Below are 60,948 nucleotides of genomic sequence, written 5' to 3' on the forward strand. Positions count from 1 at the left end.
GAGTCAATCCAATATTGAAGAGTGTCCCATTTTTCCTGCTTCTGCCAGCACCAGAAACTTGATTATATGTGAGTTATTAATTCTGTGTTTCATCCTTTTTATTTTTATAAGAAACAATTGCATTATATTTGTATGCCTTTTATTAACTGTTTTATCTTAAGCATTGTGGATATATTGTCCATACACTTAATAAGTTCCAGTCTCTGTGTCCTTACGAATTCACGCTACAGTTTGGTCAAGATGCTACATAATTGAAACAAGGAGAACATTTGTGGTTTATGTTAACTCTGATTAAAGTAAATTGTGCTAGATTAATTCTAGGGAGAACTGAAGACTTCCTAAATAAGAGTGTCAGCTCTTCATAGAAACAACCTTGGTGGTGGCATACTTGGTATGGCAAAGCTAGTGTGTGGCATAGATAGGGAAGGATTTAATCATTTTATACAGACTAGGTGGTTGTTTTTTGGTTAATCCTGTGTCACACACGCGTCATGCAGGCTCAGATGAGTGCTGTTCGTGACAAATAATGACAAGAGGGAAAATATTTTATGTTAGGACTCTGATCCTAATTTGTATCTGGCCTGCAGTACTTCTATGCTACCAGAGGTGCTGCTGTTTTGTCATTCGACATTCCCACCTCACCTGCAGGAGTTAACCCATACTTGCCAACTTTGTGCATAGGCCTTCGGGAAATCCTGAGAGGAGGTGGGCGTGTTGGGGCAAGACCCGGCGCATTGCGTCCTTTAGGCCCTGCCCCCTAAACGGACACAATCATTTTAGCCAATTACAACAGAGGTCGGGGCCACGATGACGTGTGAATCGCATCACTAAGCCTTGCACCCACCCACTTCAATAACGAAGTGGGCAGGATCTGGGAGGTTGCCCTGCTCTCCCAGGAGGACATCTCCCAGAAACATGGGAGTCTCCCGGACATTCCGGGAGAGTAGGCAACTATGAGTTAACATCCTTCCCTGATCATCACCTTATAGGCAGTGGAACAGGTGCAGGTGATGATCAGGTAGTAAGGTACTTTTGTTGATTGTAGGGACATGTATTGTTCATGGGACACAGAACAAGCACAAGACAAAAGTTGAGGACAAAACAAAAGTAATTCAGACATGCCAACATGACCTATTTCACTATGGAGACAACTTATGTACAAGACTCTTATACATTCATAAACTAACTGAGGTATGGACAATTCAATGATAAAGCAGAAAAGAACAGATGAATGTGCCCCTGATGAAATGGGACATATTGGGTCATGTAAGGTGTACTGAAGTCAGCCAAAATACCTGTGCAAGTCATATATGAATTTATCAAAACAATGTGTTAATAAATGTATCCAGCAGCCCTATAATTAAAATGTTGGTGTTTTTTATTTTTCATTTCTTTTTAAAGAACTGTGTCCTATACTTTTTTCCCAAAATATTTGGCAACCATACGTAGCAATCCCAAAAAATGTAATGTCAAATTAAATGATGGAATGATGCTACAATCATCATGGCAAATAGTATATTAAATAATCCATATGCATAATCAGCTGCATATATATGCTATATGACATGTCATAATGTGTTTACTACACTATGCAATTCACAATACTGTAACCATGCAACAGACCAGCCCAGTGTGACTGACCTCTGAAGGTTTTGGAGACTCTGCAGTCTAGCTGTCATTGGTTGGTTTACGTGTCTCCTTAGTTACAGCTTTGTTCAAACACTGTTCCTTGCAATTCAATGCAAACTGTGAAATGAAATGACCAGAGCACACAATTCACAGCCAGCTAGCTGAAAAAGCTGGTAGGTATTTATCTATTTTATTACATGTTCATCTGCATAAATCTGTTGCTTTGAAAATATTAGGTCAATTATATGAATAGATATACTAAAACAATGAATCCTTGATATACTGGAAACAAACATGTTGACAAATCTGCCTAGCCTTGTTTACTTATACAATTGTTAAATATTATTGTGTTGTATGATGTTTAATTTATTTTAATAAAACATTTACATTTGATGAATAATGTAAACATGATCATATACATTTGTTGATTATGGGGCATATTTATCAAATATCTGGTTTAAACATAATCATTTTCATTCCTTATCGAAATGATAAGGAATAAAAGATTATTCCTGCAAACTGATAACTTTACCTTTTTTAATCATATGATCCCTCTGCAATGTGCTGTGATACAGAGCTGAAAACTACCATAAACAGGAAACGCCGCCAACCGGAGCTGGCATACCTTAAGGAGAACAAGTTTGTGTTCAATTGCGCAAAATAGCAGTCCCCATAGGAACCTGCTTTTGCGTTGGAAGAGACAGGGACCAGATCATTAAATATGCGTCCGTTTTTTGGTGGATTTTAATGAAAAATCAGATTGGTAAATAGGCCCTTTGATGGCTAATTATCACCATCATCACCATTTATTTATATAGCTCCACTCATTCTGCAGTCCCTGCCCCATTACAGTCTAAATTCTCTAACATACGCACAGACAGACAGATACAGACTAGGGTCAATTTTGATAGCAGCCAATTAACCTACTAGTATGTTTTTTGGAGTGTGGGAGGAAACCAGAGCACCTGGAGGAAACTAGAGATGAGCGGGCTCGGATATCTGAAATCCGAGCCCACCCGAACATTGCCGATTCGAGTCGGATCCGAGACAGATCCGGGTATTGGCGCCAAATTCAAATATGAAACTGAGGCTCTGACTCATAATCCCGTTGTCGGATCTCGCGATACTCGGATCCTATAAATTCCCCGCTAGTCGCCGCCATCTTCACTCGGGCATTGATCAGGGTAGAGGGAGGGTGTGTTAGGTGGTCCTCTGTCCTGGTAGATCTCGTGCTGTGCTGTTTAGTTCTGTGCTGTGCTGTGCTGTGCTGTGCTGTGCTGTGCTGTGCTGTGCTGTGTTCTGCAGTATCAGTCCAGTGGTGCTGTGTGCTGTGCTCTGTCCTTCTGAGGTCAGTGGTGCTGCTGGGTCCAGTGCTGTGTCCTGTTCAGTCCAGTGGTGCTGTGTCCTGTGCTCTGTGCTTCTAAGGGCATAGTTATTTCCCCAATATTCCCCTGTGTTTAAAAAAATAAAAAAAAGTTATTTAAAAAAATACCAAAAACTAATTTAATTTTTTTTAATTACCACAAAATTTGCACAACCAATCCTGCAGTATAAGCCCATTGGTACTGCAATATTACCAAGTTCACACATTCAGCAGTAAAAGTCCAGTGGTACTGCAATATTACAAAGTTTACACATTCTGCAGTATCAGTCCAGTGGTGCTGTGTCCTGTGCTCTGTCCTGCTGAGTTCCGTAGTGCTGCTGGGTCCTGTGCCGTGTCCTGTTCAGTCCAGTGGTGCTGTGTCCTGTGCTCTGTGCTTCTAAGGGCATAGTTATTTCCCCATTATTCCCAAGTTTTTAAAAAATAAAAAAAAAGTAAAAAAAAAATTACAATTAAAAATTAAAAAAAATATATATATAATTATAACCAAATTTGCAAAACCAATCCAGCAGTATAAGTCCATTGGTACTGCAATATTACAAAGTTCACACATTCTGCAGTATCAGTCCAGTGGTGCTGTGTCCTGTGCTCTGTCCTGCTGAGTTCCGTAGTGCTGCTGGGTCCTGTGCCGTGTCCTGTTCAGTCCAGTGGTGCTGTGTCCTGTGCTCTGTGCTTCTAAGGGCATAGTTATTTCCCCATTATTCCCAAGTTTTTAAAAAATAAAAAAAAAGTAAAAAAAAATAAAAAATTTAAAAAAAAAAAAATATATAATAATTATTATAACCAAATTTGCAAAACCAATACAGCAGTATAAGTCCATTGGTACTGCAATATTACCAAGTTCACACATTCTGCAGTATCTTGTGCTACATATAATGGAGACCAAAAATTTGGAGGATAAAGTAGGGAAAGATCAAGACCCACTTCCTCCTAATGCTGAAGCTGCTGCCACTAGTCATGACATAGACGATGAAATGCCATCAACGTCGTCTTCCAAGCCCGATGCCCAATCTCGTAGTACCGGGCATGTAAAATCCAAAAAGCCCAAGTTAAGAAAAAGTAGCAAAAAGAGAAACTTAAAATCATCTGAGGAGAAACGTAAAGTTGCCAATATGCCATTTACGACACGGAGTGGCAAGGAACGGCTTAGGCCCTGGCCCGTGTTCATGACTAGTGGTTCAGCTTCACCCACGGATCTTAGCCCTCCTCCTCCTCCCCCCCCCTACAAAAAATTGAAGAGAGTTATGCTGTCAGCAACAAAACAGCAAACAACTCTGCCTTCTAAAGAGAAATTATCACAAATCCACAAGGCGAGTCCAAGGGTGTTGGTGGTTGTCAAGCCTGACCTTCCCATCACTGTACGGGAAGAGGTGGCTCGGGAGGAGGCTATTGATGATGTAGCTGGCGCTGTGGAGGAACTTGATGATGATGATGCTGATGTGGTTATTGTAAATGAGGCACCAGGGGGGGAAACAGCTGATGTCCATGGGATGAAAAAGCCCATCGTCATGCCTGGTCAGAAGACCAAAAAATGCACCTCTTCGGTCTGGAGTTATTTTTATCCAAATCCAGACAACCAATGTATGGCCATATGTAGCTTATGTAAAGCTCAAATAAGCAGGGGTAAGGATCTTGCCCACCTAGGAACATCCTCCCTTATACGTCACCTGAATAACCTTCATAGTTCAGTGGTTAGTTCAGGAACTGGGGCTAGGACCCTCATCGGTACAGGGACACCTAAATCCCGTGGTCCAGTTGGATACACACCAGCAACACCCTCCTCGTCAACTTCCTCCACAATCTCCATCAGATTCAGTCCTGCAGCCCAAGTCAGCAGCCAGACTGAGTCCTCCTCAATACGGGATTCATCCGAGGAATCCTGCAGCGGTACGCCTACTACTGCCACTGCTGCTGTTGCTGCTGTTAGTCGGTCATCTTCCCAGAGGGGAAGTCGTAAGACCGCTAAGTCTTTCACAAAACAATTGACCGTCCAACAGTCGTTTGCCATGACCACAAAATACGATAGTAGTCACCCTATTGCAAAGCGTATAACTGCGGCTGTAACTGCAATGTTGGTGTTAGACGTGCGCCCGGTGTCCGCCATCAGTGGAGTGGGATTTAGAGGGTTGATGGAGGTATTGTGTCCCCGGTCCCAAATCCCGTCGAGATTCCACTTCACTAGGCAGGCGATACCAAAAATGTACAGAGAAGTACGATCAAGTGTCCTCAGTGCTCTAAAAAATGCGGTTGTACCCACTGTCCACTTAACCACGGACATGTGGACAAGTGGTTCTGGGCAAACGAAGGACTATATGACTGTGACAGCCCACTGGGTAGATGCATCCCCTTCCGCAGCAACAGCAACAGCTGCATCAGTAGCAGCAACTACAAAATGGCGGCTCGTGCAAAGGCAGGCAACATTGTGCATTACAGGCTTTAATAAGAGGCACAATGCTGACAACATATTAGAGAAAATTAGGGAAATTATCTCCCAGTGGCTTACCCCACTTAGACTCTCATGGGGATTTGTGGTGTCAGACAATGCCAGTAACATTGTGCGGGCATTAAATATGGGCAATTTCCAGCACGTCCCATGTTTTGCCCACACCATTAATTTGGTGGTGCAGCATTACCTGAAGAGTGACAGGGGTGTGCAGGAGATGCTTGCGGTGGCGCGCAAAATTGCTGGACACTTTCGGCATTCAGCCAGTGCCTACCGCAGACTAGAGGCACATCAAAAAAGCATGAACCTGCCCTGCCATCACCTCAAACAAGAGGTTGTGACGCGCTGGAACTCCACCCTCTATATGCTGCAGAGGATGGAGGAGCAGCAAAAGGCCATTCAGGCCTACACAGCCACCTACGACATAGGCAAAGGAGTGGGGATGCGCCTGAGTCAAGCGCAGTGGAGACTGATTTCCGTGTTGTGCAAGGTTCTGCAGCCATTTGAACTTGCCACACGAGAAGTCAGTTCCGACACTGCCAGCTTGAGTCAGGTCATTCCCCTGATCAGGCTGTTGCAGAAGCAGCTGGAGAAAGTGAGGGAGGAGCTGGTAAGCCATTGCGATTACACCAAGCATGTAGCTCTTGTGGATGTAGCCCTTCGTACGCTTTGCCAGGATCCGAGGGTGGTCACTCTTTTAAAGTCAGAGGAATACATTCTGGCCACCGTGCTCGATCCTCGGTTTAAAGCGTATGTTGTGTCTCTGTTTCCGGCGGACACAAGTCTACAGCGGTGCAAAGACCTGCTGGTCAGGAGATTGTCCTCTGAAGAGGACCGTGACATGCCAACAGCTCCACCCTCATTTTCTTCCACATCTATGGCTGCGAGGAAAAAGCTCAGTTTTCCCAAAAGAGGCGCTGGCGGGGATGCTGATAACATCTGGTCCGGACTGAAGGACCTGCCAACCATTGCAGACATGTCTACTGTCGCTGCATTGGATGCTGTCACAATAGAAAAAATTGTGGATGATTACTTTGCTGACACCATCCAAGTAGACATGTCAGACAGTCCATATTGTTACTGGCAGGAAAAAAAGGCAGTTTGGAAGCCCCTGTACAAACTGGCTCTATTTTACCTGAGTTGTCCCCCCTCCAGTGTGTACTCGGAAAGAGTTTTTAGTGCAGCGGGGAACCTGGTCAGTGAGCGGCGAAGGAGGTTGCTTCCTCAGAACGTTGAAAAAATGATGTTTATAAAAATGAATAATCAATTCCTCAATGAAGTACAGCACTGCCCTCCAGACAGTACAGAGGGACCTGTGGTTGTGGAGTCCAGCGGGGACGAATTGATAATGTGTGATGAGGAGGAAGTACACACTGTAGGGGGAGAGGAATCAGAGGTTGAGGATGAGGACGACATCTTGCCTCAGTAGAGCCTGTTTAGTCTGTACAGGGAGAGATGAATAGCTTTTTTTGGTGTGGGGGCCCAAACAAACCAATCATTTCAACCAAAGTTGTTTGGTAGGCCCTGTCGCTGAAATGATTGGTTTGTTAAAGTGTGCATGTCCTATTTCAACAACATAAGGGTGGGTGTGATGGCCCAAGGACAATTCCATCTTGGACCTTTTTTTTTTGCATTATATGACCAATCAACAGTCGTTTGCCATGTTCAAAAAGTAAAACCAAATTTAAAAAAATACAAGAAATTAAACCAAAAGTAAAATGCCGTGTCATAATTTAAAACAAGAGGTATTGACGTGCTCTAAAACTACTGTATTGTTGTTTATATTTTATAAACACTACACTTGAAAGCTTGAGTCTTTCAATAAAAAAGTAACTGTCCATTGCACGACTATGTGCAACAGGGACAGTTTTTTGGGTTTACAAAGTCAAACAATAACACTTCGACCCTGTCTGTCTGGGATCTCAATGACGAATTGTCTGTACCATGTTTGGAGGAGGTATTGTGGCCCCGGTATCAAATTGGGTACCGGGGCCACCCCACTATGCAGTCCAGATACTTGTTTGGTGGAATTCTGACACGTGGAGGGTTTTTTAATTATATTGTGGCCTCGGTACCAAATTGTGTACCGGGGCCACCACACTACGCAGTCCAGATACTTGTTTGGTGGAATTCAGACCAGTTGAGGGTTTTATTATTATTATATTGTGTGGACCACTCTATCTATAGTATACCACACTACAACTCTATATACCACTCTATTTCATACTTTAATTCTATTTCATACTTTAATTCTATTTCATACTTTAATTCTATTACTAATTACCATAAAGAGGAACAAAATAAACCAATTTTACCAAAAGTATAATATGACTTAGACTTACAAACACTACACTTGAAAGATCGTGCCTTTAAATGAAAAAGTCAGTCTTCATTGCACGACTATGTGCAACAGGGACAGTTTTTTGGGTTTACAAAGTCAAACAATAACACTTCGACCCTGTCTGTCTGGGATCTCAATGACGAATTGTCTGTACCATGTTTGGAGGAGGTATTGTGGCCCCGGTACCAAATTGTGTACCGGGGCCACCACACTACGCAGTCCAGATACTTGTTTGGTGGAATTCAGACCAGTTGAGGGTTTTATTATTATTATATTGTGTGGACCACTCTATTTATAGTATACCACACTACAACTCTATATACCACTCTATTTCATACTTTAATTCTATTTCATACTTTAATTCTATTCATACTTTAATTCTATTTCATACTTTAATTCTATTTCATACTTTAATTCTATTACTAATTACCATAAAGAGGAACAAAATAAACCAATTTTACCAAAAGTATAATATGACTTAGACTTACAAACACTACACTTGAAAGATCGTGCCTTTAAATGAAAAAGTCAGTCTTCATTGCACGACTATGTGCAACAGGGACAGTTTTTTGGGTTTACAAAGTCAAACAATAACACTTCGACCCTGTCTGTCTGGGATCTCAATGACGAATTGTCTGTACCATGTTTGGAGGAGGTATTGTGGCCCCGGTATCAAATTGGGTACCGGGGCCACCCCACTACGCAGTCTAGATAGATAGATGCGTATCATAGATAAAGTACATTCAGTGGTGTGGGGCAAATTGAAAAATATTCAAAATGCACTGACATTATCAAAAACAAGAGGTTGTCACACGCTAAAACTCCAACATGTATATGATGGAGAGGATGGAGGAGCAGCCGTATGTGTAGTGTAATGCAGACCTGTTGAAGGTTTTTTATATATTTTATTGTGGTGCCCAGTGCCCACTCCTCTACGCAGTCCAGGTACATTTATTGGTGCGATTCATAAAAGTTCAGGGTTTTTAATATATTGTGGTGACCCACTCCTCTACGCAGTCCAGGTACATTTATTGGTGCGATTCATAAAAGTTCAGGGTTTTTAATATATTGTGGTGACCCACTCCTCTACGCAGTCCAGGTACATTTATTGGTGCGATTCATAAAAGTTCAGGGTTTTTAAGATATTGTGGTGACCCACTCCTCTACGCAGTCCAGGTACATTTATTGGTGCGAATCATAAAAGTTCAGGGTTTTTAATATATATTGTGGTGACCCACTCCTCTACGCAGTCCAGGTACATTTATTGGTGCGATTCATAAAAGTTCAGGGTTTTTAAGATATTGTGGTGACCCACTCCTCTACGCAGTCCAGGTACATTTATTGGTGCGATTCATAAAAGTTCAGGGTTTTTAATATATTGTGGTGACCCACTCCTCTACGCAGTCCAGGTACATTTATTGGTGCGAATCATAAAAGTTCAGGGTTTTTAATATATATTGTGGTGACCCACTCCTCTACGCAGTCCAGGTACATTTATTGGTGCGATTCATAAAAGTTCAGGGTTTTTAAGATATTGTGGTGACCCACTCCTCTACGCAGTCCAGGTACATTTATTGGTGCGATTCATAAAAGTTCAGGGTTTTTAATATATTGTGGTGACCCACTCCTCTACGCAGTCCAGGTACATTTATTGGTGCGAATCATAAAAGTTCAGGGTTTTTAATATATATTGTGGTGACCCACTCCTCTACGCAGTCCAGGTACATTTATTGGTGCGATTCATAAAAGTTCAGGGTTTTTAAGATATTGTGGTGACCCACTCCTCTACGCAGTCCAGGTACATTTATTGGTGCGATTCATAAAAGTTCAGGGTTTTTAATATATTGTGGTGACCCACTCCTCTACGCAGTCCAGGTACATTTATTGGTGCGAATCATAAAAGTTCAGGGTTTTTAATATATATTGTGGTGACCCACTCCTCTACGCAGTCCAGGTACATTTATTGGTGCGATTCATAAAAGTTCAGGGTTTTTAAGATATTGTGGTGACCCACTCCTCTACGCAGTCCAGGTACATTTATTGGTGCGATTCATAAAAGTTCAGGGTTTTTAATATATTGTGGTGACCCACTCCTCTACGCAGTCCAGGTACATTTATTGGTGCGAATCATAAAAGTTCAGGGTTTTTAATATATATTGTGGTGACCCACTCCTCTACGCAGTCCAGGTACATTTATTGGTGCGATTCATAAAAGTTCAGGGTTTTTAAGATATTGTGGTGACCCACTCCTCTACGCAGTCCAGGTACATTTATTGGTGCGATTCATAAAAGTTCAGGGTTTTTAATATATTGTGGTGACCCACTCCTCTACGCAGTCCAGGTACATTTATTGGTGCGATTCATAAAAGTTCAGGGTTTTTAATATATTGTGGTGACCCACTCCTCTACGCAGTCCAGGTACATTTATTGGTGCGATTCATAAAAGTTCAGGGTTTTTAATATATATTGTGGTGACCCACTCCTCTACGCAGTCCAGGTACATTTATTGGTGCGATTCATAAAAGTTCAGGGTTTTTAATATATATTGTGGTGACCCACTCCTCTACGCAGTCCAGGTACATTTATTGGTGCGATTCATAAAAGTTCAGGGTTTTTAATATATTGTGGTGACCCACTCCTCTACGCAGTCCAGGTACATTTATTGGTGCGATTCATAAAAGTTCAGGGTTTTTAATATATATTGTGGTGACCCACTCCTCTACGCAGTCCAGGTACATTTATTGGTGCGATTCATAAAAGTTCAGGGTTTTTAATATATATTGTGGTGACCCACTCCTCTAGGCAGTCCAGGTACATTTATTGGTGCGAATCATAAAAGTTCAGGGTTTTTAATATATATTGTGGTGACCCACTCCTCTAGGCAGTCCAGGTACATTTATTGGTGCGATTCATAAAAGTTCTGGGTTTTTAAGATATTGTGGTGACCCACTCCTCTACGCAGTCCAGGTACATTTATTGGTGCGATTCATAAAAGTTCAGGGTTTTTAATATATATTGTGGTGACCCACTCCTCTACGCAGTCCAGGTACATTTATTGGTGCGATTCATAAAAGTTCAGCATTTTTAATATATATTGTGGTGACCCACTCCTCTACGCAGTCCAGAAAGATACCTTGTTGCAACGTTTTGGACTAATAACTATATTGTGAGGTGTTCAGAATACACTGTAAATTAGTGGAAATGCTTGTTATTGAATGTTATTGAGGTTAATAATAGCCTAGGAGTGAAAATAAGCCCAAAAACTTGATTTTTAAACTTTTTATGTTTTTTTGCAAAAAAATCCGAATCCAAAACCTTAAATCCGAACCGAGACCTTTCGTCAAGTGTTTTGCGAGACAAATCCGAACCTCAAAAATAACGAAAATCCGGATCCAAAACACAAAACACGAGACCTCAAAAGTCGCCGGTGCACATCCCTAGAGGAAACCCACGCAAACACGGGGAAGAACATACAAACTCCCCACAGATAGGGCCATGGTCGGGAATTGAACTCATGACCTCAGCACTGTGAGGCAGAAGTGCTAACCACTTAGCCACCGTTCAAATTAGGCTGTTTAAACTTAATTGTTTGCAAATCATAGCATGTATGGGCCAAAAAGACCAATGATTCTAATCAATAACTGATCGTGATCTATCAGATGTTGGTTGGGGCAGATGATACAGTACTGCGTCTTTGGTGGCGCTATATAAATAAATGATGAGGAGGAAAAATGGGGTCAGATGATGAACACATATCACAGTGTTTGCTGTCATCCTCTGACAGTGCCATCAAATCCGCCCATTCTCCTAGAGAAGCTGACAACAGTATCTTTCAGAAGTGGCGACAGATGTGTATATAGGTATAGGTATAGGGGTATATAGGTATACGTAACAAAGATCGAGCTTTTCATGTCTGGCTGACTAACGGGACTGAGCCTCTTTAATGAAACGTGCTTGTTACAGCATATTTCAAGGATTTGCAATAATAAACTCCAATTCCCCAAAAAATAAAACACTGAATATCTGAAACCCTTGCAATAATAGCTGTTTGCTGCTCAGTACAGAGTGACAAATTAATGAGACAGTCAGGAGAGCAACAATAATGCAGGCTACCCTGGCAGCTTATAGCTTATTTGTTTTGTTTTCTATGAGTATTATATCTACTACACAATGTTAGCAGAATCCCAAGTGTGATGCTACTGAATACTATCCAGATCACGCACATCCAGAACTACTCTCAATATATTTAGCTATACACAAATGTAGAAAGTAGTATCTTACAATTGAACAATGAAATCAATTAAACATTTTACAACCATGTTCAATCCTTCTATTAAAAGCTGGTGAACGGCAATGTGAGTCAGAGGACCAATACGAAGTTGTAGTGCGTATGATCGTGGATTCTTATTGGTCCTCCCGCTCACAAGTCGTCACAGAAATCAGGTTTCCAGTTGGGACTGTAAAACTAGTCTTGGAATCCAGGGAAAAAACGGGGTCTGCACAGAGCAGACGCCCAAACTTCAGGGTGGGGGCAAAGTTCTAATGCCCCACTCACTCTCTAGATGGTAGTGCAGCTTTAAATAAGCTGTATCACCTATTCCATCAGTACATATATGTAGTAGTAAAGAGGATATTATAACTGAAGTTTCAGTAGTGCTGGAGATAAAATAAGATTTGAACTTACACATATCTTTATGAAGTCTGATGAGAGCAGGTGCCAACCTGAGGCAGCTGCCTCAGGCAGCAGGATTGGGGGGCAGAAAAATGTAGGGAATTAATGTACAAAATACCATATTTTCTTGCTGCAGACATCTAACTTAGTGTCTTCTATTTCATGGTAGCTTTAATAATTATTAAAGTAATAATATTCGTCTTGTTTTTACTATTTGTACACAACACAATATTTATAGCTCTTTGTGTAAGGGATAAGTGAGACGCCATTTCAGTTGCTGCCACAGGCAGTGAGTGGAATGACTAGAAGCACCGCAGGATAGGGTGATTTTGAACAGATTTTAACACAAGTAAATGAATGTAACCCAACTCCAGACATTTGCCTAATGTCTGGAGTTGGGTTACATTCATTTACTTGTGTTAAATATACAAAAATATGTTTGTTTGTTTTTTGGGTGTAAGCTAAAGCTGCGCAAGAATGGAGTAGGTTGATGGTAGCTATCAGCGAAGAAAATAAACATCCAAGGACACATAGACATATATATATATATATATATATATATATATATATATATATATGAGTACAGAGGATCCACGTGTAGAGCGAAGCAGTGAATAAGCGTTCTGGAAGATAGCAAGCCACGTAAGATATTTTTGTGGTTTGCTACAGAAAGTAGTAGCATAAGTAGAAAAAGAGTCTGGGACCCAGCACCCTGCTGGGCCCCTGTACCCACTATTGACAAAGTTAACTTGCAAGTGTTTCCCAAACTTAGCAAGTTTTATGAAGAGAGCAGTTCAAATATTTATATAATTAAACTTTCTACTCACTGAAATGTTCGTTTCCTTAATTCTGAAGGCAGCACATAATAATTGGTTAAATCCTGGCTGTTATCTGGTAGGACAACAGAAAACCCCTCCATTATCCCACCCCTTGTGTTTATTACATAGCCAACAAACCTCATACCTGCAATATTTTATTACTGTGGAAATATTGTGCTACCTTTGGACCTTAGTAAACAAAAATTTGGGTAATTAACAGCCTTCTCTCAACTAAATCTAAGTAACCCTTTTGCCTTCACATCATTCTTGACCACTCTGCTGCCTTTAATACCGCCTCCTTGCTATCACACTGATTACCTCTCCTGCTTCCAGGACTTCATCCGGACAGCTAATTATCTGTGGATTGATCTCCCATGCCCTATTAGATTAGTCTCCGCCTTACAAGGCTTCAACTCATTTTTTTATTCACGCCTATCAGGCCTCCTCATAACTCCTTTACCTCTGCTATAACCTCCACTTCCGAACTCTGTGCCACTTTATTTGTGCCTTCCCTTTCCCTTTAGGATGTAAGCTCTCATGACGATGTAAGCTCTCATGACCCCTGTGTTCTGGTTTTGGTTTTGGATCCGGATTAACTTCATGTTTTGGTTTTGGCAAAACTGCCCTTGTGTGTTTTGGTCTTGGTCTTGCTTTTGGATCTGTATATTTTAGAAAAATAGCTAAAATATGCTAAAATCACATCATTTTGCTCGTTTTTTGTTCCTACATTATTATTAACCTCAATAACACTAATTTCAAGTCATTTGCAGTCAATTTTTGACCACCTCACATGTCACAATATTACATACTTGCCAACTTATAGCAAGTATGATCCGGGAGCCCGCCGGGGAATGTGGGCGTGCAGGGGGCGGGGCTCTGAAAATCGTGTCATTTGGCCCCGCCCCGTAATGACGCAAAACACATCATTTTACAGTAGGGGCGCAGCCAAACATTTTGGACCTAATTCTGCCCACTTCACTAGGAAATGGGCAAATCCGGGAGATTGACGCACTCTCCCCGGAGTCCGTGAGACTCGTGCGAAATTCGGGAGTCTCCCGGACATTCCGGGAGAGTTGGCAAGTATGCAATATTATTTTCATACACTTTCAAAGACTGCAGCAATTCTTGACAGTGATAAGAAGGCCATTGTCATGCCTGGGCATAGGACCAAAAAATCCACTTCTTATGTGTGGAATTAGTTTTACCCAAATTCTGACAGTCGTCTAGCCATTTGTAGCATTGTAAAGCCACACTCAGTAGAGCTAAGGACCTTAACCATCTATGATACTCATCCATGTTACGCCTTTTGAAGCAAGTTCATGGAAAGCTCTTGGGAAAATAAGAAACTTATGCTAAAAAAATAACAACAAGCAGTCCAGCATCAGCTATCTCCCTTCTCTCATCTAGATCCCAGCACCTGCAATCTACATCCCAAATACCTTCATCATCAATATCCTCACAAGTGATCGGAGTTAGTCCTGCATCCAAGTTGCTAATGCAAGATGACTCCTCCCCTATCCACGACTCCTCAGAAAAATCCTTGAGCGTTAGGCCCACTGCTGCTGCTCCTGCTGCTGGGGGTGGATCTTCAACCCAGAAGCAGCCCAAGAAGAAGACCACTAGTAGATTACAACAATTGACTGTTAAAACAATCCTAAGCAAGTATGAAAGCTGTCACCCAGTCGCAAAGCGGATCACAGACGCCATGGTGACTATGCTAGTATTAGATCTCCGTCCAATATCCACTATTAATGCAGCTGGTTTTAGACAATTACTTGAGGTCTTGTGTCCCCATTACCAAATTCCATCACGACACCATTTTAATAGAAAAGCAATTCCTCACCTCTACCAGAAGGTTGGTAAAAATGTAATTATTGGGCTACAAAATGCCATTCTACCCACTGTACACTTAACCACAGATATGTGGACAAGCGGAACTGGGCAAACTAAAGACTATATGACTGTGACAGCCCACTGGGTTGGTGTTTAGCCTTCACCAGCATGAACAGCAGCAGCATGTACCCAAGAACGTCACATTTTTCAAAGGCAGGGTAGTCTATGTATCATCTGCTTCACTAAGAGGCATATTATAATTATTATTATTATTGTAGATTTGTAAGGCACCACAGTGCTCCACAGCGCCGTACAGTAGGGAAGACAAGGACATATATAAAACAAGACATGCGTAAAACAAGAACAGACAAGGCAGAGAAAATGAATGGAGACATGAAAACAAAGGGTATGGAGGACCCTGCTCATAAGAGATTTTACATTCTAAAGGGAAGAGGGCACAGCTGAAAAAAGAGGAGTGTGGCTCAGAGTTGAGATTGGGATAGTTGTGAGGGTGTATTAGTGTGAATAGTGTTATCGAGGATAAGGTCACCTCTAAAAAAGAGATGGGTTTTCAAAGAACATCTAAAGATTTGAAGGCTGTGGGAAAGTCTGATTGAGCAAGGTAGAGAATTCCATAAGTGGGGAGCAGCACAGGAGAAGTCTTGAAGGCGGGAGTGAGAGGTGGTTATCAGAGATGAGACAAGACGCAGGTCAGAGGTAATACCTCTGACAACCTTTTTGAAAAACTAAGGGATGTCATTGCAACATAGCGTATCCTGCTTGGACATTCCTGAGGATATGTGATTTCTGATAACGCCACCAATATTGTTAGAGTATTACAGCAGGGGGAATTCCATCACATTCCCTGTTTTGCTCACACAATCAACTTGGTGGTACAGAACTTTTTAAAAAATGACAATGACATGCAGGCGATGCTGTCTGTGTCCCAAATATTTAGAATCATTGTTGGGATTCTGCAACAGCATGTAGGAGAATGCAGCAGCTGCAAGAAGAATAGAATTTAGGGGAATGTACTTTAGTCCAGCGCAGTGGAGAATTCTTTCCATGTTGTGCAAGGTATTGAAACAACTCGAAGTAGTCACCTGTGAAGAGAGTGCATACACTGTTAGCTTGAGTCAAGTGATTTCCCTAATTAGACTTTTTGAAACGCAGCAAGAGAAATTGAAGGAGGAAATTAAACAAAGCAATTCCGCTGATTATGTTGGACTTGTAGATATTAAGTATTTTTTTCGCTTCACCAGGACCCAAGAGTTATCAACATCTTGAAATCGGATCATTACATTTTGGTAACTGTGCTTGATGCTAGGTTTAAGAGCTATGTCTTTTCTTTCTTTCCAACTGACCCAGATCTCAAGAGATGCAATGAGCTCCTAGTCAGCAAGCTGACAGCTCAAGTGGTACCTGACACAATGACGTCTCCTCCTTCAGTTTCTCTGGAAATTGCTGCTAGGAAAAAACTTAGCTTTCCCAAGACACCCAGTGGCGATGCAGATGAGTCTGCACAACATTTTGACATTTGGTCTGGTCTAAAAGAATTGCCCAAAAATCGTGACAGCTCTTCTGTAAAATGAACTACAAATTCCATGAGGAAGGCCATTTCCTGCAATTACATCAAAGTACACAGACTTCTGTGAAGGTGGATTCCAGTGGGGATGAATTAGTATTGTTTGAGGATGATGTACACACTGATGAGGGTGAATATGATGACAGAGTAGATAGCAGGTGCTGAGATCTAGCTGAGAGAAGGGAGCTAGCTGATGCTGGTATGCTTAGTAATATTTTGGGTAGAATGGCATGTTGGCAATTTTATGTTTTTGTACAGTAAACTTTTACCTTTATTAGAGAGGTGTTTTTTTTGTTTCCCTGACTTAAAACCACTATGCACTTGAACATAGACTTTAGCACATGAGGTAGAGGGATTAGTATAATCATGACTGAGACTGGAGAGTGACAAGAACAATGCTACCCCTCCTGTTTCTGTATGAGTTATGGCACAGTAGAATGTCACTGGAGATTTTTAAGAACACTGACAGCCCTATTATTACAATTTATGTTTCAGCACTGAACCCTGCCATCTCTCCTGTTTCTGAGTGAGCTATGATACAGTAAAATGTACCTGCAGATTTAGACCAAGCCTGCTAGCCCTAGTATTTGTATTTCAGCAATGACAATTAGCAATGGAGCAAAGTAGCTGTCCTGAATGTTACTGGAGACTTTGAAGAACACTGCTACTCCTCCTCTTTCTTTTCTACCTATGACGCTGCCCAACTGCTCTACAGACTGCCAAGAATTGTGCTACCTCTTCTGTGTCCCTCTGTGAAATGGCGCTGGATCGCCGTTGAGGGCGGTACTTATAGGATCCAAAACTCGCGAGATCCGATGACATAACAATGACATTTTGCCTCATTTTTAATTCTGAGGGCGCACGAAAGTACCGAGCCGGCTCAGCTCGGTACTCGGATCTGCTAAGTTCGGGTGTGTTTGGTTCTTGGGGAACCGAGCCTGAGCATCTCTAGTTCTTCTTTTACTATTGCATCACCCTCTGTACCTCTAGGCCTGCTTCCCTAGCTCTGTTCTCTCAGGTCTGCTTCAAGTTGTACATCAACTTTACTGTTACTCTGCCTATATAACTTGATCTGCATTATCATGGGTTTAATTCAGTTGTGATCCATCCTGGCTAAAGGTATTAAGAAAAAGTTGTTTTTAGAAGGTGTGTGTCAAGCCCAAGGATTAATCCTTAGTGCCTTTCTTCAAGCTGTGGTAGGGCCGCTTTTTTCCAGTGGCAGTCATTAAAACGACAAGCTAAACGTTGACACTACATACCCCGACATGATGACACTGAAGCTCTCATTGGCGACAGAGTGGTAATACCGTCTGCTTGAAATGGAGACTTCAAACAAATCCAACCGATGAAGATCTCGGAACACTACAATGATGCCACTTTCAAGAGCCACGCTATCATTCGTGCTGTTAAGGTAGTAATTTAAGGAGGCGTCGGCTGTACAATGTCCTTTAGAAGGCCTTGTACATTGTACAGTCGGCTCCTCCTTAAATTAGGTTAAGCGGCTCTTTAATGAACATGTAATCTTTGTTTTAGATGAAATCTAACAACCTTAGCTACGGATGTTATTTATACTTTAAAAAGAAAAGGATAGATGTTTACATTAATAGCACAACATATCTGAAAAATTATTATTTTAACAGGATAAAATGGAATCTGAGGAAAGCTACATTGCAGCACTAAGAGAAAGAGCCTGCGCTCTAGTAGAAACTGCCATAAGAGATGCCCAGGAATCACTGAGAACCCTACATACAGTCCCAGTGGAGGAAACCAGGACAGGTAAGCGAAACCATTGCTTCATCTTATTAAAATGTCTGTTGTTCAGCATAGTAATATTCTTTATCGCTATTTTTGTTTTAGAGCAGGAATATGACACGAAGAGCCTTAAATGGCTCCCCTGTCGGGATTTCACTGAGGAGCTGGGGATAAAGCAAATTGAAGAATATGTCTCTGTAAGATAAGACAATACAAGATTTTCACACTTAGGACTTACTATGTTAATATTGTAAATCAAAAGATCTCTGTACTGTGTTTGTTGTAAAATCATCACATATATACTGCATCCATTATTTTCCAAAGTAGTAGTTGTGTCCAGGATATTGAATAGCACTGAACAAAGAGTGTACTTACCAGGGTAGCAGGAGTACCAGCTGCTACGGGCCTGACAATTTCATGGCCCCCTCGGATCCAGGGCCATGTAGTTGCCAAACGTGCTGCTTTGGGCCCTGTGGTCAACAGGATGCCTAATGAGCCCACTTCCTGGGCATCAGGGAGAACATTTAAATCCTCCAATCCTACGTTGGGGTCAGTACTCAAAACTATGGGGCACAATCCACTAATCAGTACTCAGTCAAAGTGGCATTACACACTTCCCCCAATTATCTCAAGGATATAATGTCACACTCTAGTGGTCTATTACTGTAATACAATCCCGCCAAGGCAAAACTCATTAATTAATACTCATCTTTACAATACAAAATGTACTGAAGCAGCAATATAAGGGTGCAATTTATACCCTGTCTCCCCCCAATAAGTTACCCACTATGCAGAAATAGTCGGTATGCACACAGAGTCTTTCTTCTTATTGTGACTGTAGCCCAGATTATGAAACACACTGGTATACGTATGTATGAATGGACCCCTCTTACACCGTAACAGCTCTTACCCACTAATAAAGGGCTGAGTACGTTAAGATGGTCCAGACATTGTAGTGACCACAGTGACATTCCGACTTGATGACATCTGGTCCTGGATAATACTTAAAGTACCCTGTTTCTCTGACATGACTGAGGACAAAGAGGACTTCATGTTTTAAGTTACTCTGGCCCATGAACCACTTCCTCAGGAGTGTCCACCTCATCGAAAACCCAAACTCTCTCCAGGTGCGAACCACATCCTAAACCACTAGCTTGGCTTTGCTAACATTATCACCCAGAATTGGCATACTGTTCTGGATCCAAAACACCTGCTTGTACTTTTCCATTGGATTGTGGGCAGGATAGTTGCATGCATTATAAATTTTACCTGTTTTGCCATGATAAATCCGTCCCTCAGTGTACTCTGGGTCCATTGTTGCTGGAAGGGTGCCAATGACTGTGTAAACAATCTACCTCTCAAAGCTCCCCTCCCCCCGCTGTCTTCTATGGGAGTTACTTTAAGTTCAATTACAGCTACAGTATCTCTCTCTGTGTCTATTCCCCTGAGAGTGGCTTAACCACTAACTCCTCACTGAGCTGTTACTTACTTCACTGCCTTCAAATCCATTAGGGTTGAATCTGCATCTTTCCCACACACTCACTGCTACTTGTCATTAACATGGACCTTAGCAATGTTTGTCAAGGCTCAACCTGGCACACATGGTAATCAATGCCAGTAACTTAGTTGTTGGATGGTTGGTGAATCATCACCCTGTAGGTAACCTTTGTTGGGATTGCAGTACTCAGGGCTGGTCAGACCGAGTACCCTCAAAGGTGTTGCTGTGGTTACATTAAATGCATTTAAATCTCTGTGCATTGAGCCACCGGCACCGCTTTGTGTGCTTGTACCTCCACAAAGTGGGGGTGCCCATGTTGGGTGTCATTTTCTAGACCCATTTAAACTGGTGGACAGTGTGGTCTCCACACATGCTCCTACCTATTACTCAGATTTCTTCAGGCCATCTGTGTCTCTTATGTATCCCCAGGCTCAGTGGGTTAATGCATAGAAAAGGCCCTTGCACATACAAGTTTAAAAATCAGTTCAACTGTTAGATGTGCAGTAAACATCACAGATGTTAGTAACAAGGGATACCAGACCATCTCTTGATAATCTCACTCCATTAAACTTAATGAGCATACACTTAATTCTTGCAATAAATATTTAACAGTGATTCCCAGGTTCTGCACAAGAGCTGACACTTATTTGTCTTGAGGATTTCCATTCTGCCTGGAGACCTCTACGCCATCCTACACCAGAAGCTCATTTGATCATTCAATATCCGTTGAAACACAGCTTGCAAGTACTCATTTGGCTCAGGTGTACTGTCCTAGCCATCTGTACTCTGTAAGCAGGTTAGATTGGCAGCATTAGACTCTGCACTATTGCTTCCAAAATGCCAGTAAATGCACCTGATGTCTCTGATGCTTGTCACAGCTCTCATTCTCCAACTCCGATGTCTCATCAGTGTAACGCTCTACCTCAACTCTTTCACTATCTTTACCATCAATGCTTGGTTCAGCATAATTCATAGCCATGACCTTGCCTAGGAGCCAACTCATTGAAGAGCTTGAACTCTGACTCGACTCATCATACCTGAACTGACTCCCTACAACAGTGTTGGCTAACCTGTGACACTCCAGGTGTTGTGAAACTACAAGTCCCAGCATGCTTTGCCAATATATAGCAGCTTATTGCTGGAACGGTATGCTGGGACTTGTTGTTTCACAACACCTGGAGTGTCACAGGTTAGCCAACACTGCCCTAGAACTAAGGCTGCATCCTGGGCATTGGAGAGAGCATTTAAAACCTCTGATCCTACCATCATGTGTCACATAACTAATATGCCTCCTATAGCCTGACATACTACAAAATAGTCAATATGATCTGTATGGCCTTATATGCCAGTATGTAGCCAATATGCTCGATGTAATCTCACATACCACTGGGTAGCCAATATGCCCCCAACAGTCAATATGAAGGTATATGTGACTAAATTATATACCCTAATATTCCTTCACTCTTTCCCCATGACACAGAGTACGCACCCCTAATGGGGCCCTCAGTAGCAGCATTGACAACCTCATTGCTCCTTTTATCTTCCACATCTGAGGAGAGTTGGCTGATTCAACTTAAAATTTAAAACAAAACTGTGACAAGTGATTACAATGGGCTGAACTCTGGGGGTTCCCAAGGGCAGTAGAGCCACATGAAGCTCTGTCAGATATATAAGCCAAATCATAATATGGTATTAAATACAGGTATTTAACGTACATTTGCTGACAACACTTAATATGCCTAAAACAAGCAATCAACATGTTTGACATTGGATGCATCTCTGTATTTGTTGAAAGCAGACATGGGAATTACATGAGAGCTGGTTGTACTGTACAGATTTTCTGAAGGAAGAAGAGATGGAGTTCAGTAAACTCTTCCATTATAGAATGAGATGGAGCATCCCAACCTGCAGGAAACCAATTCCTAGGGCAACTGCCTGTGTCTACTTTACAATAAAGGTCTCAAAAATTAAACCTCCTGTAAGTATTAATCAATTCTTGCCCTACTTGTGGTTTAAAAAGTTATAACATGGGTTTTTCATGCAAAACTATGCTATGAAAAACTTATATAGGAAAGGAAAATTATTACCGGGGGCAAGTGCAAGATTTATAAAAGGAGTGGTGGTGGATTTCAAGAGTAAATCTTACATTAGAATACATGCATTCAGAGGAGTTGTCCATTTTTTGTTAAAATACAGATTTAAAACTCCCCTCTACCAAATGTTGAGGGCTATGTCACCCCTCCCCAGGGGAAGACCCTGTTACTTGTAGCCAAGAGCTGGTTCTCAGCGCTAGTGGACTAATTCCATCCACAGCTCACTATAGAGCTCTATGGAAGTGCTCTGTTAGAGTTCTAATGTAGGGTTACAGATGGTCTGCAATGCACTAGTTTTCGCTGCAGTAGTGATATATAGTGCTTTATAGCTCTCTGCTTTACCAGTATAACAGCCCCATTAGCACCCTATGCAATGACAAAGTGTCATCCTAAAAATAATTCCCACTGTTCACAAACACAAAACCTGCAGTCATTAGATTGTAAACCTTTAGGCCCATTTACAAGATGTCCAGTTTCTTTGCACCATATTTGGATTCTTCTTTCTTTGACTGTCTCGATTATTTGTTCTCTTTTTCAGGCTTTACCAGTGGAAGTATTTTTTATCTTTGAATCAAACAGACTTGTGCACAGGTATGATTAGTGAGTGTGATCTGTGCATGTATAGCTTTTACAGTAGCAGAGTTCCGATTGAAAAGTAATAGTTTATAAAGAGTAATAAAAAAGGATAAAAGGGCAGCACTAAGGCTTAAGGATAGGATAGGATTCCTGTGTAGGCGGCATTTGCAATAGAGGTAACTGCCTGTCGTGTGAAGACACCGCACAGCAGGATATGCAGTTAAGTCCTGGGAGTATATTTACTAAACTGGGTTTGAAAAAGTGGAGATGTTGCCTATAGCAACCAATCAGATTCTAGTTATCATTTATTTAGTTCATTCTGCAAAATGACAACCAAGATCTGAATGGTTGCTATGGGCAACATCTCCACTTTTTCAAACCTGCAGTTTAGTACATATACCCCCTAGTATAGTCATTTTTAATAACCCATTAACCCATCCCAATCTCCCCTTTTCTTCAAGTTTCCATGTTCTGGCTGAAAAAGCACAACGTTCTGTTATTTTCTTATTGGAGTTAGGTTACACAGAGAGGGGGCATGTGTACCGATTGCAGTCTCTGATCTGTGTTTTATTTTCTCTTTTAGACCTGACCAGACAAGATTCAGAGAAAAATGGCTGAAGGATATAATTGAAAGCAAGATTATAATGATGAACAGTGTGACATTTTAATTACCTTTGGACCACTCTCAGTAAAGAGGAAATTTAAAATGCCAAAGTATAATTTGTCTTTTTTTTTTAAAGAAAGAACATTTTAAAATCCTAAAGCAAAGAATGTGATACACTGTGAAACTATGAATAGCCAATATATGATAAATCGATCATTTATTCTTAGGTATATAGGAGATAATTAGATACATCATCATCTTTTATCATATTGCAATATTAAATACAGAAGGATACGCCAGTACTTCCACAACAGATGAGCACCAGAGAGTGCCCACACCTCGTGTATTTTCTTAGTTTTGTATTTATGTGAGCACCCCAATATATAAGCATTTTCCCAAAATTGTAGACAGCTTATACAATATAAATACTAGCAACTACATCAGTGTCATTAGAATAAATATGGACAGTGTTAATAATTAAAACACGAAATGCTCCTCCCCTCCAATAATTACAATCTTCTATGCCTCACTTTCCGAAAATATATAAATATATAAAACAATCTCACAAAAATTATTTGAAAAATAGTTCAAAACTTATATGCTACTCTTGCTCACATTAATTACACAAGCAAGAAAAGTTTTTGCTAGAAAATATGACAGCCTCCATGGTGATTTCAAGATACATCAAACTATCTTATTTTATAAAATGTTAATTGTTTGAAGATTTAGAGTATTTCCCAGATTGACATTTTAACATAAAACACATTAAATACAATAGTTATCTTTTCCTTACAAATTACATTTATGCATTGCAAATTAGAGGGCAAGCTTGCCAAAAGAAGAGGAAAGGATTGCTCTAGGTTATGATTTTTAATTTTCATCAGAAACAACGTATTAGAGGTATGTTAGTGGCATAAGTGCTGCACAATGCTGAAGCTTCCCCACTTGTGATAAGATAGTGTTTACTTTTGAAAGACAAGGTGACATCTGTGCTGAGAATTTATTTAACAATGAGAGATACAACATTCTATTTAGATTATCTGATAGGGGGGGAACACAAGTGGGCACATTTGGAGGTAATCCATTATGTGCATTAGGGCAGAGCTTTTCAACAATGCAAATAGATTGTTATGTCCAGTCTGATGTGGTGTTATCCGATTTCCAATGGGTAGCCAAGTACACTCATAGATGCAGAAATTGAAAAGCAATTTATTAAGAAGGTTTAAGACTGAGAAACATGACATTTATGAGATATTGTTTCTCAAACACGAGTACTTTGGGAAAGTTGCTGGGGAACGGTGGTGGGGCATACAATAGGCAAGCAGTGCTCAGGCCAAAGCTGGACAGATCATGGCTAACTACAAAAACGTAGCCTGAGTAGACCCACTTTGCTCCCTGCACCTACACAGTAATATAAAATATAGCGGTCAGAGCCAAGTGACTGGGGTTTCATTATAGGAGTGAGTGGCTCCGACTGCTGTAATAACACAGCATGCTGTATAGGTCCCATGGCCAGCACTAGTCACTGGGAAAACTATTAGAATTGCTTCTCAGCTAGTAAAGACAATGAGGGAGCACAGGAGGCTGCTAGGGTATAATGAGGAAATAGGCTGGTTATTTTAGATCTGGCACTTTCTTCAAACATTTAGATTGATTTGTCCAAATCCGGCTTAGGCATGACATTGAATTTAGAATGAAATAGTAACCATTCCATCTGGGATAGCAGAAAATTACAATGTATATTCTATACAATTGTGCACATATGAATGTGAAATACTGCAAAAGAAGACCCATATGTTCTCTTTGCTCCCACAAGCTATAGATGGCTCCCAAGGTTTTTATTGAACATTAAGTAACAGGTTCATTGCCATAGATACAGGTAAGCCAACAATTCTGACAATAGGGAAGATGGCAGAACCTGAGGTTTTGGGAGCTTAGGGCATAAGACGTTTTCATATTTAACAGCATTGCCCTGTCAAATTACATAAAGGGGAGAGTCCACTATTTCACCATTCTTTGGTGGGATCCTCAGAAAGTGGCAAAAGAAGGCCAATGGTGGAATGTGCAGCCTAGAAATAGCATGAGTAGAAAAACGGATTACATTATTTGTCCTGACTCATCAGCTCTCTGTTTGTGGCGTAAGAAAGGAGAGCACCCTCTCTACATACTCCAGTAGAGTCCACAAATATCCCCGTTATGGAAGGCAGTACACCAAGGTGTGGATGCCCCGGTCACTTATATTCTTTCCTCCCGCACTCAGCGACTGATATGGCACGTTCTCAACACTGTAAGGTGCTAAATCACTGCATACTGGAAAATCCAAATCCTCCTACTCTAGCTGCCATCATAGAGAATTTGGGTTGTTTATAAAATGGAACATATATCCTACATTATCTCCAACACATCCGTCAAATTCTCCTGTCTGGTCCCCATGGCTTGAACACCATGCCCTGTCCTATGGTCTGTAACCTTCACGTGCGTCAGTGCCCGGGGTATAATTTTCGTATACTCTGCATATCTTGATATGTACCCATGTAAAATATGGTTAACGCTTTGTAACCAATTTGTGTATTATTGGTTGCACTGCTTTCCTCCTCTTCTCTATTTTTCAATAAACAGACAAAAAACAAACGGAAAAAAATGAAATATAACGTGGTGTATAAATAATAGTATTTTATTCATAAAAGAAATCACCTGATTAACTAAAAAAAGTCATCTTTTTAAAGTCATCATTTTTTCTTGAATAATTACAGATGATGCATTTAAAGTGCGAACACCTCTCCAAATGTATAGCTTGAACACCTCCAGTTCAGTATCTTTAATAAGCTAGAATATATACTGTTTGTGTATATACTCTCTGGTCTCTGAAAACCTCTATTCTGCATTATGTGGTCATAAAAGAAGCAGTCCCTGGATTTGAAAATATTTCCTCACTTTAATTCAGACCAATTTGTTATACTCAAGAAGCATTGCGAAGAATATTCAATTGAGATTTGGTAAATAAGTTATTTAAAAACAAAACAGATTTTAAAACAAAAATAAAAAGTGGAAAGATAGAAAACTAGAATGAAAGTCTGAGTATATAATAAAACAGGTGGCTAACGAAGATCCCAATGGAAGAGAAGATATACGTCTACACGGATGATAACATGGACACGAAGATAATGGATACCAGACAGCGATGTTAGTTGTGCAGTCCGAGAGTCTTTATTTGTCCTCCTTTCCCTTGGTTTTCCTGTAAACCATCTCTCTGAAGCTGGACAGGATCTTGTTCTCTCTCTTGTGTCTTTCTTCCTGGTTGAAGGAAGCCAGCGCTCTCTTCTCATCTGCACTATAAATCTGGTTCTCCTTACGTAGACGTACAGCCTCCATACGACGATGTCTGAGCAGAAAATAACAATTTCATTTAAGCTTTTACAGAGTGTTAGAAGGAAAAAATATTACAAATAAATGTGTGTTACGCTTCGATTACGTATAATCTTGCAGGAGCCTTCACACCAACTCCTCTGTGTGGTCAGTGCGATTTGTAGAGGTTTCATGTTAGAAATGGTTAATAAATAACATTTTTGTAGAATATACATATAGTAACAATAAAATGTTGGTGAAAGACAATAGTTTATTCTATTTATAAACATCTTGTGCAGGCCGTGGAACTGGCTCTAACTAATCATAAAACTATTAAATGGCTGTGACACATCATGAGCCGAGTTGTACTAAAAGATGCAATGGGTGTGAACATAAGGTTATCAATCTTATGTTGTAAAAAGACATTTATTTGTAATATATTATGCTTGGATGAAACCATATGTGGCTTTCCGCATTATGTGTAGCGCCATTCTCAGGGATTGTATACTTTTCAATACCAAAAAAACCAAGATGTGGATATTCCCTCAAGAAGTAAAACATTATGTCAAATAAAAAGATAACATAGCTTAAAACAAAGGTTTCCTTTTCTATGGGATAAGGTAACACTTAATGTAAATTATCTGAATATTAAAAGTCACTGACTAGTTTAGTGATAATTTTTATATATAAGTCTTAGAAATACAAGGTGACTTGTTATATCGGTAATACTTTGCAGTAGGGGTATATTACAAGGAATAATGTACAAGTTTTGCTAATAAACACTGAATTGACGAAAGCAATGACATCAAAACACACGGTTTATAAATTATATCTTTTATATATGCATAAATTGGAACAATGGTGGGCAATATATTTGTCAGGTATCACACACACACACACACACACACACACACACACACACACACACACACACACACACACCTTTGTGGAGAAGATCACATTAAGGGGCATATTCAAAGATCGCGGATACGCTCCCGCTGACAACACGTTACCGCAATATTGTGGATTTCTGTGCGCTCTCCATAGGGTTGCGAAGGGAAATCCACAATGTTGCAGTACTGCATTGTCATTTTACTAGCGCAGCTGCGCGTAATCGCCGGACCTAAGTTAATCTGTCCTAAGAGTTTAAAGTGTTCATGCCACCCACAGTATTAGTACAGTTATTCAATAGTCACTATGACCTCACCATTCAGGAACAGACTGTGAATGCACAGAGCGCATTCTGTGACAACAGAATCATTAGTTAGAGGACCAGGAGGAGAAAAAATACTGTGGACAGGAATACTACGTTACCCCTTTAAGAGCCAACCAGTTGCCCACTACTGCAATGTATAGACTATTGTCACTCTTGGGTCATTTATGCTTTGGTAACTCTTGTAGAAATGTGCTACTATTGGTACATGTGTTTTAGGATTATGGACAGTAAATCTGTGCAAATTCAAGCCCTCCTCCACAGTTGTCACGTTTCTCCACATAAAGACCTCCATTTAAATTACATTGGTTAAAGTCTCCACTGTAGATTTACAACTAACACAAATGCCCCTATGACAGCACATGTATCCTGCAATTAGCACAATATAAAAGACCTAAAAGAGTAATTGTGTTAATGGGAAATGTAAAAAATAAAAACAAAAAAAACCCCCAACAACCAATAATAGAATAAATACGTATGCATGTAAATGTAATACATGCATCGTGGCCTGAATAGCGAGTTTCATGTACAATTATGAATTGAATTTGGTGTAGTATTCTTCTTATGGAGATCTGGTCCAAGCCAATCATCAGATACTTAATTCAAAGAGACTTCTACCACCAAATGGTGAAGATCTTACACCTATATACTACATCAACGGCTAATTTGCATCTTCCATTCCGGTAAATAGTCTGATGAATCCAATTATCGATATTTGCCCCTCCAGATCTATATAATAGGTTACAAATAGTTTACCTTTCACATATGTGTGTCAGGATGTTAGCCATTTGATCTGCACTGTATTGGAGTGCATTAAACAGGTTTCAATTCTATACTATGCCAGGAGTTAAAAGATGTCAGAATACACTATAATATGTTGCCTGTCTGTTACAGCTTCAATGGCACATTTTAAAGTATTTTTAATATTGTATTTTTTTAAATTCAAACAGAGAGCATTACTGTGTTCAAGTTTGAAGCTTGCATGGAAAACCATTAAAAATACAATTGTCATGTAAGCTCAAACAGATTCCACATTCATTTCAGTCCTGCAGTATATAGCAGCAACATAAAGTACAAACCTGCTTCCACTCATTACATAGCCAGACTTCTCAAAAGAGGCTATTTCATCACTTGTCAGGCCGATTTCACCTCTCCTTGGGATACGCTTGCCCGCCTTCACATACTCTGCCATAGCTGCACCCTCACCGGGTAGGAGGGCATGCCCATAGCTGTTGAAATAAAAGTGTATTTAAGCAAATCAAGTTTAATGAAGCCAGCGAACAGATCACTTTAATAAATGAAATACACAATATACATGCCAAGGTATAGTCCTCAGTTAGACAGGGAGTATATTACCAATAAACATAGAAATCTTTAAAAGTACTGTGGGCTTGTGCACATGGGCGTAAAAAACACCTATTAAATGCTTTAAAAAAAGTCAAATAAAATAAGCATTTATCCGGATTAGCTCCTCTTGGGTTTTTCTTTTAAAAGAGCACGCTTAATCGCAGATATTGCAAATTATAAATCACTAGGCTAAATTCTCTACTCAAATCTCCCATTACCTAGATGGTAAAAGAATTTATTCACTGGACTCAGTTGGCAGCGGGAGATTTAAATACAGTTATCATTTCTGCTTAGCAAGTCTTGTGATGTAATACTTTACATGGTCTGCCCTACATATGCTGACCATGACGTGGGGATGTGATCTATGACAGCAGGATATTGTAATCCATTTTGCAGCCTCTTCAGCGACAGCTGGAATCGGGTTTTGTGGGACTGAGCTTGGTAGTAGGAGATATGAAGTCAGCTATAATCTTATAGAATGTTTGGGCAGTGCTGACCGAACGGCCCATATAAAGTACCATCTTTTGTTTAGTGCAGACTATTCAAAGCCCTTACCTGAAAAACTAACAAACCAACCCTAGGGAAAAACATTTACAGATACTAATAGCATAGAGAACAGGTCTCTGTCACTCCCGTACTCCACACCAGGCAATTAATTGTAGGAGCCTCTTTAATAGGCAGCGTTAACTGCAAACTTTAACAGAACAAGCTACCAATATACAGAAACTGAACAAAATAATGTAAAATATGACATACCGCCAAGATAAAAGAAAAAGGATATTTTGATATTTCTCCTTAGACTCTAAACATGAGCTAATATTGACTAACATGTGGATAGCAGGAACAATATTTTACTTATGTTACCAAGTAATGACGTTTCCAAGGCTGAGAAATTAGACTTACTTCAATGGTTTGTCATCTTGGGATAAATGTGTTATTGGTGCTTCGGGTCCCACAAAATCCACATCATCAATGTTAGCTTCTGTGGGGGAATAAAACAAAAACATGTGATATAATTTCTTTTGTAATCTGAGTATGGGACATAAACAAAAAAGAAAAAAACAACTTGTAACAAAAAAATTATAGCCATAAAACATAAAAATTCCATTTCTCCAACACAGGGATAGACATAAAGGGGGGGTTAATCAACTGTCTGAAAGATGCCACAGTAGTATCACGCTTATGTTTAGCTACTAATCTTTGCTCATTTTTATGAGGTGTGAGCAAAAATGAGCAATGTTTTATATTCCTTTTTTTTGTACCCAAAACACCCTGGGAACCCAAATGAAAGCCCAACAAAGAGAAATAAACATAAATAATAACAACAATACATATAAAAGATTTTCTTCCCTAGTAGCTGGTAGGTCAAACAATAGGAGCCTTTTTTGGTGCGCCCTTGGTGGGTAGTAACGAGAAGTGACCTTGAATTAATTGCGCCATTAGCGACTTGTGCTGGGACTGCAAGGTGCACTTTGCACAAACATCGATTAGGTTTTAAAGACACTTATGTTGTTCTTCAACAACTGTGTAAAAATATACAGATTGGTTTTGTTTCTTCCCATTGCCTAAATGGTATGACAGTAGAATGCAATATATTGAATAAAATACAAAAAATGCATACTTGTTCTTTCTACCCAGTTATCATCATCCTTCATGTCTTCATCATCTGAATCTTCACTGCTTGAGTCGCTGGATTCCTTCCTGATTTTCTTGCCCTTCTTTTTCTTTGACTTCTTCCTGTAAAAAAATTGTCATCTGTTAAGTCACCATAATTGTGGGGTCCTTCCCTCTGAGATGAATAAGGCTCTACATTTCATATTTACTAGCGACCTTAAGCAATGTGCGTGTCAACTGCTTCTAGGAGACAATATCATACATTTCTCAATACTTCATCAAATTTTGAAACCAAGTATTGGCACATTAGCTCAGTCCCATCCTATATTTATTTCCAGAGTGGTGAGGAAAAAGAAAAAAAAAATAATCAGAAAACAAATATTAAAACCTATATAGCAACACATGACAAACCCTGCGAGTGCTGTAGGAAAGGTGGCTATGCTGGATTTACCTGGTTATGTTATGACCGCCTGTATTCCAAGTTACATGCATGCGTTCAAGTTAATGTTTTTAGTGACTACATGTGAACAACATGAGAAAACAAGTTTAAAATGCATTCAAAAAAAAATACATGCGTGACTGAAATAATATATTTTCCATCATCATACATCAACCAGAACATGAAATTACCATAACTTACTTCTTTCTATGTTTTCTCTTTTTTTTCTTTGATTTCTTTTTTGAATCTTTGTCTACAACAAAAAAAATAGGAAGGCTATCTTCAGAGAAAGCTAAAGACAAACCACAAACGAGATCAATAGATATATCATTAAAAACTATGTTTAGTCTAAACTCTGAAGAACTCCTAAATGTAATGATTCCCAGCAACATCACGTAGGTTTTCTGGCATGTCATTATGTGACCAAACGTCAAAAACCCAGGAGGAAAGTTATTAAGTTATTTCAGCGGCTTGTTTCATAACATTGTAATAAAATAAACGTGTTTGCACAAGCAAAAATAAAAATAATTCAGCGTGATGCATAATCCTACACTGCTGCCTGGAGGCAGCCGTATTTTGGGCTGAACCACTGTACACGAGTAAGACTCACTATGAACCAGTGACATCACTGAGACAGAGGGCACTTGATGAAAAGTAACATTTACCACTGCTTTCAGACTCGGAGCTGCTCTCACTGTCTGTAGAGTGTTTTTTATGCTTTTTTTTCGATGACTTTTTCTTTTTCTTCTTCTTTCTCTTTTCTTCTGCAAAATCATACACAAAGAAAAAAATACTCCAAAATATATAAAGAAATCTAAATGAATCCAGAATAATATGGTGTGTAAAGGAATAGATGAGGTTTACATGAACCTACCTTCAGAAGAAGAGTCAGAGCCGCTGGATTTTTTACATTTCTCCTCCTCTTCTACAGGCGTGTGCTCATCTGAGCTGTAGAAACACATAAGGATGAGTATAAAACAGAAGGAGTTTCTAACAATGACTTACAACAAACAAAATGGTGTAAAAGGACTTACTCAGGTTCAGGAACTTTTGGTGAAAGACCCCAAACTTCTGGGGCTCCCAACTCCCCTATCCGCTCCCTTTCATTTAGACGTCTGGAAAATAAACAAACATAAAAACACCAATGACATACAACATGGACGATAGTAAAATACAGAATTACTTGCGTATATGGGAGTTGTGTGCTCTATTCTGGCAGTTATAGGACACTTTGCTTTATGTATTTTTTTAAAGGTACATCTGCTCTGATGGATTTGTTTTATTTATGGTTGATGGCATATGAAGACGGGATGTGTGGGGAGGGAGGTTGTATCTGCGTATGTGGGGTGGGGTTAAAGCTGGATGCAAGATTCCATAAAATGATCAACTGGTGATGCTGCAAATATTTTATTTCATTAAAAAAAAGAAAATAGGAAATTACAGACGCTATGAAACTTGTACTTAATTGTCCTAATGATTCTCTTCATCCTATTTCACTGTATTATGTGATTTCCCCTGGTTTGTTTAACTAGAGAATGTCTCGCCTATCACCTGCTCGTTCTCCCCTCCTTTCCCGTTCCTCTACTACAAAACCAATTTTATTACATTATAAAAGGAAGTATAACCTACCAATACCCAAATAAAAATGGAAATAAGAGAGAGCATAGCGGTGTGTATAAAATGTACTCTATCATTTACAATTAACAGTGTTGTTTTTGCTTACTACATTGAGGTCATATTTTGTTTCTCACGAGTGACTGTAGTTAGCATATAGTATAGAAAATGGAAAAACAGTTTATGATTAGGCAACCTCTGCCTCTAAAACTGTTTTGGAACTACAAGTCTCAGCATGCCTTCATGTCAGGATGAAGAAATTTGAGAAATATCCTTTAAACCAGTCAATGTCCCTGGAAAATAGTTAGCAACTATGATTATATTTAAGAAAGGTATGATTCTTACTTGTGACCAAAGCCTTTAATTTGGGTACAGTGGAAATGTTTTGTACATAAAACCCCTGGTACTTTTCTATATTAGGGACATACACAGCATAGCAATAGTGTACACATATTACATACAAACCTGTGGCTGCAGTTGTTCCAAGACGAAGAAAAGGGGGTTTTAAATGAATTAAAGGGCCAGGTATGTTGTCCTAAGGGGAGGTTTATAATCAGTATAGTATACTGCCTTCTGCCTCAAGCTTCATAATGAATCAATGTGATATTACTAATGTAGATTAGTGTGCATTTATCATAACATATGTTTAGCAGGCTAGTTATTTTGACTACTACAGTGTGACTGCATTGGCTGGTGGCCTCTGCACAGGATTACACACACTGCCTACCTGACTGGTGGCCTCTGCACAGGATTACACACACACTGCCTACCTGACTGGTGGCCTCTGCACAGGATTACACACACACTGCCTACCTGACTGGTGGCCTCTGCACAGGATTACACACACACTGCCTACCTGACTGGTGGCCTCTGCACAGGATTACACACACACACTGCCTACCTGACTGGTGGCCTCTGCACAGGATTACACACACACTGCCTACCTGACTGGTGGCCTCTGCACAGGATTACACACACACACACACACACTGCCTACCTGACTGGTGGCCTCTGCACAGGATTACACACTGCCTACCTGACTGGTGGCCTCTGCACAGGATTACACACACTGCCTACCTGACTGGTGGCCTCTGCACAGGATTACACACACTGCCTACCTGACTGGTGGCCTCTGCACAGGATTACACACACTGCCTACCTGACTGGTGGTCTGCACAGGATTACACACACTGCCTACCTGGCTGGTGGCCTCTGCACAGGATTACACACACTGCCTACCTGACTGGTGGCCTCTGCACAGGATTACACACACTGCCTACCTGACTGGTGGCCTCTGCACAGGATTACACACACACTGCCTACCTGACTGGTGGCCTCTGCACAGGATTACACACTGCCTACCTGACTGGTGGCCTCTGCACAGGATTACACACACTGCCTACCTGACTGGTGGCCTCTGCACAGGATTACACACACTGCCTACCTGACTGGTGGCCTCTGCACAGGATTACACACACTGCCTACCTGACTGGTGGCCTCTGCACAGGATTACACACACACTGCCTACCTGACTGGTGGCCTCTGCACAGGATTACACACACACTGCCTACCTGACTGCTGGGCTCTGCACAGGATTACACACACTGCCTACCTGACTGGTGGCCTCTGCACAGGATTACACACACACAGCCTACCTGACTGGTGGCCTCTGCACAGGATTACACACACCTACACACACCGCCTACCTGGCTATAAACGCTTCTTGTCTCTGTCTCAGCATCTCCTCCTTCCCCTTCTCGTAGTAGCTGCCCCACTGCTTGCTGTGATGGGGCCTGCTGGAGGGGGTTCGGTCTCTGGAGTGACTGCGGCCATTGCTGACGGTCCGTTCTCGGGATCGGGACCGGGACCTGGACCTCTTCGGTTTCCTATCCGGGGACCTATCGCTGCTGTCATGGCGCCTCTGGCGAACAGAGCCGGGGCTGTGGCTGCGGTGCACCGGCGCCATGACACCCACCACCACCGCCGTGCGAGCTGTTTACACGGATCCGGAAAGTGTCTCCACGGAAGCTGGCACAGGGAGAACGTCACGTGATAAACACGTCACTGCTGGGGGAACATTGTAAGCACTGGTGGTGCTGTGCAAATCTGTGTACAGTCACATCACCATGCTGGTATACGTCTGTACACACTGCCACATACACAGGTAGACCGTGTTCACACGGGTCTGCCCGGACCCCCATGGCAACATCACTAAAGGAGCTCTGATTGGCTACTTTTCTGATGTATATCCTGGCTTACTGTTTTTTGGTGATAAGGTTTTCCTTTGGATATATATTTTATTTGGATTATAAAGCTATTTTTTTTTTTTAATACAAGCTAAGAGTGACAGATGGAACATACAATTTATAACAAGGCAGAAACACAATGGAATAGGTGAGAGCCCTATGACCCATTATTATTAATGCATCAACCTATAGGTTATTCAGGCACTTCTTTATACATCAGATATTTAGCTTTTTTTGAACTGTAGGAACTAGTAGACAAGCTACAATTTTTCAAAATTATTTTATATTCTTACAGTGAAACTAAAATAGTTTTCAGTTTGGTCTATTAAAGTGGTACTCACTAGTAAACTTTCAAGAGCACCAATAGGTACTAAGAAGTACAAGTGAGGCGCTATCCAATTGAATTATAAATACATGAATTAACTGTGACCAAGGCTTATAAAAAATATGTATATATTATTATTATTTTGGTGGTAGTACTTTTTAACAAAACCTGAGTTTTTTTAGTTGAGCATGCTATATATTACACTTAATATTTACTCCAAACTATTACCACTTGTAAAGTCCAAATTCCTCAGGGCAAATAAAATGATTGCTTTGCAAAACGTTTTATATATCGTTTTTGCATGATAATACCAAAAAGATATGGAAACAATGCTGAGTAACGGTACTTACAATACTGTAGTTTTATTAATGAAGTAAAAATTTAACTGTAATCTGAATTTAAATCCCACAGCAGATATTTTACCACAAATATTAGTGAACTTGAAAAAATGTTAAGCAAATCTACACACAGGGTAATGGTCTGGTAAACATTTTTTTTTAACAGTTACTGCTTTGAAGTTGATTGTCAGAAACAGTTGATATTTCCATAATCTTCTTGATTGGCACTGGCTTCGGTGAAACTAAAATCTAAAGACGACCCTCCAAGTTAGTATTTGTGAGCCGGGACCTATATTTGGTTTTTTTAGAAGTCTCAAGTTTGCTGAAAGTTACTTCACAAATATATGTGGATCCAAAAAAGCACTGAATTTTTTGTGTACAAGAAGACTTTTTGACGCTAACTTCACAAACTCTGAAGCTTTCTTTTTTTCAGATATACTTTGAAGTTTTGTGTCTTGCTGTAAATCGATCAGTGCATCTTTCAGATATCTTGCTTCACTACGAAGAATGGATTATTCAGATGCTTCTTTGGTTGTTATAATCTAAGGATTTTTCTACAGGGCGGAATGTATTACAATATTACCAAAAGTCTTGAAATCTGGAACTCATCTCTTTTTTCCTTATGGGGCCTGCTCTGTATTTCGAAACAAAATGCAAAGCACCAGATATCTATGATATCTGCTGCGATGCACTGTTCATAAATTTGAACTATACTTAGATTTGCGCCAGATTGTTTAAGGGGAATTTAGATAAAAATAATTATTAATAGGCCCCCAAAACTTTACAGAATGGCTTTCGTGATGAATACTACAATGAAAAGTTAGCATATTTTCCTTATTCAGGCCCCTGTTTACTAATGTCCGCATTGTATGAAAGATTTCAATCCTCATTGCATAGATAAGGATTGAACTATCTTTCATATTTAATAAAAAACCTCCACAGGAACAGTAACACTCACTTTACACTGCCTCTTCTCCAATTGCGATCCTGAATGCGATCTTGTTTCCTGATTTCAATCCCTGGGTGCATGCACCAACCGAAAACCTCGGGCTTGCGCATTGATTATCCTTGAGCTGCATTGTTACTGTGAGCTCTGACATGAGTCATGTGACAGGGATGGATCATATGATCCATTCACACATGCGCTGTAAAGCTCTGCTCTTCGGAGCAGAACTTGACACAGCTGAGAACTATCACATATGGTATGTGTAAAAGTATTTTCACATACTTGTTAAATTGCGGTACATAGCAGTCCCCATAGACATTTATGGGGACTGCTGTGTATTTTGAAAAACAAAAATGCAAAGCAGCAGATATCATAGATATCTGCTGCTATGCACTGATGATAGATTTAGAACATATTTCAATTTTCTGGGAATTGACATGATAATTAGCTATAATAAATAGGCCCCTTAAACATTTATTCAGAAAAGAGATAAATCCTGAATTGACACCAACCATAGACGGGCATCCATCGGTGCACACTGATAGCAGTTTTGTTAAGTCGACATGGTTACTAACAAAAAACTGTAAAAACTGCTTCAAAGTAATTAGTGCTGTGAGTTTGTCCAGCCATTGATGTAATTGCTTAGAATTTTTCCTGCACTGTTAAAATTCACTTGGATTCATCTGGAGCTGTCTCTACATTTGAGATTGGAGGAAGAGCATAGTAAAGCTTTTAAATTAGGTCTTTGGAGGAATGACTATAGAGACAAAGATTTTCTATTGTGGAGAGCGGTCTACTAGAGGTTTTGGATTGATTTATTAAAATGTCTGATGGAACTGCCCATTTGAAAATCCAAGATGTTTAGATTGTAAAACTGGGGAAAAAAGTCATGCAAAGGGCTGCCATTTCTATGTCAACCTAGACTCTAAAACTCAGAGGGGGAAGTGCCATTGTACACACTGTGCCAGGGAAAAAGTAAAGTAGTATTTATTTCCTGAGATCTGAAATTAATATTAAGGCGTTCTATAGTTAGGGTGAAGATATTGGGCGAAATAGAGCACTTCTGCCTGGTGCTGTTGGTAATAGGGAAGGGAGAGGAGACATACCTGTTCACCTGGAACAAGGCTGAAGGATTGAGGTGCAAAGAGAGAGAGGTCTTGAGGATTGAGGTCCCAGTGAGAAACCAGTTTAGGGAGCCATAGGTAACAAGGGCTGTCATCTTGAAGAGCCACCCAATGCGGTTGTAGGCCTTTTCGGCATCAAGCGATAGAGGCCTGGCTTTCTGAGTTCACCAACGTGATCGATCAGGTCTATGCCTGATATTGATCACAACTTGGCGGCCAGGGAGAAAACCTGATCTGTATGGATCAAAGACACTAAAACAGTTTTAAGATTGTTATCTAAGATCTTACTGAATATTTACAAGTCAACTTTAAGCAAAGCACTGGACAGAATAGGGCTGGATCTTTACCGTATTTGGGTATGGCTTTGGTAGTGGCACGGTCAAAGGACCCACTGTCTAAGATAGAGTTGAATAATATTAATTTGGGTCGACGATACTGGTAAACTTTTTATATTACAGGGCTGGGTAAACTGTCTCGGCCAGGAGTGGAAGTGGTTTTTATGGAGCGGAGAGTGTTAACTGTTTCTTGCTCAGAGATTTTTGAGGTGAGCACGGTGGTGACCTCAGGGGGAATATAGCGAAGTTACACGAGTGCAGAATTCATCGATCACTGCTTCCAGGTCGAGACCTGCTGGATGGTAGGTATTTAAGTTATAAAATTAGAGTAAAAGGTTTGCAACTCCTTTGCTATTAAATCTGGGTTATGAATGGAACATCTGCATCTTTATAGGTGACAGAGTGGAGGTTTCTTAAAGCTTGTATAATCTTCTTGTCACGGGCACTAGGAGTTTTACCCAGAATTCACCAGGTGGAATTTCACTTTACCAAAGGCGCGGAGTCTAACACAGTGGCTGGTCTTCTCCAGGAACTCCCGCAAGGGAGTATGGTTTTAGCGGCTGCCACTGTGCAGGTCGCGGCCCTCTGGGAAGTGTGGAGAATATACGGAACTGTACAACTGAATAGGAAAGAGAATGTCAATGATATAAATGCAGAGTCTCTGAACAATAGAAACAATGGTAACACTGTAGACTGATGAGCAGTAATAAAAGGAGGAGAAAGTTCCAAAGTGCATTAGCACACAGGTAACATACAGCAGACCAACATATGACAACTGGATAAAGTCTATGGAAGGACCAATCAATAATGCAGCAGGAGAGTCAGCGACTCGCAGCTATACTTCAGAGGCACTATAGGCTTTAGTCCTAATAACAGGTACCATGCAACATAGTAGGGTAAGCTGCTCCTGACATATGTTCCCGCTGGTAGATGTAAAGACTTGTGCAGATGCTGGTATAATACTAGGTAGCGTAGAGTGGTCTGCGAGTAGCAAGTTGTACCACCAATATGGAGAGAAGGCATGTCCAGGTGCAGGTATGTAACAAGGTAGCGTGGAGTGGTCTGCGGCTGGCAAGTTATACCACGATATGGAGAGAAGGCTTGTCCAGGTGCAGGTATGTAACAAGGTAGCGTGGAGTGGCCTGCGGCTGGCAAGTTATACCACGATATGGAGAGAAGGCTTGTCCAGGTGCAGGTATGTAACAAGGTAGCGTGGAGTGGCCTGCGGCTGGCAAGTTGTACCACGATATGGAGAGAAGGCTTGTCCAGGTGCAGGTATGTTCCACCGCAAACAGAGAGCACGAGTAGAAACTGGAAAAACACCTCGGAGTCACAAGGGAATGAGAACCAAAGAACAGGCAACGGTAATAGAGTAACAGGTGCCTTAAGTAGTGAGAGGTGATTGATTGACCAATGAGACTATGAGCAAGGTTTTAACAGTTCGTGGTTTCTGCACATGCGCAATCCTTGGTCAAGATGGCGGACGGCCGCAGCACCAAACAGGCACCGGCAAGAGAGAGAGAGACCCATGTCCCAAACCAGAGGCACTAACCATCCGGCGAGTGACACTTCTCTTTGATGTGCTAAAAGTGTATATGTAAAAGATAATGTGGTTGCCCAGAAGGGGGTTCTGGGCTCTGTCAATTAGTTTGGCAGGATGGACTTGGAAGAAGTCGATGAGAATAAATTCAGGCATGTTCTTAAGACACATGTTATTGCTTCTGGCCCTATTTTCTATATCTTCACACCTCTCAGAGATAGAGGCCACTTCTTAATGCAGATATTGGCTTCCGCAAGGGTTCAATATTTTGAAATTGTGTAATGCTTGTAGCAGCTCACTCTGGAATGTTGTTTTGATGTATTAGAACAACAAATTGATGAAGCGCTGCATGCTTGGTGAAACCTCTTAGTCGATTTGGGGTTCTGGAGTGGGATAGTGACTCGATGCCTGCTTGGAAGCAAAGGAGGACTTTGATAATTTTCTTGCCTTCCTAAGAAGTCAGGTGGGTCTGTCGCTGAAGACCGTTTCCCCTTGAGACATTATGTGAGGGTTTTGGGTGAGTTTATTTTCCTACGTATCTTATCCCTTTCTTGTAGTAAAAGGTTGATAGTTAATCATTACTCCATAGGGTAGAGCTAAAGAGTATGTTAAAGAAAGACTATGTATGTTTATAAGATGTGGATAAATGAGACAAGTGGGTAAACAGAAAATGCAAGGCCCCATAGCTATTCAGTAGGCCTTAGTGCAGGACTTCAATGGTTGCCAGAGGTCAAGGTACGATGAGTCTGGAGTGGTGATGTCAATGTGGAGTCTCTGCTCCCACTGTTAGCAGAGCTGCAAAAGAGACCATAGGTTGCCTTGGGTTGACTGCAGGTGAGTCCCAGGCGGTCCCTGAGTCGGCCAATGATCAGAGCTGTGGGTCTCGTAAGTGGTGGTTGTGGTCAAAGAGCGACCAATTCATCCAGCCACTTGGGGGAAGCCCATGCGATGTAGAGAGTTTGGAGGGGCATTTCTTGGTTGATTCAGTGGTGGGACCTGGCAATATCTGGAGCGATGTTATCGGGGGATGCACCCCTTCTTAGTTCAGCCTCAGCATGATGCCTCAATAAAAAGTTTAAACCAAGCGGGAGCCTCCTTATTTCACTGTTATAATAGCAGCATAAATCACAAGGTCCAAATTTAAACTTAATTCCACTTTAGGATACCACATGAATATGTCCCCACTTGCAAGATTTTATATGACGGACATACAGGTATAAGGGGCAGTGACCCGGGTTTTTCAACCCGAGTCTCACCGACTAGTATAAAAAAGTCTAAAAACAAAAAATGTATTAAAAAAAGTTGAATTTAAAAAAAAAAAGAATAAAAAGTCCTCATAATACCTTAGTATTTCCTCCACACTGACTGTCCGACAGGTTACATGAAGAAATTACGTCACTCCTATTGGCCAGGGAGAAAATTATGCATTTAAAGCGGCAATAGCGAACCCTATGCCTGTATAATGTAATCCAGGCGTAGGGTCCACTTTAAATGCATAATTTTCTCCCTGGCCAATAGGAATGACGTAATTTCTTCATGTAACCTGCCAGACAGTCTGCGTGGAGGAAATACTAACGTATTAAGAGGACTTTTTTTCTTTGTCAGACCCGGGTCTGACCAGGTTCAGTCAGGGCCCTCTTAAGACCATCTTGGGCCCCCGGGCACAGCAGTGCACCGGGGCCCCTATATATACAAAAAAAAGAAAAATGATTATATATATGGGCCCGTCGGAGGAAGCCAAAAAAAAAAAAAACTGGAAAAAGAAAAGAAAATACTTACCGTGCTGTCAGCTGGCGATCCGGCTCCCTCCATGGTCTACTCCTCCGTCACGCTCCGCAATGGATGTTGGGCGGGCGTGATGACATCACGGCCGACATGCACTGCGAGCGCGACGGAGGAGGAGACCATGGAGGGAGCCGGATCGCCAGCTGACAGCACGGTAAGTATTTTCTTCTTTTCTTTTTCCAGGTTTTTGTTTTTTTGGCTTCCTCCGACGGGCCCCCCTGGGCTGCAGGGCCCCCGGGCACCTGCCCATTGTGCCTTATGGGAAAGACGGCCCTGGGTTCAGTGTGAACCCGGTCGACCTGGGAATTTGCCTGTTTGGGAGCCTTGTCCACCGGCAATATCCCGGGTTCATATAGAATGAAAGCGGTATCACTGTATATGGCCTACCATTCCCTACCTCGTTCTGCCACTCAAACTTTAGGCTGTCCAATCAAGCTTTAGGCTGTCTAGTCATTTGCGTGCGGACATGAATTGCATGCAATTGTGTTAATTGGCAATAGGCCCATTTCTGAGCATGCAGTTATTTCACTAACATACGCTACGTAAATGGACGTATGTCCGAACATTAATCATGCACAGTGTGACCTCCTCCCCAGTGCAATCTAGCTACATTTTTCATAAAGTCATTTCTAAATTTCCACTCCACTTACTGGCTTTACACCAATACCTTCTTATTCATAAATCTCTCTTCCTTTTGATTAACTAATGGAGTCTCTAGATCTTGAAATGATTATTTCTTCACACACTTGCAACATATTAAACACTGAATATTTTATTTCTGTTACTTCTGAGCATGGTCTGCACAGTTATTACACAGACGTGACAGACGTGACCAGCCCTCCACGCTGCATTGACTCATCACCCTGTCTGTTTCCTTAGATCCCGCCCATCTCACAGATCTCCGTGGGGCGTGTCCCCTGTCACAGCTGACAGCCGGATTAGCAAATGTTGGTTCACTATGTTTCTCCGCCCCCCGCAGCTCAGACCAATCGGAGGTGTTCTTATGACGGAGCCCCCGCAGTGTTAAGGTGACCTGCGCCGAGGTTGCTGTTGCCATTTGCGAGCCGAGCGGATCTGCAGCCAACATGTCTCTGTCTAACAAGCTGACCCTGGATAAGGTGGATGTGAAGGGGAAGAGGGTGGTGATGAGGTGAGATGTGCACCTGTGTTATAGCTTGTTCTACTGCTCATGTGCCAGTCTCTGCTTGCAGGCTGTGATGGAGACGCAGCTAGAAGAGTAAATGAGCAGTCTACCTGCTGGGCTCAATTGCATGAAAATGAAGTCCCTCGTGTAATGCCTTTACATGCCATGTATGTAACTGGGGGCTGTGATCTGCTATACATGATCTCCTGTCCTGTGTGTGGGTGTGACTGCAGCATCCCTAGCAAGTGATTATCTGTAGTGCTCTCACAGAAGGCCATCACTGTATCACTTATTTATTGTTCTCTAGCCACTCATGGAAAATACATCTCTATCCAGGGCAGGGATGGCAAAACTTGACTTTTCAGCCTATTTTAAAGGATGAAAAATGCAGGTGACCCAGCCCAAGGTAGCCCACTATCTGAGTGGTGGCTTGGGGGGCAGATGCCCCCTAGCCCAGCCTGCCCCTGTCTATCTATCTAGCCATCCATCCCATTTTTTCTTCTTAGATAAGTGAAAGTGTTAAGTTAAATGCTTAGTGGATATGTCTAGGGGCAGAATGACTCATTGAAGGTTACTGGCAGCACATTTCACAATTACCCCTCATGTTTGTTAAACTTGCACCACACAAAGATCCTCATCACACATAACAGTATTTCAACCAGATTACAAAAGTTATCATTGAAAAATATTTTCAATGGATGTAATAAATTGGTATTTTTGTTGTTAATAATTTTATAAATCCCTTTGGTATTCATTATTAATTGATAAAAAAATGCTACTGCTGGACAGATTATTTATTAATCCTAGAGACGGAAAATGACAGTTCTAGTAATGAGCATATCTATCAGCCCAACTCCCTTTTCAGTGTGATTGTACTTCTTTAAAATTAAATCAACCTGAGCTGAATTGGTTAAAAAATTAAAAAAATACATTTTATCTTCATTGCATACATTTAGTTCATGGGTTTTGTTTTGTTTGTTTTGGGTTTTTTTTCAATTTGCGAATTGCTGAAAAGTCAAATTTGCAGGAATTATATTCGCAATAAATCAGCATTGCAAGGAATTGTCATATGCCCAAGCAGCACATTTGTATACTATTTCTGATGATTGCACTGGGGATCATTTTGTTTCACCTGACAGCTTGAAGATTTTTACAGAATGTGGTTGCACAGGTACTGTCATCTACACATGGGTGAAATTGTGTCATTGGATGTGATATATCTTCTTCTGCGGAGGGCACACCAAGGGCACACGTGCTGGGAAAATGGATATGAAAACTATTGTGTACTTTAGATTCATCTAAGTGATTCTTTTACCGTTATATTGTACTAGCAGCATAGGCAAACAGATAAGACTGTGTGGCATTATCATTTTAAAATGCAATAGTAGGGTAAATTACAAGGCCAATTATCCCATTCCTCTTTTTAAGACACTTTTCATGCATTTAGTAATGTGTGAACCCTTTGGAACACTAAAGAATACATTGGCTTTCATGTTTGTTTGGTTTTTTTTTTTGGTTTTTTTATGGTTTGTATTGATGAACTGGTGTCTGTGACCCCTACATTTGGGCCTGTCAAGAATGCCAAGATTCTGTCTGGCATCTTTCTGAAGACTAAAATAGTACACAGGGAATGATGGGAGGAGCTGCTAATGTGTGGCCTAATTTAACATGTCTAGTGCCATATTTGTTTAGCATAGTGACATGTGGCAGTAGTTTTTACTTGTTCTGTTGCACTTTTCAGATGAAAATTAAGATTTACAGTAAGTAAGCACTTGTACACGTATAAATTAAGCATCATAGATAGACTGTTCATTCAAATGGGAAGTGTGCTTATTTTATGCTGAGGTTAATGCATGCTAGCCCGTGTCAAAAGGCCAATTTAACTTACAGGACCTCTGATCCTTGGCCAGTCATGCTGGAGGATGAAGGTATGTAGGATTTACTGGTAGCATAGCATACTATTCTGCATGCGGATTGTCATGTAAGCAAAGGAGGGCACAATACAATATTTATGCAGATAAGCCAATGTGAAATTGTAAGCCTGTGTATGCCTCTTCCTGTGCTTGCTGTATTTCTGCCAAAAAGACCTAACTTCCGTTATAAGATGAGTCACAGTGCTGCATGCTTAAGTAATGGTCCATGTTCCTCTATTAAACTGTCACAAGCACCTACATATGCCACAGGCTTGGGCATTTTTAATTGTTACAAAGCAAGTTTTAAAGAAACGGACCAGTTTTGTAAACAGAAGCTTTACCTTATACGAGGGATGTGACCTCACTGCCCTATGGCATTAGGCTTACCTGATGATCTGCAAATGGGACTAGCAACCTGCAGCCTGATCTTGGATGAGTGCCAGCCAGTAACAGAGGTTTTAACTGCTAAACTTGTGATTAATTATGGCTATAATGGCTTGGTACTCTGCAATCCTGGCTCACATAGTTTGCAGCCAATATATCTTAACATTTTCTGTAACGGAGGAGATGGCCACACTAGAGTGTGTTTGTACAGCAGTGTTTAGTAGCGGTAGGGATTAAATGTATATTTAGTAGTTCAAAATTGGGTGCGCATCCGGGCTGGATAGGAGCACTGCATAATGTTACAGCAACATGGTTAGGAAAGGCCTCCTTTGATTCCTGTTTACCACTGTAGCATGAAGACTGTCTTTCTTAAACAACCTCTGTGTAATTTAAACAAATAACCCAAACAAGATAATGTCTGATCACTGTTATACATAACTGCATTAGACCTTGTTAGAAGATGCAATATTTGCACAATAAAATCACAGCTCACTAACCAGCAGTTTTAGAAGCCTCCTGTTACTCACTGTTTTAAGTCAGTGAGTCATCCCTGTGATCAGTGCTGAATGCAGACAGAACCATTAATATACTGGTTTGTGACTGGTCACTCGGATTCATTGACAAATGGCCTCCATTATTTGGATAGGTCATTCTAAAATGTTTTGTCTTCAATTTTATGATGTCACTTAGTAATCAAAATTATGTATTGATATAGTAGCTGCTTTGCTATTGAAATACAGCATTTGTAACCAGTTTACTTTTTGACATATTAAATGGGTTGTTTGCTCACGATGTGTGTAGTGAATGTGGCTCATGTATAAACTGGCTAATTCATTCAACGAGTGCTTCCACTGTACAGTGCAATCCTAGCTGCTTGAACATCCAAGATGGTCTGAATGTGCCAGTGCTGCCATCTTTTCCTGCAGTCAGCTTTCTAGGACACAGGAATTGTGCGAGGCCAGTCAAAACCCCTTTATGGGGTAACAGTGTTCCTATAGCTCTGGATTATATGGACTGGCTGCTGCAAGGTCTGAACTAGCAGTAAAGCATTTAATTCAAATCAGTCTATCATTTTATGCGTACATGTTGTGCCGTTTTTGTCATCGTTGGCTCACCTTACAGCTTTGTTAATTTTGTGCCAGCTCATTCACCAGAACCTAATGTATATTGTGTCCATGGCTGCAGTTATACAACAGATTAAACTAATCCGACTGGTTATTGAATGGAGATATTGTCTTACATTTGCTTTTCACCCAACTGCAGAGCCATTTCTACAAGGTCTACGGATGCAGTTTAGTTCTATGTTGCATTTGGTTAAACAAGCAGTAAGAAAAATCATAGCTGCAAATATATAGTAGAATAAGGTTGTTTGTGTAACGCAACATATACATACGTTTAAAAATGTGACTTTAAAAGGGCACATCTCTCTGTTTATTAGACCACATCAGGACACATGAATGTAAATCTTTCTCTCGTTTTTCCTTAGAGTTGACTTCAATGTTCCAATGAAAAATAATCAGATAACAAACAACCAAAGGTAAGTTGATACGCTCATGACATCTTCCATCTGGTCCACCACTGTCCTAGTAGAATAGATTTGGCTCATAAAATTTACAGTATATGGAAATGGTTCTATTTTTATAGATCACTCTAACTACATGCATGTCACTTGGTTTACTTACATTTGATATCTGTTTAAAAAGGTCTAATAAAACAATGCAACATCTAATGTCCTAGTTACTTAGTGTACAGATCCTTGGGAACCTCAGGCTTAAACATATTTGGAGAATTTCTTTGAAATGTTGTGCCCAAAAACGTGAAGCAAGTTTTCCCTCCAGAGATTGGCATCTTGATGCAGTGTTGCAGAATTTCAGCTGGTCTTTCCTCCTAGAAGCGTTCCTGTCCTGCACTAATGATGTCTATAGATCAACATTGCATGTTGATACAAAAGGAGCCTGTGCCTTTCTAAAGTTCTGCTGTTTCAAACAAGTGTTGTCTGACACCCCTCACCATTTAGGTAATCTGCAGTGTCCTAGTACCTGTGGCTGTGTTAATCTGTGTCTTTAAATGAGAGCTGCTGTCGTTTCATGCTGGGGAGCTCCCAACACTCTCTGGCATACAGACAGCCATGATCGAACAGAAAATTTGCACACTGCTGAATAGTAGAGATGACCCCACTCAGAGCCGTAACTTAGAATTCTAGCGCCTGGGGCGAGAAAGACAAATGCCGCCCCCCCCTAGCCCTCATTTTTAACCAAATGAACCTAAAATATTCCTAAATTGCGCCCCCCCTTCAGCGTTGCTCCCTGGTCGGTCGCCCCTGTCGCACAGCCCTAGTTACGACCCTGCCCCCACTCGGCGTACTAGTATTGGTCAGAGCTTTATAAAGAAAATAAAAATAATCCTAAAAGGATTTTGCATATTTTCTTTTATTGAAGGTGTGCAGTGAAAATGAAATGCTTGTGAAGCAAATGACATTGGCACAACTTCAATTTAAGTATTTTTAAACCTATATTGCTTGTAACTTGATGCAGCCAGCAGGTCATGTTAGTACGTCTTATTCATTCCACATAGCGGTGAATTCAATAGTGTTTCTTGAATGTAATTTGCTTTTTGTTTTGAGTACGGCTATCTCTTGCTTTCTAACGCTGATCTGTGTCCTCTCTCCAGGATTAAGGCTGCTGTCCCCAGCATTCAGCACTGCTTAGACCATGGAGCCAAATCTGTTGTTTTAATGAGCCACTTGGGGAGGCCGGATGGTGTTCCCATGCCTGATAAGTACTCCCTGGCACCAGTAGCTCAGGAACTTAAAACTCTTATGAAAAGGTAACAAAATGGTTTTATTCTTTTTTTATATTTATTTCTAGCAAAAAATATGATTGGACTCTGTTAATACCAAAGTGTATCTTTGTTCTAATCAACTTTGTAGTGGTCATCATTTATTTATATAGCACCACTTATTTCGCAGCGCTGTACAGAGAACTCGCATCTGTCCCTGCCCCAATGGAGCTTTCGGTCTAAATTCCCTAACACACAGAGACTAGGGTCAATTTGATAGCAGACATTTAACCTACTAGGAAAAAAAGGCACAAGTTGTGGCACTAGTAAATCTTCAAACATATTTTTTTTATGGAGAGTATTTTATGTACAATAAATAAGTCCAGCAATAATGAACTGTGATCAGGGAGCCCAAGCACACTTGGTATGGAAAATTTCTCCTCTTCAGTAAATCAGCTGGTGTACCTTACAGGGATTGATGATAATTCCTGGTATCCTCCATCATCATCACCATTTATTTATATAGCGCCACTAATTCTGTAGCGCTGTACAGAGAACTCGCTCACATCAGTCCCTGCCCCATTGTCCTTAGAATTCATATAAGAGTCTTTAGATTTGAATCCCGCTGTCAATCTGCAGTGCAGAAAAGATGTATTGTTCCAATCGATTGGAGTGTCACAAAAAAACGTGTATACACGGAACAGGGAAAAACATAGGGTGCTTCCGAACTTGCTATTTAGTACATGGCGCTAGCTCCGGTCATATTACCATATGTGTTATCAAAGGCCAGCCACTCGATCATAATAATAAACAATTTCAAATACAGCAAGTGGCGTCTTTCTGTCAATATAAGCAGCAGTGTTTGTTTTTATGGCAGACTTCATTGTCGAACGTAATTTATTTAGATCGGAGCAGCTCTTATTTACACCACTGATCCTGATCATGTGACCACTTCTTTTTAATTGGCTTGTTGATCGATGTTAATAATGAGCAATTTTGTATATAGCATTTCTTTTAGTTGTTACTGAGACAGATATCGTTGGCCCAAACAACTCAAATTATGCATCAAGACTGGCAAAAAAGAAACGAAAATACACATATTCACATTGCAGATTCCGATCATGTGACCATATATCTTATTAGCCGGTCACTCAATACTGGTATTTAACAATTCTACAAAACGGCACCTTCAATGCTATACATATAAACATCTATAATAAAAAATAAACCAAATTTAACTACGATGATGACAAGGCGTACCTATAAATAAACAAACTGTATATATGATACACTGTCTATATAATAAAATATAGATTAAGCCCTCTCACTTTCATCTCTGTAAATAAACGACATTTTGAGGGCAAATACTAGGCTGCCTTTACGTTGTAAAATCATCCATAATACAAAATAAAAATACAAGAACCACATGGGGTACAAATAAAAGAAGCATGTATTGCATATAGAAACCTATTAATGAATAATTTAACTAATAAACATTTGTAATTAAACATTATTAAATGGGAAATATATATAAAATACTTGTATTACTTTGGAAATAAAGAATATATTCGACCTATACATGATCACCATACACCACGTAGAAACTTGATGTATTAGAAACTAATTATCACTCAATTATAAATTCCAATATTAAAACTAGTAAAGTGTGTGTGGCAGAAACGTAAACTAAATGTAAAACTAATACTCCATTACATTATGAATACAGAAATCATAACATAACCTACTAGTATGTTTTTGGAGTGTGGGAGGAAACCCACACAAACATGGGGAGAACATACAAACTCCACACAGATAAGGCCATGGTCAGGAACCAAACTCGTGACCCCAGTGCTGTGAGGCAGAAGTGCTAACCACTAAGCATCCATGCTGCCCATGCCTAGTATAACATAAGCCCTTTAGCAATTGTTACATTAATAGTTCTTCTGCTCTGACAAAAAAAACGCAATTTAGTCTCTCTAGAACATTGGTAAGACAAAAAGATGAAATGTAAAGAATACTGTTCATTACCAGTGATTTTCTCTGCCTTTATTAAAGCTCTGTGCGTAATAAAGTATAACCCTTAAAGACCATGAGGATTTATCAAACCTTTTAAAAAAGAAAAGTGGAGGTGGTAACCATAGCAACCAATCAGACTCTATCATTTTTTTTTACTACATTCTAGTAAATGGTTGCTATAGGAAACTCCGCCTTTCCTTTTTTAGATAGATTTACCACACTATCTCCATGTTTCCTGTGCAGTAGGTTGTGCTTGCTAGGACCATAAGATCCATCCATTATAGGATGGCCAAGCGGCACCTGTCTGGCTCTTCAGTGCACAGGGCCTGTTAATGTGGATATCTGCCTACTAGATTTATGGATATGCATGACAATTATTTGAACAGTTTTTCTAAAATGTTTGTTTTTGGGGTTCTTTATTTAGTCACTCAGTGCTATCATGCCTGTTTGCAAATATTGCTGAGTATATGACTAGCATCCCTTGTATGTTACTATCGAAGTGGGGCTGAGTATTTAGTAATTGGTTATATCATAAAGTGACCGCTATGTAAATGTATAGTATAATTATACCAGATTTGTCTGTCTCTGCGGAACTAATCCATAGTAACAATATGAATAGTATTGTCAAACCTGTCAGTGTGAAAACAATATAATTGAATTTGCAGCATATAAAAGGTGTTATGATATTTTATGCTGAATGTGTCTCCAGACTAACATGTCTGAAGCATGTTTATTAAGAAGGTCCTCATTCATACTTTATGTGCAGGGAGGTCGTGTTCCTGAAGGACTGTGTGGGAGCAGAAGTAGAAGCTGCATGTGCTGATCCCGCCCCAGGGAGTGTTCTGCTTCTAGAGAACCTGAGGTTTCATGTGGAGGAAGAGGGAAAGGGCAAAGATGCAGCTGGGAACAAGGTTAGAAACTGCAATAAAACCATGTAGGGGTTTATAATCTATATACACTACCTGCCCCTCCAAACAGATGTGACCTACACCCATCACTGACTGTCCACACTATTTGGCTTAACCGTTTTTCCCACATGCTGTTTCATAGAACAGCCAGAGGCAATCTGTCAGTTTGTCCTTTCTAAATCTGGGATAAAGGCAAGTGCATAGATTATGAAAACCTGACTCTAGCTGGAGGGTTTATGACCTCTGACATTTTACTGAAGGTCAGGGAGAGAGCCCTTTGGCTGCTGGGTTCTATTTTAAGCATGACTGGCTTGGTTTAGCACTGTCCTTGAGTATTCCCTTTACTGTACAGCTCGATAAACGCTGACCTATACTTAGGTGACCTTTACTGGCTGAAATGGGAGAGCCAGTGTGTGAACTGAGGTTTTACTGGTGCTTATCGGACAGTTCTACAAATTTAAGGTGGAGAATCTATAAAAATAGTATATTTCAATCTTAAACCAATATTCAAAATGTTCTTTCAACCAGGCAATTAAGATAAATTAAATAAAATGTTTGCCTCTGTTTAGATTGCCATAGTTTTTGTTTTAATTACAAATTGTATTTGTAAAAGTACAGTAAGAAATGGATAACACTAAGTGTTAAATGAATGTTGACTGTTTGTCGATATTGAGTGAAACTGTTAATGAATTGGGTCTGTATCAACATAACTGTAGTATTTATGGTCTCCACCACATGCATGTATTACAAAATGCTTTTTACAGCTATATATCTTCTGCGCTGGAATTCCTGAATATATATTGATATTATCCATTTCCAAATTAGATAGAGATATTGGTCGGGTGTAGTTGATGATGAGGTATCTGTGTGACATGTTGTCTGTTAACAAATAAAGAGAGCGTTCTAAAGATATTATGGACAAGGTGCAGTAATCCAATGCAGCCAATCAAAAATGGTCATCAGTTGATTGCAACTTGAAATTAATTAAAGCAAATGTGTATCATCTGCTACAGCCAGCTATTGGTCCACAGCCCATTAATCAGGGTGACAAAACTATATCGGCTAGTGTTTCTTTATAGTTTGTTACTCTTTACTTTTGTGCTTTACTTGCCATTTATGTTAATGTTATGTTTTCTTTTCTTTTCTTTTTTTCTGCCTCCTCTGTTTACTATGGACAGACAAACTAATATTAAAGTGCTAGAGGGCCATGGAGCTATGTGTAAAAGTACCCATTGAATTAACTACTTCAGTAACCTTTTATAAACCAGTGTATTGAACAAAAATATTCTGCTTCTATGGCCAAATAAACTCCTATTGAAACCTCTCCTGCAGATATTGTATATTCCTGTTCTATAGTCATGTGTCATTGTACTTTTAGGTTAAAGCAGATGCTGCCAAAGTGGAAGCTTTCCGAGCTTCTCTGTCTAAACTTGGAGACATCTACGTCAATGATGCTTTCGGAACTGCACACAGAGCTCACAGGTAATGGAGCAATATGACGTCCAGGTTACTGATTTACTTAGTTAAATTAGCAACAACGTCTGTACCGACTGAAGCCTCATGAGAATAGTCCTGCTAGCTGGAGAGCCAGTGGGGAATAGATAATGCTCTGTTATGAGACAAATTTAACACCATAGCTTCCAAGTTTCCTCGATATCAGGGAATTAAAGGTCTGTGATGCTCTTGGTAGTGTCACATTCATTGACACTCTGGTATTTCTATAGTCAGGGCAGACGGCACAGAGATAATCCCTTCTAACATCCTAAATAAGAGCATTAGTTCTCTATGGTGAAGATGTTATAGGCATGGCTAGTGAAATACCGACTGAATTTGGGAGTATCACAAGCTGTGCACTGTGTGGCCAGTTTAATTGTCAGCTTGTGGGCCGCTTGGAGCCCCCACCCCCCTCTCTCATCAGATCAGGTAGAGATCCATGCTTATGGTCAGATGTCCTCAGACTGGTTACTGAAACATGTGCTTGGCCACCAGCTGAACAGATGGTAAAAGCATGTAATGCTGTGTTCAACCGTTTAGGTGTCCTCTTGTTTGAATTGGGAAGACATACAGATCTTCAGATAGTTGAGATTTTGTTGGGGGGGGGAAAAAATACTTGCCAGGTGTTACTGGGGTACCCCTATGATCCATATTATTGCTTGGCAGTCACACAATCTTTCTGTCTTCAATACATAATACATGCTACATGTCCAAAATGAGTGGCATTTAGGGATTTGAATAAAAACATTATTGGCTTCTACCAGAGATTAAAATGGATTTTTCACACTATCTTTGATGCAAATCCCTGAGTGCCACTCTTTTTTTTGGACATATTTCCAGCCAGAATCTCCACCTTCCTTGAAATGAGCACTAGAGCCCATCTATATGTCTTACTGACCAGATTGGACATTAAATGGGGTACTCTGACTCTGCATGTCTGCTTTATTAGCAAATTTACATTTCAAGTAACTGAAATCCTGTATTGGGACATGCATAGTACTTTAGACCTAGGGCACTGCTACATGCTGGGTCTGTTTGCTGGTGGAAGCAGCTCTATAAGTTCCTAGGAAAAGCTGCTGGGATTTAATTGATTCTTTTTAGGGAAAATTTAGCTCTTTGGAGCTGATGCTCTGTTCTTTAATTCTGCAATTAAAGTCTAACCATACTACAACTGTACTAATTCTATTTGTCCAGAAACACTCACTGCAAATGTCTGTTTCTGTTCTATCCTCCCATGCCCAGTGGTTCATTGTACTGTAGCTGTGTCCTCATACCTGCCATATAACATGTTTCTATTTTTCTTCTAGCTCCATGGTTGGCGTTAACCTGCCCCAGAGAGCTGCTGGCTTCTTAATGAAGAAAGAGCTTGATTATTTTGCCAAGGCTTTGGAGAACCCAGAGAGACCTTTCCTTGCCATCCTTGGAGGGTAATTATCTTTCAATTTTTTACAATATGAAGTGGCTGGTGATATTGCCTTTTTAGCACACGTTCCTTCAGACATGATACCTTCACATTACCTATTCAGGATGACTTCACTCAAATGTTGACATTTTTGAGATCCTGGGACTTTGGGCATTTATGAAATATTAAACAAACAAAAAAAAATTGCTATCAACCAGTTATATCCTCAAAACTGCATAGTTGAAATCTACATTAGTTTAATGATCGCGTTACCCCTCTTATATTTTATAACTGACTTTATAGAAGGGGAGCTCCTTAATGGTATGCTACTGCTTTCTACACTTTCCAATCCTAGTGGATGGGTCCAAATAATCGCCTTGTAGGAGCCGTGTGCTAAGCCTTTCTATATTCTGTATTGGGTTGGACATTTCATTCCTCAAACGTTACATTTGTTTGCTCGGAAAATCATTTTAGAGTTGTTCAATAAACCTTAAAATAATTCTACAGAGTTTGCACCACATCACTAATTATGTGTCTGGCTATCTGCTACAGCATATACTGCTACTATAAATATTTTTTAAACTAGACCAAAGCAGTGTATCCATTATAGGTTTCTTGCTCTTGCTATATACAACCCTGTATTAGAGAGTTGTAGTCCTAGTCTACCCCAGTCAAAAGGCTGAGGTTTTACAAGTGATGTAAGATATTATAAAACGCGCTTGTGTATAGGCATAAATACCTCTTTCATGGAGCCCTGAAAAATAGTGCAACCATTCTTTTACATGTGACCCCAATTGTGCAGAAATTACATGTGGTATCACAACGCAAGACTGGTCCTTTGCAATGTTTTACTTGTAATAAAAAGCAGTTTACTGTACACTCCACTTGTGCCAGTCCCAGGACAAAACGTCTTGGAACTTGACAAGCTAGGAGGGAAGTGTTTAACGATATCATACCATGCTCTGGACATTGGGGGTTAATAAATGCACTGGAACAAGGTGCCAGTGCCTATAGCAACCAATTGGATTGTGGACGAATTTATAAATTGCAATTGAATAGTGTTTAAAGTGCTTTCTAAAGGTTGGCTTTCAAAAACTGTTTTACAAAAGGGACTATTTAGCAAAGTAAAAATATGATGGTGTCTGACAGCTCTACGTTAATGTGATACTCTATACTGTAAGGAAGTGTTCATTGATGTGGATACAGTGGCTGGCTCTATTGTGCTAAACTACTGATGTGTTTTACATGATAACTGCAGACTTTGACCTCTTGCCTCAGGACACTGCTCTCTACTCTAGTAGCACTGCACAATGCTGAGTAAGCAGAGAGGCTTCTGTTAAAGCAACCACTACAGGCCATAGAGCACTTTCTATTTATATTGTAGTTGTGCACAGCATGCTCTGTTGGTTTAGCACTGTCTGTATGAGCTTGGGCCATATGAATACTCTGCACTTGTCTTTACTAAGTTGTTAAATAATGTTAAACAGTTTAATATTTTGACCTTTTTTCAATCAGGAGTTAATTGTTTCACTTATTTCTGCATAGTGTAAAAAGAAATTCCAACAAAACAAACTTCCCTTTGGGGTGGCATCTTATAGTTTAGGCTAGAATACTGAAAGTTTAATGCTTACCTGTGTCTGGGTGCCTCTCGCCCTTCTCCCCTCAATCTGGCATGTCCGATTTTAAGTGACTCCAGCAGAGCACTCCTTTCTCATCTGACATATGATGTCCCTTCTCCTTTTTGTGTGGCTGGGATGTTCATAGGGAAGAGTCATGGACCACAATCTGTTTGACAAAGGCTAGCTTTAAAATGCCTGTGCACAAGCAGCTGTGGAGATGATGGCAAGGAGAATGCTACTCATTACTACATTTTCTAATGCTCAACATATCCCGCCCTGCTCGGACACTAAATTATATCCCTCCTAAGGCACTTGTCCATTAAGCTGTTCTTCCAACAGTGCCGTCATGCATGCATCCTTGGGGCCCCTTGGTGTACCGACATCTCCGGCATTGAGTTACCATGCTCTTCCTGTGAGCGTATCAGATCTTGCATCCTGCAGACTTTGTTTCACTTGCCGCTTTCCATCTTTCCCAGTCTCCAACTGCTCATACCAAGGCCTTCAGTACAGTTCTTTCCCTCCATGTTATTGCTGGACATTTTTGTCGTCTCCTCTTCACATGTCTGTATTCTTCTCTCGTCCTTTGTTACCGGTCTATTTTCCACAACTCACACCCAGTGCAGTAGACACCATCCTGACAGTGACAATAAGGACATTATATGTGCCCTGGATTTAGGGGCCTATTTCAGTTGCGTGCCCTGCTTTGCCTATACCTGTGCCACTAGTGACATGATGACTGAAAACATTTTTATCCAAGCTGGCATCATTGCATGAACTGGTAATGGAGAGAATAGTAGTATAATATTTATGCAAGTTTTATAGGCGTCTAATTTTAACAATGTAACCTTGTACAGACATTTATCCAGGTCAATGGTGCAATCAAAATATGTAATGGTATCTAAATTTATCACATTTGGGTAACTGTAGCATAATCTATAGGTTCACTTACTAGTGAGAGGCATAATCTCTGTGCAGATGGGAGTAACTCTACCATACTCTTGAATGTCAGGTTGTTATTCCTACCACATTGTGTTGTCTAAACTTTACTTCTCAGGCTGGATAATCTAAACTGCAGGGGTCAGAGTTGGGGCAGCAGGAGCATTGTGCATATAAATATCCAAGCACACGACAGCTGCGTCCCTTCTGGAAATCCTAAGCTCGTCTTTTCTTTCCAGGGCCAAGGTCAAGGACAAGATCCAGCTCATCAATAACATGTTGGATAAAGTGAATGAAATGATTATCGGTGGAGGGATGGCATTCACCTTTCTGAAAGTACTGAACAACATGGAGGTATGTCTTGGACAGAACACTGAAGTGGCTTGGCGGAAGTAGGGACTATCTCCCTCCCCTGTCCCTTGTTGCCTAAACAAAGAGTTTATAAAACTATAGAGCACTAGATGGTACCCTTCTACTGGTGTCTAGATGCCCACAGATATATTAATATCCCGTTTTGTTTGTATTTTATTTATTTTTGTGTTGTCAAGCACTAACATTCTAGACTAATGCTCTAATACAGTTGAAATGGTTTCAGGAGCTTATCAGGACAATAGCCATTTTGTGTATAAAAATAAAACAATTATACTTAATTGGTGCAATTGCCAGGGGTGTTGGGTATTATTCTACTGGTACTGTAGAGATGCCCAGAACAGCCCCTCCAAGTTCCGTGCTATAGTGGGAACTGGCTCAGCCTGTCTAGCCAGGTGGTGTGTTCCACTCTAGCAGGAGTCCATGCTCCTTGTCCCCAGGCTGTGTGGTGGTTTGGCTTGCTGAGGATTTGGTGGTCATGCTGCCTGAATTTAATTTTAATTAACGGAGCTTTCCCATTAATTTTCATGTAGTTTCCAGCACAGATGTACTGCTTTAATGACATCTGGTGGTAGGAAAAGAGTAGTGCATGTAATAAACTTAGACTTGGTGCTTGGAGAAATACATTGGAAGATGTGAAGTTTCCTTAGTGTTGAGGCACATGATCAGCATGACAGGTGAAATATCCCTTTTGGCGCTTGTTATGTCAGACAAGTATTAAATGCTGCACTTATAATGAATGTCTACTCCTGATCACTGTCGTGCATGATTCATTTCTGTGTTTTCAGCTTGTGTAAATCTATGTAAAGTGTCACAAGAGCTTTTTGCAGTAGGAGTAGTATTGCTCCAGGAATCTCCTTATGCCTGCATAGACAGGCAGTGTAATCAAGGGACCCCTGTCACACTAGTGTGGGTACACTGTAGGAATGCTGTACATGATTATATTCCACCTCGTTAACTTGTATTTTAACATGTTTTGTTTAAACACATGGGGAAAATACAGCAATATAGATCTGACATTACATAAGAGGGCTTGTTAACTGCTTCATAGAAAATGGTCTCACAAAAAACTGTTAAAATGTTATTATATTTATAAAAACAAAACACATAATAAGTGATCAGTACTTGATGGAATTAAATGTTTACATTCATGATACATCTGCTATTTAAGGCATTGATACATGGGCACCTCCTTTCAAATTGGGGGACTCCAGTGTCTAATTGTTTTCACTTCCAAACTGCTTTTTTTTTGGGGGGGGGGGGGGTGTACAACAGATGACGTCTGAACATTGTCTCCTAGCCAGAAATATTTGTCATTGTATACATTGGCCAGTGATTTCTGAGGGTGGAGTTTTCCTTGTGCAGCTTTGAAACTAGAGCAGAGACTGAGAATTATCCCATTGGCTGGCCAAAAATCCAGTTGGCAGATGACTGCCTGAGCACAAATTGGCAGACTGTCTTATCCTGACATGATCAGAGTGCTGAGATCGGTCCGTGTGGCCAGCATTAAATAGACAACAAGAGTAACTTTAGTCAGCCCCATAGAAACATTCTGAAGGTTCTTTACATCACTTAAGCTTAAAACTACATCACAACAAACACTGCACTTGGCTAATATCTTTGCCCCTGTGCTATAGGTGTTTTTGTTTTTTCTTTTATTCAAGCAGAAGTTGGCAATCCATTTAGGCACCAACCAATCATAACACAGCCAGTGCAAGGGGGTCATCAGGAGGCAATTCAATTTTGGGGCCTACCATTCCCCCTGTGCGGCTGGGCCCTATAGCAGTTGCATGTTGAGCCCTTGAAAGAAAATAATGTGTACATTGAAAAATATCAGTTTGTTCTTTACTCAAAGAAACTAACCTGGACATTTAATTTTTTTTTTACTTTTGTTTAATTTGGGAAAATTTATTTCGGGCAGCATTTAGCAGCCTTTTCCCCTTACTGTTGTATATTAATGTCAACACTTAATTTTTCTTGCTAGATTGGCACTTCATTGTATGATGATGAGGGGGCAAAGATTGTGAAGGACCTGATGGCTAAAGCAGAGAAGAATGGGGTCAGGATAACTTTGCCTGTGGACTTCACAACTGCTGACAAGTTTGATGAGGGTGCCACCACTGGGCATGCCAGCGTCTCCGATGGAATCCCAGCAGGATGGATGGTGAGTCGGTGCTAGAAATGCGTTCTGGGTATGGTGAGACCTGCTATCAGGGTAGTTTCAGAATGTTTATTGAAATGCATGCACTCTTGATTGTGTTTCAAATAGCTGTAAAAGTTGTGCTAAAAATGATCTAAAATGACAGTCAAATAACATCTAAAATATGATTTCAGAATTTTATATTAAATACATTATTAGGCACTGAGTTGGGGAACCATTACTAGAAGATAAAATAAGCAATAGTTTTATTAAATGGATAATTTTCTATCGATTAACATGTACATTTACAATGGATCCCCCTAAGAGTACAAATGTCTGTTCTGAAGCCCGTTTCATGGTGTCTGCTAATGTATGCAGCATTGGTGCGAAGTGCAGAACGGTTTCTAATTTTGTTATATACTTCACGTTTTCTCGGCACAGGGTCTTGACTGTGGGCCTGAAAGTATGAAGCTGTTTGTAGAAGCCGTAGGAAGAGCCAAGCAAATTGTATGGAACGGTCCAGTCGGTGTGTTCGAGTGGGACAAGTTTGCTAAAGGAACTAAAGCGGTGATGGACAAGGTGGTGGAAGTCACAGCCAAGGGCTGTATCACCATCATAGGTGAGTGGTTAGTGTATATTTCCACACATTATACAGTAGAATAGCTGTTTACTCTATAACTGGCTTAACTAATGTGTCTGTGTATAGTTTACTGTGCAGATTGTTCAGTTTGTAGCCTGACACTTGTGCTCTTGCAGGTGGAGGAGATACAGCAACGTGCTGTGCCAAGTGGGACACTGAAGACAAAGTCAGCCACGTCAGCACTGGAGGAGGAGCTAGCCTGGAGCTGCTTGAAGGTAACGCAATGAAGTTGCTGGGTGGAAACATTCATATAAGGGAATATTAGTCTTGCACAACTTTCACTGTTGTAACTTACCCTTTTCCTTCTAGAATCATGTGTATGTCTGTAAGAATATGGATTCTGGGTTATGTTTTGTTCTCCACACTTGCATGGTTTCTGTTGCAAATTGTAGGGATAATAATTATAATATAATGTAAAACATTTCTCATTAAAAGCTCTTGCAAGCTCTGCAGTGCACACGTAACACGTATGAGGGCTCACCGACATACATGCTAGTTGTCACCTAGGAATTAGCTGTAAGTAGTGGGTGGATTTGGGGGGTGCAAACCCTGTTGCTCTTGGAACTCCAGTCCGGCTGTCAGACTAACATGTCCGCAGAGCAGATGACAAGGTTGGCGTTTTCTTGATTTTTATATGAACCCCACTGCATAGGGATTCTCAATAGGTTTTTTTTGTTTGTTTTTTTTTGGTGTACTGCTCTTATCATTTTATACCTATTTAACCTTTCAACTAAATACTGCAATGACTAAAAAGTGATTTGACTTAGATGTGCTCAAATTTCAAGCAATTGGCCAATGCAAAGGAAGTCCTATGTAATCCACATTAATGTAGTATGAAGTCAATGATATACTGCAGCTAACTGTATGATCTGTGCCTGCAGTCTTTTATATTCCAGCAGTTTTGTATGAGTAGCTGATGACAGCTTTTTATAGTAGACTCTCTGTAACTGTGGGACTCCTCGTATTGACTGTATCCAATATTTAGTGAGCGTCAATTGTTTTTGTGTCCAGTTGTAAGTGTTCTCGGTGGATAATGTCTTCATTATATTTCATTGTGGGTTTTTTTTTTGCTCTCCCTTACAGGTAAAGTCCTCCCTGGAGTAGATGCTCTGAGTAGTGTGTAAACTGTTTTATTGAATGTCCATGATCTTGAGTAACGGTTTGGGTCAGTCCTGGGAAAAGAACACTGATGTCAAAACCCAGATAAACCCACGAGCACTTTACCCAAAACTCCCACAGTTCTTAACTGGACAGAACGCGGTCAGTTAATCACTTGGCAACCTCTGTGCATTACATTGTTGGTGTTATGCTAATAAAAGGGTTAATAAGAACTGTTTCTCCTTTACCCACTTAATAACTTGTATGGACAGAGTGTGTTCAAGGCTCCTTTGTATACTGTTGTTGTTAGATGTATATATTGCCCTGTAGATGTTTCATTGTGGGTCTGTTGATCACCAAATTCTAATGTTAACTGTTTACCGGATACATTGGCTCAGTCCGCTCAATAAAAACAACTGAACAAAACTTTTGGTCCAGGTTACTTCTAGTTTCATCAAGTTTGTGATTGTATTATGTGCTTTTGTAATATATATTCATATAATCTCCAAGTGATTTTATACTTGATGACCCATGATTAACTTTGAAAGTGATGTGTAGAACTTTCCATAAAGGTAAAACACGCCTGGCTATGAGGATCACACCATACAAGCAGTTTGTTTGGTTTTACTTTATGTAGGCTAAGAAATAATTTAACCACTTCTCTAAAGCAT

The 60,948-nt window shown here is 40.4% G+C and overlaps 3 protein-coding genes across 5 annotated transcripts; 2 read left to right on the top strand and 1 right to left on the bottom strand.

Annotated features, from left to right (window-relative positions):
* The first annotated feature begins 1,715 nt into the window (after positions 1-1,715).
* On the top strand, positions 1,716-23,314 carry AKAP14 (A-kinase anchoring protein 14). Of its 2 annotated transcripts, none has more exons than XM_075186013.1 (6): positions 1,716-1,802; positions 18,343-18,478; positions 18,560-18,651; positions 21,748-21,930; positions 22,584-22,636; positions 23,205-23,314. In XM_075186013.1, exons 2-6 carry the CDS (start codon positions 18,349-18,351, stop codon positions 23,287-23,289), a joined length of 543 nt encoding a protein of 180 aa, XP_075042114.1. In that variant the 5' UTR covers positions 1,716-1,802; positions 18,343-18,348; the 3' UTR covers positions 23,290-23,314. The 2 variants fall into 2 exon arrangements, with proteins under 2 accessions (XP_075042114.1, XP_075042115.1); XM_075186014.1 differs by having other exon boundaries at positions 21,751-21,930.
* A 2,569-nt stretch (positions 23,315-25,883) lies between these two features.
* Positions 25,884-34,835, bottom strand: NKAP (NFKB activating protein). 2 transcript variants are annotated; one of them, XM_075184304.1, is made up of 9 exons: positions 34,504-34,835; positions 32,218-32,298; positions 32,058-32,131; positions 31,849-31,947; positions 31,385-31,436; positions 30,752-30,867; positions 30,034-30,112; positions 28,863-29,012; positions 25,884-26,607 (listed from the first exon to the last, which is right to left on the bottom strand). In XM_075184304.1, the coding sequence occupies exons 1-9, from the start codon at positions 34,761-34,763 to the stop codon at positions 26,433-26,435; spliced, it is 1,086 nt and encodes a 361-aa protein (XP_075040405.1). In that variant the 5' UTR covers positions 34,764-34,835; the 3' UTR covers positions 25,884-26,432. The 2 variants fall into 2 exon arrangements, with proteins under 2 accessions (XP_075040405.1, XP_075040406.1); XM_075184305.1 differs by lacking the exon at positions 31,849-31,947 and having other exon boundaries at positions 34,504-34,834.
* Positions 34,836-42,437: 7,602 nt separating this feature from the next.
* On the top strand, positions 42,438-60,703 carry LOC142100630 (phosphoglycerate kinase). The gene is made up of 11 exons (XM_075184306.1): positions 42,438-42,586; positions 46,364-46,414; positions 47,548-47,703; positions 50,438-50,582; positions 51,958-52,061; positions 53,381-53,500; positions 56,270-56,384; positions 58,384-58,563; positions 58,981-59,158; positions 59,296-59,394; positions 60,263-60,703. Exons 1-11 carry the CDS (start codon positions 42,522-42,524, stop codon positions 60,301-60,303), a joined length of 1,254 nt encoding a protein of 417 aa, XP_075040407.1. The 5' UTR covers positions 42,438-42,521; the 3' UTR covers positions 60,304-60,703.
* The last annotated feature ends 245 nt before the right edge of the window (positions 60,704-60,948 follow it).

The sequence above is a fragment of the Mixophyes fleayi genome, chromosome 9, assembly GCF_038048845.1.
Source record: "Mixophyes fleayi isolate aMixFle1 chromosome 9, aMixFle1.hap1, whole genome shotgun sequence".
Classification (NCBI taxonomy): domain Eukaryota; kingdom Metazoa; phylum Chordata; class Amphibia; order Anura; family Limnodynastidae; genus Mixophyes; species Mixophyes fleayi.

Bases quoted from the DNA above. Each gene is read 5' to 3' on its own strand.
- NKAP (XM_075184304.1), bottom strand. From the start codon at position 34,763: ATGGCGCCGGTGCACCGCAGCCACAGCCCCGGCTCTGTTCGCCAGAGG. The intron at 32,299-34,503 runs GTAGGCGGTGTG...TTTATTTTCCAG, and splicing joins CAAGAAGCGTTTATAGCCAG to ACGTCTAAATGAAAGGGAGC. The intron at 31,437-31,848 runs GTAAATGTTACT...TTTTTGTTGTAG, and splicing joins CTCCGAGTCTGAAAGCAGTG to ACAAAGATTCAAAAAAGAAA.
- AKAP14 (XM_075186013.1), top strand. From the start codon at position 18,349: ATGGAATCTGAGGAAAGCTACATTGCAGCACTAAGAGAAAGAGCCTGC. The intron at 18,479-18,559 runs GTAAGCGAAACC...TTTTTGTTTTAG, and splicing joins AGTGGAGGAAACCAGGACAG to AGCAGGAATATGACACGAAG. The intron at 22,637-23,204 runs GTATGATTAGTG...TTTCTCTTTTAG, and splicing joins TCAAACAGACTTGTGCACAG to ACCTGACCAGACAAGATTCA.
- LOC142100630 (XM_075184306.1), top strand. From the start codon at position 42,522: ATGTCTCTGTCTAACAAGCTGACCCTGGATAAGGTGGATGTGAAGGGG. The intron at 53,501-56,269 runs GTAATTATCTTT...TTTTCTTTCCAG, and splicing joins TTCCTTGCCATCCTTGGAGG to GGCCAAGGTCAAGGACAAGA. The intron at 59,159-59,295 runs GTGAGTGGTTAG...GTGCTCTTGCAG, and splicing joins GGGCTGTATCACCATCATAG to GTGGAGGAGATACAGCAACG.